Source organism: Trichosurus vulpecula, chromosome 6, assembly GCF_011100635.1.
Source record: "Trichosurus vulpecula isolate mTriVul1 chromosome 6, mTriVul1.pri, whole genome shotgun sequence".
NCBI classification, from domain to species: Eukaryota; Metazoa; Chordata; class Mammalia; order Diprotodontia; family Phalangeridae; genus Trichosurus; species Trichosurus vulpecula.
The window spans coordinates 240,103,338-240,175,426 of NC_050578.1; positions in this window are offsets into that span (position 1 = coordinate 240,103,338).

Consider the following 72,089-nt stretch of genomic DNA (forward strand, 5'->3'; position numbering starts at 1 on the left):
CCATAGTGGATAGAGCACCAGGCCTAGAGTCAGGAAAACCTGAGTTCAAACCTGACTTAGATCTAGCTGTGTGACCCTGGGCAAGTCACTTCACCCTGTTTGCCTCCATTTCCTCAACTGTAAAATAAGCTGGAGAAGAAATGGCAAACCACTCCAGTATCTTTGCCAAGAAAGCCCCAAACAGGGCAAGAAGGGGTCTGACAGGACTGAACAAAACAACAGGCCTATTGTTTTAATAAAGATATTTTAACTGGTGTTGTTTTGGGACTGTTAAGTAAAGGAACACTGCTGTCTCTTAAGTGAGTGTCATCTAAAGGTCCATGAAGAGGTACAAGATGAGTGTGGGCAGGCTGTGAGATGTTCTAGGTAACGTGGATGATAGCCATGAGCCCACGCTCAGATTTCCACATGCTCTGCTATGTTGAAAGACTGGCACCTTGGGATGGCGTGACAAGCCCTTATGGGTCCTTGTGACCAGGCTCTGTGTCAGAGAGGACTGGGAAGCAAGAGAGGGCACAAGTAAATCCCCATGGGGTCCAAAGGGCATGCTCAGTGCCATGGTGTTACATATGAATGAGGGAATAGGAAGGTGAATTGCAATAATGATGAAAGGCACCAAAGAAATGGTTTGGTCCAGTCAGGAGGCAACAGCAAGGCATAAGTGATGGTGACAGCCTGGCTGTGTTTCCAATGGCATTCTGGTGATATAAGAAAGAAGGGGAAGATCTCTAGTATACTGGGTAAACAACCTTGTGGCAAACCTAGAGGATGCTACGGACAAGAGCTACACAAGGTGGGCAGCCAAGTTTGCCCAGTGGTGGTCTATACCGATGGAGGGAACATCCATATTGATGAGATCCTGGACTACTGGAATATTAGATTAAAATATGTATTCACTGCTGTCTCAAGAGAGAACCATGGTATGTTGGTTTAAAGAATAGAATTGTATTATTGAATTTCAGAGTAAAATTCAAACTGTTAATGGGCCTCTCATAGCTCAAAGCTGACTAGAATTCAGTTCTCTCAAGGTAATAACAGTAGCTAATATTTATTTAGCTCTTTAAGATGTGAAAAGTGCTTTGGTCTGCACAACAGCCCTGTGAGATGGCTGTTATTACTATTTCCACTTTATAGATGAGGAAATCGAGACTGAAGGTAGTTAAGTCACTTGCCTAGGGGCACACAGCCAATAAATATCTGAGGCAGGATTCGAACTCAGATCTTACTGACTCCAAGTCTAGGAAGCTCTCTCAATGCCACTTAGCAGCCTCTAGCATATCAATAGTCTCTAGCTAATAGTACCTGGTGAGCTAGACCCCATTAAAAATGATGGGATTTTGAGAGAGACAGAGACACAGATAGACAGAGATGCAGAGAGAAGTACAGACAGAGAGGCAGAGAGATGAGAGAGAGACAGACAGAGGGGCTGAACTATTTAATGAGAATTATCAAGCACCATAATCCCCATCTTTTTCCCTCTTAATTCTGTCCAGGAAAGTGGCCCTCAACAAGTCATGCGTAGTGGTTTGAAGAGGCAGCTTTCAGTCATAAATAGGGTAGGACCCCCTTGATTCAAACTGCCTTGCCTTGCAGGGGCACAACTAGCAATCTGTGGATCTGGCAGGACTTGGAATTTAAGGGATATAAATTCTCCCTGAGCCTCAGAGAGGAACAGCAGGACCATCACATATCAGGGCATCACCCACACTCACAACCCAACCTAAGTGCCAGCCTTTCACCCTCCAGATTGAACCTGTTGCCAAGGCCTGTCAATTGTACCTTTGTGACATCTCTCATATATACCCCCTTGTCTCTTCTGACACCACCAGCACCATCGCCACCCTGGTGAAGGCTCCTATTACTTCCTGCCTGGATTATTGCAATAACCCATTAGCTAGTCTCTTTGGCTCAAGTCTCTCCCTATTCCAATTCATCCTCTAGTCAAATATCAAATTGATCTTCCTAAGACACAGATCTGAACATGTGTTCTCCAGTTCCCACTCAGTAAACTCCCATGCTTGCCCATCATCTCCAGGATCAAATGTGAAATCCTCTATTTGGCATTCAAACCCTTCATAACTTTCCCCCAACACACACACACACACACACACACACACACACACACACACACACACACACCCCTTTCTGGTCTTACACCTTATACTCCTCCATGTGCCCTGTGATCTAGTGGTACTGGCCTCTTTGCCATTCCTCTGAGAAGACCCTCCATCTCCCAACTCCAGGCATTTTCATTGGCTGCTCTTCATGACTGGAACACACTCCTTCCTCCTCCTGACTTCCTTCAAGTGCCAGCTAAATGCCTTTTTCTATAGGAAGCCTTTCCTGACCCCTCTTCATTCTACTGTCTTCTCTGTTGATTATCTCCAATTTATCCTACATAAATTTAATCAGGTTCTGTTCTGAATTACTATTTAAATATTTAATATTTTTCTTCCCAATGAGATGGATACTATTTTTTTAATAGGTAGGAATGATATCTTTATTTCTTTGGTGCCCCTACTAACTGTGAGACCTTGGGCAAAATGCTTAACCCATCTGAACCTTCAGCTTCTCTTTATGTGGAAAATGGAGAGGAGGGATGCCTTCCACCATTTTCATGTAGATACCTCTCAATCAGTCAATGGTACAGGTAGGACAATTTAGTGAATGCAGAAAAATAGAGAGAGAAAGTTGCTATTATCACATACCTGGCTTCGTTACCTGCGGGGATGCTCAGCTCACTGGCTGCAAAGAAGTTTGAGAAACTTTTTGCTTTAGCTCAGCCCTTTCTCTTCTCTTCCTTTCCCCACCCACCCTCTAGCTAGTCGATAAATTGATATTCCCCAAGCATGGGTCTGACCATATCACTGCCCTGCTCAAGCAGATTCAGAGGCTTCCTGATGCCTCTCAAGGTACAGTCTCCTTTGTTGGCCTTTGAAAACCTTTCACAATCTGGCTCCAGACTATCTCTCCCCTTTGTTCCCTCTCACCTCTTTTATACTCTGGCTGAACTGGCGTAATTGCTACTGCCCATTCAAGACATTCTGCCTCCTACATCCATCTCACTCCTTTGAGTGGCATGCTTTCCTTTTTTGGCTCTTGAAAGCCCAGGATCAGCTCAAGCACAGCCTCCTTCAAGAGCCATTTCCTGATTCTCCCAGGTGTTAGATCATGTGTTTATCTATGTGTCTGTGGTATCCAACCCCCATCCCACCTTAGATTCAAAGTAACTTGAGGGCAGGGATTGTCTAGATTTTGTGTTTAAATCCAGAGTACCTAGAACAGTGCTTGGCCATGTAAGAAGCCTCCATGACTGCTTGATGACTGGTCTGTTTGTGATTCTTGCCTAGCATTGAATCCCTGGGATCTTGCTGATAGAGTTGTGCAAATTACTTCATAGAAACAGCACATCGGACTTGGATGTGCTCTTAGAAGACACCTTGATCTGAACAGAAATTAGCTCTACAATATATTACACAAGGAATTTTGCGGATTTTGTTGATGTTTTCATCCTGGCATAGAGTCATGACTCCTGCCTCTGCTCTTTCCCTTGACTCTCCATCTGTTAAGCTGGTAATCGAACTGTGACTGCTCATGTGATCGGCATTCACCCTTGTTCTTCACAGTCTCACAGTATACTGCTAAGGATACTTCCATCCCCAAATCTGCTCATACCTTGACCTAGTCCTGACCCTGGTAGGAACAGTATTGGCTGCTTGGAAGATTTTCTGTCACCTCTATCCATCTGTGCTGTTCCATAATCCTCTTTTTTATTCTAAATTACTCTTTAATTTTTTTATATCACCTCCATTTTCCAATACATTCCTTCCCGTCCCCATCCTTTACCAATCGAAGCCATCCTTTGTAATAGAATAAAAACAAACAAGGTTGGCTTTATTTTTTTTAATAAAATCAATTCAGTGAAACTAACATCAACTGAGTCTGATAGGATGTGCAATCTTCTACATCTATAGTCTCCCTCCTTTATAACTAAGCGAGGAAAATACATTTTCTCATCTTTTTTGGGGGAGTTCAGATTTCGGATATTACAGTTACAAAGCTTTTAGTTCCTTTAAAAAACTTTTTTTTCTTTAAATTACGGTACTGTGTATATTGTTTTCATGGTTCTGATTACTTAACTCTGCATCAGTTCATAAGTGTTTTCATGCTTCTCCAGATATTTCACATTCATCATTTCTTAAGCCATAGTTATTATCCTGTTACAGTCATATACCATAATTATTTCCAAATCTTTGCTACCACAAAAAAAAACTGCTGCATGAATATTTTGGTATATGATCATCGGCTCTTCCTGTAACTGACCTTCTCGGGTTTGGCCCTGCCTCCAAATGTCAATCCTATCCTCCCCCAGTGGGAACAGGCCAGGGATCCTACTCTTTGTAATACCCACCACACAAAGTTTTTTTGAGGGAAGTACTTTGTAAACTGTTAAGTGGTCCAGACGTGGGAGCTCTTACAATGAGCTCCCATCCGCCTTCTTTCCCGTGGTGGTGTTGATCACATAATGGGTGCTCAATCATTACTTGTTGATTGAATGAATAGACCTAGAACAGAATGAAAAGGGAGTGTAAAATGGAAAACACATTCTGAAAATTACTTGGTTTCTCTATACCAGAACTCTTACAGATGTTTTATTTCTCTCTCAGGTTGCTAGTAACAACCTCTGTCCTGGCCAACTCCAGAGAAATAATAAATGTCTGCTAGCAAAAGGCTTACTGAGCCTGCTCCTTTTAAGCCAGGATCTAATTTTGCTTTTGCGCAATTGATTTCCTTTGAAAGTAAATTTCAAAATTTCCAGAAGAGGAAAAACCCTGCTGGGTGGGGGACCCAAGAAATCACCTACCATTTCTCATTTTTAATTTATGCAGCAAACAGTAATCCTTCAGTTGGCTGAGTTGCATCTCTTCTGTCTAATGATTGTAATTATCTCTAACTGGTTTTACATGGTCTAGTTAGGTAGCATGAGGGCAGTCAAAATCACCTTGGGGTGAATCATTAACCAGTTGGGGTCATGAGGGTGATCATGTCCATTTTGCAGAATGCTTTATGATAGCCAGCTTTCTGAGGAAAACTAGTTTGAATTTAATTAGAAATTCAGCTGAAAATGACAATTTGCGAGAAATGCTTTCCTGAATGGAAGCTCAAATATACCCTCTAGGCTTATGTAATTAATTAAATGAAAAGGTATCAATTAATTATTATTAAATATAATTAATAAATATGAATTAAATATAATTAATAAATAATATTATTAAATATACTTAATTAAGTAAAAGAAATTCTGGAATCCCAGTATCTTAAGATCATAGGACCATTGATTTGGAATTGGGGGAGATGTTAGAGATCATCAAATCCTACCTACTAATTTTACAGATGAAGAAACTGAGGCAAAGAAAAGTGAAGTGACTTGCCCAAGGTCACATAGCGAGTATAGAAAATAGTATTTGAACTCATATCCTCTGACTCAAGACCCAATACTTTTTCTCTTGGATCACTATTGGCATCTAGTCCAGGCTTCAGTTTATGAAGGAAGTGCTCTATGTGGATAGAATTCCAGGCCTTTAAATTTCCGAATTTCCTATGCTTGTATCTTTTACCAAGGCAGTGAAAAAAATTATGAGAGGTCAGAAAATCAGAGCATTTTAGAGCTGAAAGAGATTTTAGAGACCATCTAACTCAACCCCAACATGATGTAGGATTCCTCTCTTCAAAATGCCTCCCCCTGCCAGTTGTCATCTAGCCTCTGCTGGAGGTCTTTCAGTGATGAGGAACCTAAGTGTTACCTGAAGGGAGATGGGAATTTCAAGAGACGAAAGTGAGAATGAAGAGCGTCCCAGGCGTGGGGGACCAGCATGTTCAAAGGTACCAAGATGGCAGCTAGGTGGTTCCATAGCACACCGAGTGTGAAGCCCAAAGTCGGGAAGACCTGAGTTCAAATGCAACCTCAGAAACTTACTAGCTGTGTGACTCTGGGTAATTCATTTAACCTCAGTTTGACTCAGTTTCCTCTTCTGTGAAAGAAGGATAATAATAGCACCTACTTCTCCAGGATTGTTGTGAGGATGGAATGAGATGGATAACATTTGTACAGCTCTTAGCACATAGTAAGTGTGATATAAATGTTAGCTAACATTATTGTTGTTATAAACACCGAAGATGGAATATCCTGGATAAACGACTACATTTATTAAGCACTTACTGTGTGCAAAGCACTATGCCAAACTAGGAGATTAGAAATAGGAAAGATGGTTTCTGCTCTTGAAAAGATTACTTTCTAATGGGGCACAGTAGTTGTCTACAGAACAGAAGGAGTAAGGGAGAGAGTAGCTGGCTAGTGAGGGCAGCTAGATGGCTCAGTGGATAGAACATTAGGCCTGGAGTCAGAAAGAGCCGAGTTCAAAACTAGCCTCAGTTACTTACTAGCTGTGTGACCCTGGGCAAGTCACTTAACCCTATTTGCCTTAGTTTCCTCATCTGTAAAAACGAACTGCAGGTGGAAATGACAAACCTCTTCAGTAACTTTGCTAAGAAAATCCCAAATTGTGTCCAGAAGAGTCGGACACAACTGAAATGACTGAATACCAGCAAAAGCCACCTAATGAGTCTCATCTTAAGGCTGCAGGATTCTCCCGGAGGCTGAAAGCAAACAGATTTGTCTCTTTGCTGTGGCAGCTGAAATTGAGCAGGGTAGAATATTGAGAGGTCAGCTAGGAAATTGTGTGGGGAGTGGAGGGATTTGGCTTTACAATGTGGTGGCCAGCACTTACCTCTTTTTATACCTTCTAACCAAGAGGAAACCTTTAGGTTTTATTAATTTTCCTCCAGAGGGCAAAAAGACACCACTTTCCCCACTAATATTTACTGAACATGTGTGGTACTGTGGACTGATGATTACATTATGATGGAGGCAATGTGGGAAACCTGTAATAAGCTAATATTTCTGTAGATGAAAGGTTGGAAAAGCACATTAAATATATTATCTTATTTGATCTTCACAACAACCCCGTAAAGCAGGAGTTATTAATCCCATTTCGCAGATGAAGAAACTGAGGTTGAGTAGTTCAGAACTTAACTAAGAGCTAAGTAAAATCAAATAATTTGCTCAGGGTGTGCAGTAATAATGATGATAATAAGCCTTTATAGACTGCTTTAAGGTTTATAAATAAGTTTACATATATTATTTGATTCTCAAAAAATCTTGTAAAGTAGGTGCCATTTTTTTAATAGATGAAAAAACTAAGGCTAAGAGATTTGCCTAGGGTCACATGGTGAGTAAGTGTTGGATGTAGGATTTGAACTCAGGTTTCCCTTTCTCCAAGTCCGACATGTTAGCCATTGTAACATCTAACTTCTGATAGGAAGATTTGATGGAAACATGAGCAGGAAATGTTTTGAAGGCAGAAATGGATCCCCAAAGGCTTTTATTACCTTTGGTGAACATCCATCCATGTATGGTGCTGCTGAAACCCATCAGTATGTCAATCAACACATGTTTACAGGGTGCTGGCTCTTCACCCAACAGAGTGTGAAGAAGCATAGAGACTAGGACTATAAAGAAGACAAAGCTGCTACTCATAGGTGCTTATACTTATCAACACAGAATTTTAGAATTTAAAGGGGCCTCAGAAACAATTTGGATCAATGTAAGCTCCTTGATAATAGGGATTATTTCATTCTTATATTTTTGTTCCGCATTCATAACATACTTCCTGGCAAATAGCAGGTGATAATAAATGCTTATTGATTGTTTGATTAAGACCAGGAATGACCTTGATAATAACCCAATATAACCAGGTCTTTCAGCCTCTGATTGAAGATTTCCATTCAGGGATTGGTGGGTATGACACTAATGGTAAGAATTACTTCTATTTCTATTCTCTTCTTAAGTTTTCCTCTGAATCTTCATCATAGTGAAAAGATGAACCTGGGTTTTTAAAGGCTCTGCCAGCAATACACAAGTTCTAATAGGATCTATCCCTGATAGATAGATGTCACATTGGCTTGGCAAGGGACTGAATATCTATTTTCACAAACCAGCCTACCTCAGTTCTAAGAGGCTCACCAGCAAGACAATGGCCATTAGGGGACAGTTAATTTTTGGTCACAATATTTGTCTTCTCAGGTTTGGAAAGATCACAACTAGCATCAATAGACAGTGTACCTGTACTGCTGAAATCTCACCTCTTCAGAAGTGAAGGGATGGTATAGTATGATTTACAAAGCTGTATGTAGTAGAAGGTAAATAGATGTGTGTTGTCTCCCATTTACTAACTGAGTGGTCTCTAAAATGAAGGGGTTAACCTAGATTGCTGGCACATTTCCATCCTGAAATTCATGTTTCTATGATTTTAGAATCATCTTCTTGGATCCTTTAAGTAATCCTTTGAGGTCACTTGGTCGAGCATTACCATCTTCATTTTATAGATGAAAACATTTAGGGAGGTGACTTGTCCACACAATTTCAAGGTTGGAAGGGCTTTCAGTAACTAACTAGTCTAATTTATACCTGAAAAAAAGAGTCAGGGTCTTAAAAGTCAGGATTCTAAATACATACTTTTTTTTTCTTTCTGGGGTCTGGATATGTAGATTTGGGGACTATAGGAAGCTGAGTTGAATTCGTAGTAATGAAGGGAGTGGCAATAGGGAATGGATCTGTGATTTCATTGACATAGGGAACTTCTAAGTGAAGAAGTTACCTCTACCAATGCAGGTTGTCATCTTCTCTGCAATTTATAGCCAGTGCTAATTGACAAAAACAGCTGCCCTGTGTTACCAAAACCAGATTAAAATGTAATTGGGAAATACCTAACAAAATAAACAATAGATGTTAACATGTGGCTTTCTAAATAAATATGCAGCCTACAGAAATCTGTATGTATGGTTCATCTGCTGTTTCTATTTGAGTTTGATGTCACTGGCCTAGCCCACTGGGAAGTTCATGGCTACACCGCTCATATAGGTCTGACTCAGATCCTCAAGGCTCCAAAGCCAGCTCTCTTTCTACCTTCTCTTCCCACTAGCCTTTCATCATAACACCTAGGTTGGAATTTAATTTTCAGATTCTTCTCCTGCTATCAGATGGTTTTGTTTAGAATGCCATCACCCTGACTCAGCTGAAGGCTCCTTGATAATTTCATTCCTTGAGTTCATTTTTTATACTTCATTTATAACCACTTGAAAGAGAGGCTTCCTCTAGGCACTATCGAGTGAGCCCTTGCTGACAGATGCTACCCCACATTCTGGGTTGTGACTTCCCTGTCCAGTTTTAAAGCAGCTAGAGGAGAGAAGGCACCAGGAAATCTACCTTGGGCCACTCCTCTTTTCTTCCTCGTGTCTGAGTTGCAAATTTCCTAGATGGTTTATGGGAATGTCATGATACTAGCTTTAACTTTGGCAGTTTTAAAGCACGTCTGAATAGAAAATGACCTAAACATGGCAGACATGTGAGAGAGAGCAGACCACTAAACCACTTTAGCCTCCTCTTCCTCATGGAGTTAAGCATGGTCTCTTCTCCTCTAAGGAGAAATCCACATTCCTTTCTCCAAAAACATTATGAACAAAATAGCATAGCTCAAGAAATGAAGCATCAGTGATTTCATCCCCACACTAACACCACTGAGGCCAATCACAAACCATCAGGAAGCAAATAATAGAGAGCCACTGCAGGCTTGGATAGGTTAGGTACTCATGGTGACATAGCTGTTAAATGTTGGGGAAGGGGAAGATTTGAATTCAGGACTTCCTGATACCAAGTCCCCCAAATCTATACACTATTCAGTTCAACATGGAAAGGAATGCACATTGGACCTGGAGTGAGAGGACTACAGCTACCAGTTAACATGGTAGCTATTTTCAAGTGTTTGAAGGGGTGTTATGTTTAAGAGGAATTAAGAATGATTCAACTTGGTCCCAGAGAATAGAGCAGTGGGGAGAATTTGCAGTGGCTCTCATATAAGGCTTAAGCACAAGGAAACAGAAAAACAAAAAACCAAAACTTCCTATCAAGTAGAGCTATCCCAAAATGGAACGGGCAGCTTTGACTGGTGATGGGCTCCCCATTATTAGAGATCTTCCAGAGGATACTAGATGACCATAATGATGAGATGGAGGGGCCTAATTTTGAGGTATAGTTTAAATGACTTCTGAGGTCCTTTTCTAACTCTTACTTAATTCTAAGATTCTTGTTTGAACCCACCTTTTCATATGGGAGTTACAAAATTCCTGTATTCCTACTACAGCCTCTGTCTTCGAATCCTGCTTCTATTGTGGTCCTTCTCCATTGTGATATGGCCCTTCAGGCTGCAAAACAAACATATTCACTAAAACAACCTTAATAAAAACCTTTACCCGCCATGTTGACAAAGACATTGTATCCATTTGGGGCTTGGCAGACAATCATATGGATCCTCCAAACCATCTGTGTCAATACTAGGTACCTTTGTATGTTTGGTAACTGATTAACATTAGGAAACAGGATTATGGTAGACATGGTTATTAAGATGGGAACAGCTTTTCTGTGGGGACTCAGGAAGCTTGTGATGTTTATAGTAGGGAGTGAATTTTATTTAGATAGGAGCCTTAAAATTAAGCTATTCTTAGCCTATTTTTGAGAATAAGAATTACTTTACTCAACTAATTTTGCTTCTTTGTCTTTCTTTCTCTCGTTATCTTTTTTCCTTTCCTTCTTTTTTTATCTTACTCTTTGTCTCCTTCCTTCATCTTTCCTTTTCTTTTTCCACCTCCCTCCTTCCCTCCCTTCTTTCCTTCCTTCCTTCCTTCTTTCATTCATTCCCTCTCTCCCTCCTTCCCAGATCCAGAGCTGGGGTAGACCTTGGAAGTCGCCTAGGCCAACCCTTTCATTTTACTGTTGGGGAAACTGAAGCCCAGAGAAGCAAAGACTTACTTGCTAGGTCATTTGAGTAATAAGTGATAGAGCTGGGATCTCAATGTAAGTGAAATGATGCCAAGTTCAGGACTTTCCCCACTACATCTGTTTCCCAAACTCAGTATACCTATTATGTAAATTGCTGAGGTTACTCTGCATTGCTGGATACTTTCTATGCTGATGAAATCATGGCTTTGGTGAAAAACATTACATGTAATTGAGAAAAAATAAAATAAAATATTAAATTGAAAACAAAACAACAATTTTTTAGCTATTATTCCCCAAAATCTAAGAAGCAACTGCTATAGAGAGGAGTCTAGCCATCACCATCTATTGCCAACTATCATTCACAGGGCAAACAAGTCAGCTTTGATGAAGCAGAAGGGCACCCTGAGGTGAGGGAGAGATAGAAGACAGTATGCACCAAGCAAGCCAAACCACATCTAATGCCTTGTCCACCATCTTTCCTAGGACCTTGGTGGAAACAGCCCAGGACTTTGAACCCAAGAGCCTTGGGAGTGACAATGTTTCTATCCCACTGTCTTACAACCATCATCCTGGAAAACAAGCCCTGTAGAGATGTAGCCTGCGTGTGCTAGAGCCACATTTATTGAAGACCCAGAGAAGAAAGTCCTTGGCACTGTTACGTAGTTCAACACCAGAAACTGCTATGGTTTTATCAGTGGTAATGGCATTAAAGGAGATGCAAATGAGATCATATTAGATAACAGTTGTAAAGTGCTTAGCATAGTGTCTGGGGCATAGTAAGCACTACATAAATGTTAATTATTATTGTGGGGATGATGATGATGATGGTGATGATGATGACCGCGACAATGTATGATCGTCTGCTTGGCTGCTGCACCTTGAGGACAACGGGAGAGGGTTTGAAGAAGGCAATCAGGATGGTAGGGGAACTTGAAAGCACGTTGTGTGAAAATCCTTTTAAGGAACTAGGCACGTTGACATTTGAGAAGGTAAGACTCTAGGTGGGGAGGGAATGACTACTGTCTTCAAGTATTTGAAAGGCCGTCTTACAAAAAAAAAAAGGGTGAGGGGTAGACTTGTTTTTGCTTTTGTATTTGGCCCCATGGAGCAGAACAGAAGCAGAACCAGGAGAAATTGGTGCAAGTTAAATTTGATTGTCAGGGTTGACTTCTTAACCATTCAAGCTGTCCAAAGGTGTGACGAACTGCCTTGAGAATTGGTGAGTTTCTTGTCCTTGTGGATCTTCCAATAGAGGCTAGGTGACCACTTGTAAGGTACATTTGAGTGGGGACTCTTACTGTGTATGGGTTGGACTGGGGGGATCACTAAGGTCCCCTTCAACTCTCCTATTTTGTGATTCTTCAATTCTGATTAATTTCTCCCCATGTCTCCTAGTTATGCCTTCTTAGGACAAGCACAACAAATGTTGCCCCTCTATAATATACTGAAATACATTTGTCTTGGTTGATACGACTCTATACAAAATGACCACAGGTTTCTGTGCTTTTTTTTATTAACTTTAAAAATCACCTTCCTTGCTTTCACATATCTATTTTAATTCTCATCAGTGTACCTGCCTATAGAAGCTTCTTTACCACCTTTTAATGGGCTTCTTCTAATCTATCTACACTTAGAAACCAGATGACTAAGTGTCTTAGAATTATGTGGAAAATATGAGTCAATAAGCCCAGAGTAAAAGCCCAAGGTACTCTGACTAAAATGCATGAAGTTCAGCATAATTGGAGAGGACTATGACTATAAAACTTCCTTTCTGGCTAACAGCTGTGTTTCAGAATGGTAATATTGCCAGATAGGTAAGCTCTACATGCTACTTTTGGATCAGAAGTGCTATTACCTCATAAAAAGAAAATAAGATGGCTCTGGGACTCTTAGAGTTCCTTTCAACACAATTTAATTCCACAAGTATTTATTTGTTAAGTCCTGACTGTGTCAGGAACTCTGCTAGTTGATGGAGATACAAAAACAGAAATGAAACAAGACCAAGATCTGCTCTCAAGAAATATTCATTCTCACAGGGAGAAATAATTTCTCTGCTGGTCCATAAATAGAAAATAACTCTGGGGGGACAATTAGGAAAGGCCTCTTGTAAGTCATGGTTCCTGAGTTGAACCTTGAAGGGAATTAGGAATTCTAAGAAGTGGAGGTGAAGACAGAATTGATTCCAGGCAGCAGGAATAATCTTTGCAAAGGCACAGACGTAGATGACAATGGCAGGGTGTAAGGTGACAGGAGGAAAGGTAATGAGTAATCAGCCTTAAATGACTTAGGAATTTAAATGCATTCAAGGCCATATCTCAAGTGACTGATGGATTGATATAGACTCAAATATTCATGATGTATCAAATCACTCCTTTAAAAATATTGGTTGGGTAGGACAAGGGAATCTCTTAATTGATTTCCAGATTGGCATATGTGCAAATATTAGACAAATAGAGCCCACGCCTCCAAAAATAGAAGAGGTTGGGTGACAGTGAGGAGTGAAGAGTCTTGAGCTTCCCCTTGATCTCAAGGAAATATCTGCTTTCTGCCTGTTCCATACGGCTTTTCTGTCTTTCTTCTGCCTTTGTTCTCATTTGTGGCTTGGAGATTTCATACTAATTCTTGTCCACGATGGTGCAAGAAGTGAGGAATTACTGAGTCCTTATTCTAGATCCATCTCTATATTTGAACTTGTGAGGGAAATAAATAGGATCATGGTATCTGTCTTCTAGGAGATCTCAGTATACTTGGAAAGACAAAGCTAAGATGTGACTTTATTAAAAGAAATCATACACTCTCAATAGATGGAGGAAGGGAAGGAGGAGAGAGAATTTGGAATTGAAATTAAAATAAAATTGAATTAAAATATACATGTAAAATAAATCATAAATGATAGTGGCAAATTAGGCTTCATCATTAACTAGAAATCATAGGATCATAGATTTAAAGCTATAAAGGACCTCGGACATCATGTAGTCCAATAACTTCTTTTTAAAGGTGGGGAACTGATGCCCATAAATGTCAAGTGACTTGTCTTAGCTCATACAGGCAATAAACAGTGGAGATGAAATTTGAGCTTGTTTTCTATCTCCAAATTCACTGGTTTTTCTACTATACCATGCTATCTCTGAGATGGGGGGATGGGGTTGGCTTGCAGGTGGGGTTAAGGGGAATTGGAAAGGGTGGCGAAAGAGAGCTATTGTCAAGTATTTGAAGAGCTGTCATTTTAAGGAAGAATTAAACTGTTCTGTTTGGCCCCAGATGGCAGAACTAAAGAACAATGGATAGAATGGAAACAATGGAAAGAAAAAAAATGTGCAACTAGATGGCTCAATGGATAGAGTGCTAGGCACAGAGTCAGGAAGACCTGAGTTCAAATCCCACCTCAGACAATTACTAACTATGTCACCCTGGGCAAGTCACTTAACTCTGTTTGCCTCAGTTTCCTCATCTGCAAAATGATCTGGAGAAGGAAATGACAAACCACTCCAGTATCTTTGCCAAGAAAACCTCATGGACAGTATGGTCCATGAGGTCAGAAAGAGTCAGACATGACTGAACCACTGAATAATAAGAACAACCACAAAAACTTTCCTAAGAATTTGAGTTAACTAACAGTAGGATGGGTTGCTTTAGGAAGAGGTGTTTTCTCCCTTCACTGGAGGTTGTCAAGCAAAAGTTAGACCACCATTTATCAGGGAATAAGATTCTTCTGCAGGTATACACTGGGTTAGGTGGACACTGAAATCCTTTCTGATTGGGATATTCTTCGATTCAGTCAAGGAGAAGGAAGATCAAAAGAGACTCCTGGGTGATTTGGAATATGGCAGATGGGGAAGTTATCATGTGTCAGTATGGGAGAGAAGTAATATGGAATTAGAGTGAAGTTATATCATTAGGGATGATATAACCCCACCTGAGAGCCTGAATACGGTCTTTCATTCATTATCAGGCATATGCAGTTTAAAAATGGAAATTATCACTACTGTATTAGTTTGTGAGAAGCTCTCCTTTCTCTCCAGGTGAAGGCTTAAACAGGATACTGCCCCCCATCTTCCTTTGTTCTCCCAAACCAATAAGAATGAAGGTAGCCTCATCCACACATGTTTACCATATGCTCTCATTCTTAACCTGCAGGTGTGTTCTATCAAGGCATTAATACCCGGGAGCCATACATAAAGCTTCGCAGTCAGGCCAATTTTACAATATCCTTTTCTGCAGAGGAAGGTCTGTTTGTTTATTAGATCCAAACAAAAATTATCTTCAGTTTTGACATACACAGCATATGGAATCTCACCGCAACTGCTAACAAGACTCATCCCATCCAGCACTTCGAATATGGGGGATGGGTGAGGGGATCTGTGCTCCTTCAGTGGTGATAAAATGTGTCTCAAGCATGAGAAAGTCAAGTCATCTTGGCTACTGGAGCCAACATCCCATTGAGTAGAGACACACTAATAAGAATTTACAACATTCGTAGTGATGGGTAGTCACCAGATAGAATGTAAGCTCCCTAAAGGTAGGGACTATTTAATTAAGTCTTTTTCATTATAAACCCAGCACCTAGCACAATGCCTTGCTTAATAGATGCTTAGTGATTATGCACTTTTATTTGCACAGATCATCTCCCCCAAAGAGTGTAAGCTCCTTAAGGTGGGGGCTGTGTCATTTTCTATGTGTAAAGACTATGTCTTTGTATAAGGAGCACCCAGCACAGTGCCTGGTACATCATCGGTGTTCAATAAACACTTGTTGATTGATTAGTCGACAAGAATAAAGAGAAAATTTCTGAGGTGTTGAGGCAGGGGCTTTGAAAGTGTTATAGGTTTGAAAAAGGTTCCCTTGCCTCCACAGCAATCTCCAATCCCAACTTGCTTTGAGAACTCATTCCCAGGCAGCTAGTTATGAAACAGAACATTAACACCCTGGGCTGAGAAAATATTTATTACCTTGAGAAAGCTCTTTCTTGTAGAAATGATGGATAATCCAGACATAATTAGTGGTAATACATGACCTCTGTTCTCAAAGAACTCAGTTAATTCTCAAAATGTGTGCCAGTAATTTGTGGTATTCTCTGCCTGGCAGGCTTAAAAAAAGGGATCCTGGAGTTTTGTCCCTTGTGGTTAGGGGCTTATTTAAGAGAGGAAAAGCTTCGTGGGCATTGATCTCCAACCTCCAGGCTTGGCCTTTGGTGCCAAGGTGAAAACAAATGCCTTTGGTTTTTGTGATTGAATACAGGAAATGTGTTATGGAATTGATGGATTGGAGGAGTGATCGGCTACTCCCTGCCAAATCCAGGCCTTTAAGGGAGGGTTTTAAATGGGCACCCTTGAATGTTTCCTGGTTGTCATTGTCTAGCCCTCCGCTCTCCCCTTTACTCTCCCCCCTCCCCAGTTTCCAGATGGAGGAAAAAAAGGATCAGAGAGTAGAAGTGGCCTGCCCATGGTCACATAGCAAGTTCAGAGCAGAACCAAGTCTATATCACAGGGTTCCAAATTCCAGTCCTGTGTTCCTCTGCCAGCTTCATCCAGGACTTATTTATCTAAGCTTCTGCCTCTTATCCAGTATTCCATCTCCCACCTGGAGCTCTGGGCTCTGGATTGGTTAGACTTGTCCCTATTTAGCCTGATTTAGATCCACCATGCTACATGCTGCTCTCCGTTTTTTATGCCATGCATGTGCCCCTCCTACCCTCTCCTTTCTGCCTCTAGTTTTTGGAACATTGCTGCAAAGGGCATGTTAATTAATAACTATGGCTCCATACACCATGTCTGTGATTTTTCCCTCTCTCCTTCCCTCCCTCCCTCTCTGCCTTCCTTCCTTCTTTACTTCCTTCCTTCCTTCCTTCCTCCCTTCCTCCCTCCCTTCCTTCCTTCCTCCCTCCCTTCCTTCCTTCCTTCCTTCCTTCCTTCCTTCCTTCCTTCCTTCCTTCCTTCCTTCCTTCCTTCCTTCCCACATCATATCAAATTGAGACCCAAATCTGACATCTCCAGGATATGCTATATGAGTTCTCAAGTGGGCTATATCTTCAAGACTCCATGACACCAGCCCCTTGGGCAAGGTTTTCAGTAGCTCAGACTTGTATTGTGACCTTTCCCCTTTGAGTACCACCATGTTAGGAACTACACAGTTTACTAAGTGAATATTACATATTTCAGTAAAGACTGTGGAGCCAAATTAAGAATTAATTGACAATTTCACTGTTATAGCACTGTGAAGTAATGGAACACCTTTGTCACAGTAGCCCATTGATGTAGTTAGTAAGATATTATTATCCCCACTTTATGGATGCAGGTTTAGATAGATTTAATGACCTGCCTATGAGCTCTTGGCTTCATTTTCATGAAACACTATGTAGCTTCCTGAAGGAAAAATGAACTTCTAAGTCAATTTCTTGTCTTTATTCCATCACAATTTCCATTTTCTCTTCTCCTTCCACTGTTCTCAGGACTTTTGTTTCCCTCCTCTGTCTTTCCCCTAACTGTCTTTGCTTGGTAAGTTTCCTGGGCTTTGAAATCTATTTGCCTCCTCTCATTCCAAACAAAACCAAAGACAATCTCCCAAACATTACCAACAGAGCTGAAACTAGGAATTTTGGCACCTGGAGCAAATTTGGTTGGGCATGAGATAAGGGGAAAGTATCTTCACACTATGATAATGCATAAGGATAGTCTTCATAATATATTTTTTAATTTTTAAAAAAAATTTTTTTTATCTTCTTCCCTCTTCTTTCCTGTGGGGTAAGATTCCCAATTGGGTATGTATGGTATTCCCTCCTTAGGCCAAATCTGATGAGAGCAATGTTCACTCATTGCCCCCTCATCCGCCCTCTCCCCTCCTCCCACAGAACTGCTTCCTCTTGCCACCTTTATGGGAGATAATCCATCCCATTCTATCTCTCCTTATCTCCCTCTCTCAGTATGTTCCTCTCTCATCCCTTAATTTGATTTTATTTATTTTAGATATCTTCCCTTCATCTTCAACTCACCCTGTGTCTGCTCTCCCCCCCCTCTCTCTATATATATATACACACATAGATATATACATACATACACATTCACCCATATATATACATAAACATATATGTATGCATATTCCTTTCAGCTACCCCAATACTGAGGTCTCATGAATCATACACATCATCTTTCCATGTAGGAGTGTCAACAAAACAGTTCACCTTTAGTAAGTCCCTTGCAATTTCTTTTTCTTGTTCTTTTTCTTGATTACCTTTTCATGCTTCTCTTGATTCTTGTGTTTGAAAGTCAAATTTTCTATTCAATTCTGGTCTTTTCACTGAGAAAGCTTGAAAGTCCTCTATTTTATTGAAAATCCATATTTTGCCTTGGAGCATGATACTCAGTTTTGCTGGGTAGGTGATTCTAGGTTTTAATCCTAGCTCCATTGACCTCCGGAATATCGTATTCCAAGCCCTTCGATCTCTTAATGTAGAGGCTGCCAGATCTTGGGTTATTCTGATTGGGTTTCCACAATACTCAAATTGTTTCTTTCTGGCTGCTTGCAGTATTTTCTCCTTGATCTGGGAGCTCTGGAATTTGGCGACAATATTCCTGGGAGATTTCTTTTTGGGATCTACTTGAGGAGGCGATCGATGGATTCTTTCAATTTCTATTTTGCCCTGTGGCTCTAGAATATCAGGGCAGTTCTCCTTGATAATTTCTTGAAAGATGGTATCTAGGCTCTTTTTTTGATCATGGCTTTCAGGTAGTCCAATAATTTTTAAATTATCTCTCCTGGATCTATTTTCCAGGTCAGTGGTTTTTCCAATGAGACATTTCACATTATCTTCCATTTTTTCATTCCTTTGGTTCTGTTTTATAATATCTTGATTTCTCATAAAATCACTAGTTTCCACTTGCTCCAATCTAATTTTTAAAGTAGTATTTTCTTCAGTGGTCTTTTGGACCTCCTTTTCCATTTGGCTAATTCTGCCTTTCAAGGCATTCTTCTCCTCATTGGCTTTTTGGAGCCCTTTTGCCATTTGAGTTAGTCTGTTTTTTAAGGTGTTGTTTTCTTCAGTGTATTTTTCGGTATTTTTTTGGGTCTCCTTTAGCAAGTCATTGTCTTGTTTTTCATGGTTTTCTCGCATCCTTCTCATTTCTCTTCCCAATTTTTCCTCTACTTCTCTACCTTGCTTTTCCAAATCCTTTTTGAGCCCTTCCATGGCCTGGGACCAGTTCATGTTTTTTTTGGAGGCTGTTGGTGTAGGCTCTTGCACTTTATTGACTTCTTTAGGCTGTATGTTTTGATCTTTGTCAGCAAAGAAAGAATGCAAAGTCTGAGACTGAATCTGGGTGCGTTTTTACTGCCTGGCCATATTCTCAGCCAACTAACTTGACCTTTGAGTTTTTCAGCAGGGTATGACTGCTTGTAGACTAGAGAGTTCTATGTTCCACCTTTGGGGGGGAGGTGCCAGCTCTGCCACACCAGCACTGCTCCCTACCCAACCCCCAATCTGGACTGGACTTAGATCTTCAGCAGGCTGTGCACTCCTGCTCTGATCTGCCACTTAATTCCTCCCACCAGGTGGGCCTGGAGCCGGAAGTAACAACAGCTGTAGCTGCCCCACCTCCACTGCCCCCGGGGCTGGAAGCCGAACCTCGAACTCTTTCTACTCCCCCAGCTTTTCGCACTAACCTTCTCCGCAGTCTTTGGTGTTTGTGGGTTAAGGAGTCTGGTAACTGCCACAGCTCACTGATTCAGGGCGCTAGGGCCCCCTCCAACCGGCTTCTGGTCTGGATGGTCCACGCCGCCCACGCTGGACTCTGCTCCACTCCGTTCCTAGCTCCCAGCTCCAAGCTCCGTGTGGGATAGACCTCACCCAGAGACCATCCAGGCTGTCCTGGGCTGGAGCTCTGCTTCCCTCTGCTGTTTTGTGGGTTCTGCTGTTCTAGAATTGGTTCAGAGCCATTTTTAATAGGTTTTTGGAGGGACTCGGTAAGGAGCTCATACTAGTTCCTGCTTACCAGCCGCCATCTTGGCCTAGTCTTCATAATATTAATCTAATGATGGATTGTAAAGCTATCACTCAAGTTCAGAGAGATTTATCAGTAGGTTCATTAGATCATCTGAGATATCAAGTCCAACGTCCTTGTTTTTATAGATGAGAAAAATGAGATAAAATGTAAACCACTTAGCACCATGTTAGCACATACCAAGCATTATATACATATTAGTTGTTTATTATGATTGTTATTATTATAAAATGAGGTACAGGGGAGTTCTGTGGCTTTCCTGCTATCACATAGCTAATAAGCATTTGAGGCAGGATTCCAAACTAGTTCTTCCTGGCTCCAAGTTCAGAGTTGTCTCCTCCATATCACACTGAATTTTTTGTACACACTCATATTCAAAGACCATCTAGGAAAGTTTCACAATAAATAACCTTTTTTAATATCATGGTTGACAAACTGCTTTCAATATATCAGCTGACTTATGGAGAGGTTACTATCAGAATCAGAGGAGAGGCTAAGTACTCTCATCAAAGAGATCTTTTAAGTATGAAGTAAACATTCTTTCTCCCAAGTCTATCATCACTCCTCATATTCATTAATCTAGATGTAATCTGCTCCCATGTCCTAGAGTCTTAGAGATGAATGCAGCTTTAAGCATTTTGAAATAATAAGGCTGAAAAGGAAATATAGTGTTAGATCAAAGGAGTATCTGAGCAACTGGATACCCAAAGGAGAATTTGTCCATCATTTTTGGCCTCTGTGGATTTTCTGATGATTTGCACCAGAGATGCAGTAAAGAGGCACCAGTTGCATTCTATGCTTCATCATAATGAGCAATTTGTGCTCTTCACTTTTTTGTCAGGCCTATGTCAACTTCTATTTGTCTCCTGATGGTAGTGGGATGATAGTTCTCTTGTTTCAGACTTTTTACACACACTGTAAGAAATATCTATCTATCTGTATGATGTTTCTCATCATTTATGTTTTCATTCATCAAGCAAATGTTAATGGAGCATCTCCTGTCCTTAGGGTCCTGCTCCTACTTAGGTTTCAAGAGGGCATGTGACAGTCCTCCCCTCCCCCCGAATGACCAGAAGTTGAGGAGTCTGAGATAGGAACCTCACATGGACAGTAGGTTGGGGCTAGTGTTACTAATAGCGTCAGAGCCAAAGCTAGAACTAAGGAGTCCTGAGTGTAAGACCTTTCCAAACTGTAAGTCAATTCATGGGCCTCTAGGTGGCTCCATAGTGCATATAGAATAAGGAAGAATCATCTCCAAGAGTTCAAATCCAGCCTCAGACACTTGCTAGCCATGTGACCCTGGGCAACCCTCACTTAATCCTGATCGCCTCCGAAACAAAACAAAACTAAAACCAAAAAAAACAAACCAGCCTCTAGAGCCTTGAACTAAATTAATATTGGAATTTCAGGCATAGAGTCAGATCACAGAGTGTGAGGTTGAAACCTTTCCTTGGTTTCTCTCAAATTACAACCAGGAGATGATCTCTTCATTATGCCAGGAATATAACTACCTTTGTCATATGTCTTGGGGAAAATCACCTTCTTAACCTCTGGGATACAATAACCTAGGATACATTCCATCTCTTTTGAACTAGTGCACCTCAGGGAAATGAGCTAAGACTCAGGAGGATGGAATTCTCATCTAGAGCCTGCCACTGATTGACTTTCAGAGCCATTTCCCCCTTCTTCGTCTCAGTTTCCATTTGGATTAGATGGTTGCTAAGACCTCTTTTAGCTTGGACAGCCAGCTCTGACCTTCTAAAGTACCTTCCAGTTCTAACAATCTCTGTTCTGTGGTCTATGGTCCTGGCCACCTTGGGCATTCTGTGTTCAATGTTCTGAGGCCCTTTCTAGTTCTGGTAGAATGACCATTCCAGTTCTGGTACTCAGTTTTCTAAGGTCTCTTCCAGCTCCAATGTTTTCTATTCTAGATTTTACATTTTGCATCTCTCTAGTCACATGGCTGCCATCTTAGTTCATGCCCCCATCACCTCTTACCAGGAGTTTTCAATGGCATGCTAAGAGGTTTCCATGACTCAAGTATCTGTTTATTTCCATTTTCTGCACAACTGCTAAATTTTTAAAAATTTTAAAGCATAAATTTGATGATGATATTCCATTACTCAATAAATTCCAGTGGCTCCTTTTTGACTTAAGAATTAAAATAATAATAATAATAATAACAATAAAAGTTCTATGTTGATTTTTTAAAGCCCTTTTCAGCTTGGCCTCAACCTATTTTCCAGTCTCATTATATTCCTCCTCTCCTTAAACTCTACATACTAGAAAAAATGGCAATATATAAATATATATATGTATATGTATATATATATATACATATATATACATACAATATATACATATATACACACATATATATTTATATACACATATATGTATGTATGCACACACATTTATGTGTGTGTGTATATATGTATATATATGGCATGCCATCTCTTCTCCCTAGGCCTTGGCTCTAGCCACCCCCTGTCCTTAGAATGTACTTCCTCCTCCATCATAGAATTCTTATTTTCCTTTAAAATATAACTTGAACACTACCTTGATTTACCTGTCTTGCTAGTATCCTCCTTCCCAAACAACCTTGAATTTATTCTGTATATACTTAAGTATTTATGTACTAGCACATACTTGAGAAGAATAGTATTTTTGGTCTTTGGATTTGAATCCCCAGCAACTAGAACAGTGCCTAAAATGTAGTAACTACTTGATAAATGCATGTTGATTGATTGATAGATTCTCTGATTATTGGTATTGTTGCTTTGACATTTGACATGCTATATTGTAAGGCCTTTCTATATTTCATATTCTAATGTTCTTCTCAAATCTATGTTCCATGGCCTCAGGACTCTTCCAGGAACTGTGACTATAGGCTTATTCTCCTACCCTGGGATATTCCCTCTTCTTTTCTTCCTATTATGTTATTTCTTTTTAATTAAGTGGAATAGATTGTCCCAGAAGGCATTAGTTTCTCCCTCTCTGAAGATCTTTATGCAGAAGGCTAGGTCAGTTCCTAGAGGAAATGGTTGTCTGGTTCAGGTCAAATCCAGTCAACAAGCATTTCTTAAGTACCTGCTCTCTGCCAGGAACTGTGTTAAGTACTGGGGACACAAAGAAAGGGCAGAAAAAGTTAGTCTGAAGCCCCCTCCCATTCCTGATAATCTATGACTTTATAACAGTTTGCTGATATCTTTAAAAAGAGTTTTTAGTAGGAGAAACACCCTTTTTCATTTCCTTTCATGTAGACCCACTGACACTGGAAAATCAGTTACCAGTCCCAAACCTCCCCTCTGTAAGGAGGGCTCTTGCTAACCTCAGTTAAGAACTATTTCACTCTTGGGATGGACCAGCTATGGTTCCCCTCTCTTTACAGGTGCACGGTACCCTCTGGCTCCTCAATCCACTCCCACCTGTTTCTTTGATTAACAACTTGCGAACTTAAGTAAACAGAGGCATCAAATGGTTTCCTTTTGTTGAGAGCCTCTCCCAGTTGCTGACAATCACATCTGCTCCAGCTGGGAGAAAAAAAGCAGGTTTGCCTGAGACTGAGAACAAACAAATCAACTTACCCTTTAATTAAAAAAAAGGCTACTTGATGAGGTTGCCCATAGGCTCCAACCCAAGGGATGTGGAAGGCAGAAATGCAACTGAAATGTTGGACCTAGGGAATTTCCAGTCTATGGTAATGATAATGCTCACTCGATATTTCCTCAATATTTCAATTCCATCCTAAGTTCTCATTGAATGGGCCAATTTTGCTGTTGCCTATAGGTAACATGCCACTTCCTCCCTCCCTACCTTAGCAAAGGCTATCTCATGGGATCTTAGGTTTATAACTCGGGAGAGACATTAGAGGTCACTAAATCTAACCCTCTCAATTAGACATATTAGGAAACTGAGGCCTGGAGAAGTTTAGTGCCTTGGACAAAGGAGACAGACTTGGCATATGGTGAAAGGTGATGAATGTGAAGCCAGGCTGGGACAGAGAGTTCTAGAGCAGGGTGGGGAGAGTCAGTGGTTATGGTGAGTTCTGTGTTTTGACCTGAGAGCAGGAGTGAGTACAGAGGGAAAGGAGATTCTGGGAGGCTCTGCATTAGTGACTGCAGTCTCATGGGTTCTGCTCATCTTGGATCTCCAGCTCCATAATGGTCATTCTGCTGTGTGGGGGAGTATGTGTGTGGGTATTTGTCACCGTCAGGGTTTATGGTTTGGTTACTGGTACCTCCTACACAGTTTATGCCAGTGTAAAGCAAACAAGGATGAGAGGTGGAAGATCAAATTCTGCCTAATTCAACTTACCTGAATTAGGGCATAGTTGAGCATGCCTCCATTTCCTGGAGAAGAGAGCTAGAGGCTAGGTGGGTGTGTGGGCATTAAAACAATCTAGTGTTAGCCTGTAAGAAAAGTTTCATTTAAGAGCCTGGCAAGATGCCTGTTACATAAGGACCCATGAAGGTAAATCAACCAGAAGGTTGATTGCCAATTTCTTTTTTTGGGGGAAGGAGGAGAGCATCTCATCAAACCAATCTGTTTTTATTGCCATCATGATTATGAACAGCTAGGTGGCATGGTGGGTAGAGGGCTAGACTCAAAAATTGTAATCTTGCCTCTGACTGTTATTGGCTCTGTTCCTTTGGGCAAGTCACTCAACCTCTCTCAGCCTCAGTCTCCTCATTTATAAAAATGGGAATGATAATAATCTCTTTCTCACAAGGTTATTGTAAAGAGCCAATGGAATGATTTATTATATAAATGTTAGTTGTGATGATAATGTCTTGCACTGTGATTTGCTCGGCGTAGGGAGCTCTCGGAGAGGAAGATCACGGCATCTACTCTGCACCTTTTATCTTAAAGAGTTGACTGGGGCAAGGAGAAGTTACATGTCTTGTTAGTATATGTCATGGACAGAACTGGGACCCAGGTCTTCCTCACTTAGAGACCTGCCCTCTAGCCTGTGATTCTTCCTATGAATTCTTATTTCTATAGTTCCTTGAGACTTATAAAACCCTTCCTTCTTAACAACACCATGAGATAGTGTGTTATTATCCACACTTTACAGATGAAGAACCTGAAGGTAATAGAAGTCAAATCATATGGGGATGGTCAAATGATTAGGTTGCTCAGAGATGCAACTTAAAGCAAGGCCCTCCTCTAGTCAATCAAACCAAAATACATTTTGTCATTTTTTATTTTTTCCAGCAAATAATTTATTAAGCATTTACTGTGTACCAGGTATTGCACTAAGCCCTCTTTCCACTGGACCACACCAAAGGGCAACATAGTATGGAAAAGTCCAACTCTGTACTGGTGAAAAGGGTAACCACAGAGATGAAAATGCCAAAGTGGAATGGACAGCCAATGGTGATAGGGGATGGTTGTTCTCCAATTCAAATTGATGGTGTTTCCTGAGTGTCTGCTGTGTGCGTGGCATTGAACCCAGCATTGTGAGAACACAAAGATGAATAAGGCATGGTCTCCCTGCCAAATTGCTTGTAATCCAAGATAAGCAACCTGCAGCGAGGAACGGTCACTGTACTTTGGAAGACATAGCATATTGATGCATTTTCTGTATGTGGCTGGGACAGTTGAGCCCTGTCTCCATTTGGCTTCTGAATTGTAAACATCCATGCGGGAATTGATGAAAGCCCTTTTTATTCAAAGGAAAGAGCAGGGAGGAAATGCCGCATTAAATCTCTTTCTTTTCTCTGCTTGGTGGTCTTGGCCTAGTTAAAAAGGCAGGGAAAATCACACGCAAACTGTTTTTCCCTCCTGAATTTCCTTGTATTGCGCACTTAGTGACTTTTCATTGCTTCAGTTTAAGTTGATCCCATGAGACCATAGCCACTACAGACTTAGTGACATGGAGAGCTGAGGCAATTATTCATTAAAATTCAAGAAACCCCCTCCCCCTTCCCAGCCACAAACAACCAAAAAAAAACTCCAATTAATCTGCCATTTACCTTTTGAATGAAGCAACTAACAGCTCAAGCTTCTATCTCTATTTTACCCACATGGAAACAATCTAAATAGAGTGATGCCTTCATCTTAATAATGCTTTCTGATCGACTTAAGGAGAATTACCATATCTATGTACAATGCAAGCCTGGGAAGGGGAGCTGACATGTTGGACAATAGTCAGGATAAAAAAAAACAACTCAATAACTTAGAATCCTGCATCATATAGAATAGAAGGGGCAGGTAGGTGGCTCAGTGGATAGAACACTGGGCTTGGAATCAGGAAGACTCCTCTTCATGAGTTCAAATACAGCCTCAGGCACTTACTAACTATATAATCCTGGGCAAGTCACTTTGCCTTCTTGCCCCAGTTCCTCATCTGTAAAATGAGCTGGAGAAGGAAATGGCAAACCATTCCAATATCTTTGCAAAGAAAACCCCAAATAGGGTCATGAAAAGTCAGACACTACTGAAAAACAGCTGAATAACAGTATAGAATATTAAGATATTTAATAAATAGAAATGTTAAGTCTGACACCTGGGTTTAAAAACAATTTCACAGGTTCAAGATGAGAGAAGTATTGTTCTATAGCACTTTATCTGAAAAAATTCTAGATTTTGTTTTTGTGGATTGTAAGATCAACATGAACCAACATTACAATGTGGGTCTGGCAGCAAGGAGATGGACAATGTCTTAGAGTAGGGAACTGATAGCTCAAATCTACCCTACTCTGCTCAGAGGCTGCCTGAAACATTAGCTGAAATTCTGGGTACCACTTTTTTTTAGGGAGAACATTGATAAACTAGGGAATAGCCAGAAGAGAGTGTGTCCAAGATGGTGAAGGACCTTGACATCTTGCCATATTGGGACCAGTATAAGGAATTAGGAATATTTAGCTTAGAGGAGGGAAGAATTATGTGGGATCTGATTGCTTTTTTCAAGGGCTGTCCCAAAGAACAGGGATTTGATTGGGCTGCTTGGTCCCAGATGGCAAGACTAGGAGAAACAATTTCTCACTACAAACAGGAAAATGTAGGCTTCCTAACAGTTAAAAGTGTCCAAGAATGAAACAGGCTCCCTTGGAAGGTGGTATAGGTTTTCCCTCATTGGAGGCATCCAAGTGAGAATGACAGGACCATGTGATGGATATTTTGTATTCAGGGACAGGTGGTCTAGATGACTTCTGAGATCTTTTCCAACAGGAGTTTGTAGTTATACCTATATTCCAAAGCTGAGCTTTTTAAGGAATAGACTTTTTGGGATAGCTCTATTGAAAATATGGTCCAAATTTTTCTTATGTATTTGCTTTTAAGTTTTTACTCATCAATTGATCAAAGCCAAACAAATGAGCATTTATTACATGCCTCCTATGTGCCAGGCACTGTACTAAGTACTAGGAATATAAAGAAAAGCAACAGCAACAAGAACAATAAAACAACCAGTCCAGGTTCTCACATAAAATGCAAATAATTATATTAAATCCTTACTCTGAGTCAGGCACTGTGCTAAGCAGTGAGGCTACAAAGACCAGAGTAAAGTAGCCTTGGTCCTGAAGGATCTCATATTCAATCAGGGGAGACAGCAGGTAACTATATCAAAGCACACAGTCAGTCAACAAACATTTATTAAGCTTTAACCATGTGTCAGACACTGTGATGACAGTTAACATTCATATAGTTCTTTAAGGTTTGCAAAGAATTCTATGCATATTATCTCATTTGATCCTCACAGTAATCCTGGAAATCAGGTGCTATTATTATCCTCACTTTACAGATGTGGAAACTGAGGTAGACAGAGTTTGATGATTTGCCCAGGATCACACAGTTATTAAATGTCTGAGACCAGATTTGAACTCAGGTGTTCCTGATGCTGGGCCCGGGGCTCTAACCATTGTGCCTCCTAGTTACCCCCTTTCCATATCCAGTTGCTGGGGATACAAAGAGAGACAAAAACAGTAACCTGCCATCAAAGAGCTCATAGTCTGATGGGGGAGATAACATTCAAATAATGATATACATATGGGGCAGCTAAGTGGTGCCATAGTGCACAGAGCACTGGGCCTGGAGTCAGGAAGACTCATCTTCCTGAGTTCAAATCTAACCTCAGACATTGATCAGCTCTGTGACCCTGGGCAAGTAACTTAATCCCTGTTTGCCTCAGTTTCCTCATATGTAAATAAGCTAGAGAAGGAAATGACAAACTACTCCAGTATCTTTGCCCAGAAAATCCCAAAATTGGGTCACAAAGAGTCAGACATGACTGAAAAATGACTCAACAACAACAAAATATACATATATACAGGTATGCACAAAATGAAAGCAAGATAGATTAGGGAGGGAGTATACCAGCATTTGGGGGAATAAGGAAAAGTTTCATGTAGAAGGGGGATCTTGAGCTTCATTTTGAAGGAAACCAGAGATTCAAAAAGACAGAGGTGAATAGAGAGGGCATTCCCAGCAGGCGGACAGCCCAGTGCAAAGTTCCTGATTCCAGAGGTAGAGTGTGGTACCTGTGGAACAATGCCAACATTTACGGATCCATGAGTGAATGGAGGGGAATGATGCATAGACTGAAGTAGGAAGGTTTGTAAAGAGATTTGCAAACTAAGCAAAGTTTAGATTCGATTTTACAAGTCTTTGGGAACCACTGGAGTTTATTGAAAAGTCAGGTGGCATGATCACAACTGTGCTTTAGGAAAGCTGGATTGACAATTATGTGGAGAGGATGATTTGGAGACTGATTAGCAGGCTGCTGCCGAAGTTCAACTGAGAGGCGATGAAGGCCAGGAGAGGGGACCTAGGAGAGAGATATTGGAAAAAATAATATCAATAATTGTAGGCAACTGATTCTTGAATTTGTTTTTTTTCTCATAACTATTCTTCAATACATTCTAGAATTCATTGAAGGGATTTTTAGAAATAATCTCCATTCCATCTTCCCCCTTCCAGTTCATACCCTTTTCTCCTGAGCTCTTTGAGGGCAAAGATTGTTTTGTTTTCCCCTAGATATTAATGCATTCTCTAAGGTTACCATCCAACTTATTTAATGTTATCGTCTATGTACTTATGTATATACAAGTTGTATCCCCGTTAGAATATAAACTTCTTGAGGACAGGGACCTTTTTGATTTTGTCTTTGTATCTCCAGGGCTTAGCACAACACCTGGCATAAACTAAGTGCTTAAAAATGCTTTTTGATGGATTATTTTTGTCTCTTTATCCCCATGCCTAGGACACAGTAAGTACTTAATCAATCCTTGTTGAGTTGAATTATATCTATTCTGAATTTCTAGTTGTGAAGTTGGGGAAATTGACTTCTAATGAAGCAGGAAGAGGTTTTAATAATGAAGATTAATTATTTTTGAACACGATGCCTGGGATTTAAATAAATGTAAGAGAGAGTTGGATTTGGTAGAGAGCAAAAGTCATGGTCACAGTGAACGACATTTTGCTCCCATGTTATTGGACCCTTTGAATACTATGGAAGATGCCATCCAGTATCAGAGGCCAGAGCCCAGTCCCTTATATTCAAGATAGGTAGGAAGGTTGCTCAGAACACCAGCTTGACCAGAAGTTTCATTTCATGGAGGCATCAAGGAGACTCATTAATTCATTCTACTTCCCCAACCAGTGGTCAGTGTTTCTGCAAAATTAGAGAGACAGCAGAGTCAGGGTTAATATGGAATTTTACAAATGTGGACTTTAAAAGCAAAAGAGGTGGACTTGTGATTCTAAATTCAAAAGCAAAGAATTTTTTTTAAAATTAATGAGTATCCACTCTGTACAAATGACTTTCCTCCATTAGACTGTGAGCTTCTTGAGGGGCTTTTTGTATCCCCAAATCTTAGAATAGTAAGCACTTAATAAATATTTATTAACCAGCTGGTAAGTACTAAGCAGCCCCAAAGTCTTGTTCTTGGCTTCCCACAGATAATAGAAACAGAATGAAATCAGGCAGTCAGAAATCATTTATTAAGCTCCTACCATATGCTAAATACGGGAGATAAAAAAGAAAGGCAAAGGAGAATCCCTGATCTCAAGTAACTCCTAGTCTAAAGGACCAACCACAAGCTATGCTAAATCTGGAGGACATTTTTAGGATCATCTAACCCCCTCCCCATTTTTTTTTGTTACAGAGGATTAAATTGAGACTCAGACAGGTGAAAAGGATTGTCTTAAGTCATATGGCTAGTTAGTAAAATACCTGGACAAAAACCCGGGTGTCCTACCTCCTACATCAATTCCCTTCCCACTACTGGAGAAAGAAGAGGAAAAAAAATCTACTGGTAACTAGAAATAAATGCATTTTTAAGCAATTAGCAAACTGGGTTTGCTTTGACTCAAACATCCTCGATTAACTTGGCCCTTGAGGAAAAGAAAGGACATAGGGAAGCTCAGTTGACATGATATGTTTGAACTTAGGTCTAACATTTGAGAGTTTCATGAAATCATTCCTGAAAAAAATAATTCACTTGACTATCTATAGTGTCAAGGTGGTTTATAAATCAGTGATAAAGGTGATGGGGCTGTGGGAAAGGATGATGCATCTGCATGTTAGGGTTGTTTTGTAGAATTGATGGTCAATGCTCCAACGTTGGCATTCCATCAGCTGTTATTTGACAGTTTCAATAGGGGGAAATACACTATGTACCTTCTCTGTGAATCCAAAGATAATGGTGGGTGGAAAAGTGATATGAACATCTGTTATTCTAGCTAAGATGTGGATGATTGCGAGTATTGACGAGAAACCAAATGAAAGCTAAGACTGAATGAAGGCAAAATGTCAGGTTGAGACGATAACTTGAGACCTCAGTCCTGATAGGGATATATAGATGTCAGTCAATCGATCAACCTGAATGAGAGATTTAAGAAAGACTCAAATTGGTAGGCAATGAAATATGCCCAAAGGATGTCAGCTTCCTTACAGTGGCAAAGTGATATTTATTATTCAAAATCACTGGTGGCTAAGGGCTCCTGTTTAACACTAGCAGTGGCAGGTAGAGAATTATGGAGAGATTTTCCATTAATTTCCCCCTCTAGCCTTCCATACTGTTGGACTGCATTACATGAATGATGAGGTTGTGACTGATTGAACACAATGGGGTGTAAATGTGGGGCATAATGTGTTTCAGGCTCTTTCTACATTACTCTATTATCCACTGGTCATATATGCCAGAACAGAGAATGAATGCTTCAGCATTGTTTCTGCAGAATCTCAACTGTTTTCCTGCTTCCACAAAGCTGGGGACCTAGAATCCTGTACGTGGTCCATGGCCTGGGAAATATTCCCTCTTCTCCTCCAATCCGCTTCACTTTGTCAGTGTGGAATCATAGATTCATGTATGAAGAGCAGGAAAGGACTTAAGAGGTCTAGTCCAATCCCTTCATTTTATAAATCAGGAAAGGGAGTCCCAGAGAAGATGAATGACTTACCCAATAATGTCACATAGGTAGCAGGTGGTAGAGCCAATAATTGAAACTAGATCCTGCCTCTTCAGCTGGCCCATTATATTCCTTTGGAAGACTCTAAGGATTATTTCTCCTTATTTGGATGAGGATTGGCTCTCTGAAACTTTCACTTGTTGCTTATAGGTTATCTCTGACATCTCAGATCATGCCAGCTGCCACTTAGAGCCAATGTTGATGTCTCATTCTTGAGTGGCTGTGACATTGAACTCCGAGAAACTCTGTCAGTGGAACCCATTTTTCTAGCTTGTTGGGAAGACTTTGAAGCTAGGATAGTGATGACCTGTACATCTATTATTTAAAGGACCCACTGTGCTAATTTTCAAGAGGCTTACCCCCAGAAGGATAGACAAAAGGTGAGGGAGGTTCTTGCCCAGTGCAACTAATGAAGATCATCTACTAACCAATGAAAGGGTTGAACATTTTCTGTGGTTGGGGGACCAAGTCCCCACCCAGTGACATCATGGATTGTTGAATGTTAGAAGTTGAAGTAGAAGTAAAGAACACATTGGGAGGAGGGATGGTTGTTTTTGTTGAATTTTCCATTCTTTCCTGAACATCTGCTATATGCAAAGCAGTGTTGGGGAATTAAGGATGAGCCATTCAATTCAGTTCAACAAGCACTAATTAAGCATCTACTATGTGCTGGGGATTTGTACAAAAGCAAAAATAAAATGGTCCCTATATTCAAAAAGCAGACTTTTTAAAAAAAGCATTTATATAGCATCTACTATGCGCCAGGGACTATGCTAAGCACTTTACCAATATTATCTCATTTTATCCTCACAACAACCTGGGAGGGAGGTGCTATTATTATCTCCACTTGACAGATGAGGAAAGTGAGGCAGATAGAGGCTAAGTAACTTGGCCACAGTCACACAGCTAATATGTGAGTGTCTGGGATCATATTTGAACTCACACCACCTAGCTGCCTCTACTTGGAGGGAAATAACATGTCCATAGACAGATAAATATAAAATGTATACCAAATAATTGGGTTGGGAGGAGATTGGGGAAAAACCACTGGAGGAATCATCAAAGGTCTCTGAGCCTTAAAGGAAACTGATTTAAAAATTGGATAACATCATAGAGGGTGTGCAATCTTGTAAGGACTTCCTGGCTTGTGAGTCTTTGAGGCTGACCTAAATCCATAGCTATATCTATTCATGGATGTGTAATGATATCTTTTAATATATGGAATTATGTTTTATTGGAATCTTCTGAATAGATCCATGAAAAATTAGTTTTTCCTTAAAAGAAATGATGATTTCTTATTGCCATTGACTTGTCAAGCTTTTTTTGTTGGGGTGGGGTGGAGTTTGCGAGAGGTGTCCACTTCTTGGGCATTTTCCTTGCTGGATTTCAGATCCATCACTCTGAACACCACATCCCCCAAATATTCATCCTTTCTGCATGCTTCCTCAAGTGTTTCAGATCTTGGTCTTTTGAAGCCCATGTTCTAACAGCCACCTTCCCTGCTCATTTCCGGTTGTTGTACAGCTTGCAATAAATATGCCCCTCTCATTTCCTAGGCTCCCGGAAAAGCCTTGGTATTCTCATAACTTGCAGCCCCAGCTCCAATCCTGTCTCCTCATTGCCTTTGATGTAGTGAGTTCTGGCTGCTTGGTGTCGGCCTGCTTCATGTCTGCTGTCATGCTTTCCTAGCTGCATTCTATTCTCAACTGGATTTTTCCCCCTAGGGGAGCCATTATGTTTTGCTCAGGTTAAACACATCCTTCTGCAACTTTAGGGGCTTGGGTTTGAAGATATGGTGAAGAGTGCCTCCTGCCTGCTGGTGAACTCTTACTATTTCTTGGTCCCATCATGGTGGAGGGGTGGGTACACTGGGGGTCAGGGAGATAGTTATTTATTTTTTATTTTGTAGACCCTGTCTCCACCTGAGTCTTCTGTAAGATTTTAGCAGGAGAGCTTCTAAGTAGGTTCAGTTTGTCAGTCAACAAGACTTTACCAAGTGTTTAATAGATGGCAGGCTCTGTGCGAAGTTCTGGTCCAACAAAGAAAGGAAAGAGCAGGCCCTGTCTTTGTGTAGCTTATATTTAAATGGGGGACACAACATGAAAATAACCAGGTACATACAAGACATATACAGGGAAGATGGGTGGTGATGTGAAAAGGGAGGCCTTAGTGGTTGAGGGAACCTGAAAAGTTCTCTTGTAAAACGTGGGCTTTGAACTGAGACTTGAAGGAAGCCAGGGAAACCGAGAGGTGGAGGTGAGCCTGGTAGAGCCTTCTAGAAGTGGGGGATGGTCAGTACAAAAGCAGAATCACAGCAGATGGAGCATCATGTGTAGGGAATATGAAGGGAGTAAAGTATAAGGAGATGGGAGAAGTAAGAAGGGACCGAGTTAAGATCAACTTTAAATATCAAATAGAGAAGTTTATTGGATCCTGGGGGTAACAGAGAACCATTGGGGCAACTGTGTGTGTGTGTGCGTGTGTGTGTGTGTGTGTGTGTGTGTGTGTGTGTGTGTGTGTGTTAACATGGAGCCTTGAGGTAGGATGCCTAATTGGGAGTTTGCTGCAATAGTCCAGATGAGAAATGATGGTGGTGTTGGAATTGTTGTATGAAGGGAAGGGGATGCCCAGGGCAGCTGCTGTGAAGGTACACATTGGAGGAATATGATGGTAGTTGTATGAGTGAAGAGAAGGGGATGCCCAGGATAGACGCTGTGAAGGTACACATTGGATATGGGGAGGAAGGAGTGGGAGGGAGAGTGAAGAATTGAGGATATTCTCAGATTTAGTTTAACTATTTATTAAAAACTAGAATACCTGAATTGAGCTATGAGAGGCTGTATGTGTAACCCATATGGGTGTTTCATTTTATTAAGAATCTCTGCTACTTAATATATTTACAACCTTGGGTAAATCCCTTAGCAAGAAGACCAACAAAAAGCACTGGGACATGTAGCCTAAAACGGTGTCTGGCACACAGCCTTGTTGTCGGTTGCTTTTTCATTGTGTCTGACTCTTTGTCACCCCATTTGAGGTTTTCTTGGCAACTATACTGCATTGGTTCGTCACTTCCTTCTCCAGCTCATTTCAGGACACTGAGGTTAAGTGACTTGCCCAGGGTCACACTGCTACAAAATGTCTGAGGCCAGATTTGAACTCAAGAAGGTGGGTTTCTAACTCATCAGCATTCTATCCACTGTGCTACCTAGCTGCCCCTGGCACATAATGTTTAATAAAATGTATACATGGGTATGTTTGCATGCACTTAAAATGACAGTTTAGAGAAGGATGTGTGTAGAGTCAGGGGGATCTAGGTTTAAAAATTGCCTCTGATGCTTATTTGCTCTGTGACCCTGAGCTTAACTTCTAAGTGCCACAGGTGCCTAAGAATATATATTGCAGGAAAAATGGCTAATCTGTATTAGGGAGTTTTTTCATTGGGAGATAGATTCTTTCTCCAATAAAATCACAGGTTGGGCAATCAAACAAAATCCCCCCCACCAACAAATACAATAAATCTCTCTCCCTCCCTCTCCCATATCTCTCTCCCTCTCCCCCTCTATTTCTTTCTTTCTCCCTTTCTCCTTTCCTCCCCATGTCTCTCCCACCCTCCCTCTCTGTCTCTGTCTCTCTTTCTGTCTCTTTTTCTGTCTCTGCCTCTCCAGGATATCCTAAAAGCCTTAGTGCAGTTTTAAATGTTAATAGCTTTGGTGAAACTGTATATACGGGAGGAAGAGTATATGTGTGTGGATATTAACAACCCCCCATGTATATGATACATATTATATGATATATATATATATATGTATATATATATATATATATACATATAAACTCTCTATATGTTTATGTCCACACTTGCTATTCACATTTATCATTTATAATTTGTTAGCCTCCAGGCACATTTAAAAGGATCAAAGCACAGATGAAAAGCCTTCTCAGCTTCTCTAAGTGGTATTTGTCCAGGTCTACACGTTCAAAGCAATGTGGGAGATAGACACAATTACCCTTGCTAATGCTTGAATGGTCTGTGTAATTGGGACCCAGGAGTGCTGGCTGTGGAATGCTGTTTAATGCGATCTGCTTCCGCTCTGCTGTTGTCATTTGTTTGGAATATCTCACTGTATTGTAATTAACGATTTGCTTGCACCCTGAGGCTTTCTTATGAAATGGCACCGTTTTGCAAATTGAATAGCAAATAATTAGGTAGGTGATGTTGTTTATGAATAGGATACACACGGATACTTCTTTGTGTATTCAGTGTTCTGTGTTTAAACCACATGTTCTCAATTTATCAAGGTAGTTAAGGGGTTATCATTGTGGAAAGCTCTGTTTATTGTAGAAAAAATAAACATTAACTGGATATTTTCTGATCCTGACTGATAAAAGCATCAGGGAGGACTAATGAAATGAGAGCTGGTCCAGGAAACCAGGAGAACTGGGTTCAAATCTGCTGCAATGTTCTATTCAGGTAAACAAGCATTTTAAAAGCACCTACTATGTGTCAGGTACTGAGGATCCAAAGTCAGAAAACAAAACAAAACAAAGAATCTCTGCCTTCTACAAGCTTCTAGTTTATCAGTATATTCATTGTATCACATAAACTCCCAAACCTCACTTTCCTTAACTGTGAAATGGAAAGAATCAAGTAGGATAATAATGGATTGACTTAAAAATAACTTACATTTCCACTAATTCTTTAAAGTTTGCCAGCTGCTTGCTCCTCACAACAGCTGGATGTTAGAGATATTACATTTATTGCTGTTGTTGTAAGAATGAGGAAAGTGGGGCTCAATGGGGTAAAGTGACTTGCCCTAGGTGAGAGAGGAAAGGAGAGAGGGAAGAAGAAAAAAGAGAAAGGAAGGAAGGAAGATGGAAAGGAAGGAAGGAAGGAGAAAGAAAGGAAGGAAGAAAGAAAGAAAGAAAAGAAAGGAATAAAGAAAAAGAAAGGAAGAAAGAAGGAAAGAAAGAAGGAAAAAAGAAGGAAAGGAAGGAAGAAAGAATGAAAGGAAGGAAGAGAAAGGAAGGAAGAGAAAGGAAGAAGGAGAAAGAAAGAAAGGGGAAAATAAAGAAAAAGAAAGAAGGGAAGGAGGGAAAAGAAGGTAGGAAAGGAAGGCAAGAGAAAATGAGAAAGGAGAAAAAAGAAGGAAGGAAGAAAAAAGAATGGAAGGAACATTTATTAAGTATTTTCTATGTTTTAAGCACTGTGTTAGTTGCTAGAAATACAAATGAAAAAGAGGGAGCTGGCCCTTTACTCTTAAGGGCAAAGGGCAGGGGAAAGGTATATAGAGAGGACAGGGGTCAGGGAACACAGGGCATATGTGTATAGGGCAGGTGGCAAGATTCCTGGGACGGATAGTATATAGAACCTGGACTGAAGCTCCCTGGATAGTAAATTACATATATTTGCACTACCTCATCAATCAGGGTAGCTCAGTCCCTGGACAGAGTTCCAAAATGGAATGGATTAACTCCCCCAAGGAAGAGTGGGAAGGGGCCATAGTCTTTGCAGATTGGTTCCAGAGGAGATTCTTTTAAGGTCAGAGAAGGGCAGCAAGGTGAATGGCCAGTTGTCCAGGGTGGAAGAATGTCAACCTCAGAGACTTATTTTGTGACTGAGATCTCTTAATTTGAAGTCTAGTCCTCCTTCTCTTCAGAGAAATGTAGGATTATTATTATTATTATTATATAAAAAGAGAGTGTTTATGGGCAAATACTTAAAGGGATTAAGGCAAAGGGGAAGGAGAACAGTGAAGAGATTTATTCTTTTTTAAATTAGCCCCTTTTAACTCTAGGAATGTTGGGGTGGGCATACAGCTCTTTGGGGGAAAGAAGACTTAGAAGAGCAATTAGAAAACCCAGCTCCAAGGTCTCCTTATATCTCTTAGTAGTTCTTTGTCCTTGGGCAAATGCCCTTCCCCTGTGGACCTATGTTTCTGCATTCATAAAAGGATGAGATTGGACCTGATGTTCTCTTGGGTCTACTCCAGCTCTAAGTCTATGGCAGGCAAAATGATACAATGAAAAGAACTGATTCTGGAGTTAAAGATGATTAATACATGCTTTAAAAAGCATTTATGAAGTGCTTGCTGAATTCTGGGCAAAATGCTAAGTTCTGGGTAAACAATACCAGCTTTCAAGGACCTTAGATCCTAATGGAGGAAGATGACTCATGAGGGGGAATCAGAGGACCCACATTCAGATCCCACCTCTGACACCTCTTATGGGATTTTGACCAGTGGCATTTAATTTCTCAGGGTCTCAGTGTCTTTATCTGTAAAACAAGAAAGTTGGTCTCAGTGGGCTTGGAGGTCCCTTTTAGCTTTCAATCTACAATCCTGAAGATGAGAGGCAGTGTGGCACAACAGCATTAGTGCTAGATTTAAAGTCAGGAGCTCTGGATTCAAATCCCACCTCTGACATTGGCTAGCTGTGAGACCTTGGGCAAATCACTTAACTGCTTCAGTTTCCTTATCTTTAAAATGAAGGGCATGAAGCTAGAGAAATTCCCTAGTGCTACCTGAACCAGCTTAAAATGTAGTTGGGAAGTGCTTAATAAAGTAAATAAAAATACAGTAAAACATAGATAATGTTAATTTGTGGTTTTCTAAGTCAGTATGCTGGTTTGTAGGGATCTTTTTCTAACTGCCTTTGACATCACTGGCTTAGATGAACTGAGGTCCCTTAAAGATTTAAAGCTGTGATCCAAATACATAAGGGACTTTTGATTTCATCAGATTAGGGAACTCACTGTGCATAAGCTCTCTCCATTAATGCAGATTGCTTCCAGTCTCTACCTTAGTGGACACAATTCTAGGGAGCTGCCTGGTGGTGGGGAGGAGAGATTAGGGGTTTGCTCATGGCCATATGACTAGTATCAGGGGGAGAATTTGGATGCAGCTCTTTCTTTCTCTAAGCCCTGCACTCTATGCATTCTTCAAAGTGTCCTCTCCATAACCCAAAATGTAAACAAAATAAGCATTTTCTCCCTTCTGAAAAAATGAAGTCTTGACTTAATTAATAATAGTGTCATTGAGTACCTGTGTAGTAGGTGTTTATGTTTAGAAGATGGTCCACATTCTCTCTTCTCTCTCTTGTCCCCCAAGTAATGGATTCGATTGGAAGCCTCTCTGCAGGGGATAACTGCCTCTGCTCTCAGCCTGAGTGAGAAAGCACTTCTTGAGCCAAACACAAAGCCCGTTATAAATAGGCAGTAATGACGTTACTGAAGTTAAGGAGATTTCATTCCATTAAAAACTTCACTCAGAAATGTAGAGAAGTGCTTAATAATTAATGGATATGATTTACGTCCATTTGATACTGATGACACTTTTCCTATAAATATTACAGGAACATTTAAATTTTTATCTCCCGTAATTCTAATGAATGAATTTTCCTGACCCTTACTGAAAATTATACCTGTAAAGTCGGCAATTTACTGATGATTGCTGGGGCTATTAAAGAGGCTTGGGTTTCAAAACATTTTCATTTCATTCATGAGATTCCTGTAATGCTTTGGAAGCCAAAGTTTAAAGCTGCGTATGGTAGGGCTGATTTTGCACTAAATGGGATTAACCCATCCAAGCCCAAAGGAGACAGCTTAAGGATAGTACCCTAAGCCTATTAATACACATGAAAACTGTCATTCAGTACAAAAATTAGTCCAAGGGGAGAATCCAGATTTCAGTGGATTTTACCCTTGAAAAAGAAGAGGCTGCTTCAAGATGGTGGAATGATAGCTTCTTCCATATTTTTATGATCTGATCTTCCATCTTTGTGCTGAGAAAGCATCACCAGAGTAGGAGGGATACAGAATCCTGGGGCTCTAAATTGTGCTGTTTCCTCTCACTACGGAATCTTGGACAAACTGCCTCTTTTGGCCCTTGGTTTCATCAACTATTTAAGAGGAAATAGGGGATGGGTAAATGAGGGAAAGAGAGGATTATCTCAGTCCTCTTTATCTGATATCATTGCAAATGAAAATGAATAAGTGGGGGGGTGGAGCCAAGATGGTGGATGGAAAGCAGGGACTTGCTTAAGTTCTCCCCCAAATCCCTCCAAACACCTGTAAAAATGGCTCTGAACAAATTCTAGTGCTGGGGAATGCACGAAACAGCAGGGGAAAGCAGGTATCCAGCCCAGGAGAGCCTGGATGGTCACCGGGAAGGGTCTATCTCATGGTGCTAGGAGCAGAGCCCAGCCCAGTGTGGGCCACACGAGGGCAGACCAGACCAGGAGTCAGCCCAGAGAAGGCCTTAGGGCCATGAATCATTGAGCTATGGCAGTTACCAGACTTCTCAACCCACAAATGCCAAAGACCATGGAGCAGGTTAGTGGGTAAACTGCTAGATTGGGTTAGAGAGAGGTCTGGCCATCAGCCCTGGAGGTGGGGGAGATGGTGCAGTGGTAGAGTGCCAGCGTCAGCTGCTTCTGGAGTCCCTGGCTTACATGGTGGGAGGACCCAAGCAGCAGACCAGAGAGGGAGTACAGGGCTTGCTTTGCCCTGCTTGGATCTGGGTTGCAATCCTGATTGGTGGTTCTTGGGGGAGGAGTAGTGCTGCTATGGCAGAGCTTGCTGTGACAGTGGAGTAGAATAGCTCTGAAAAAAGCAGCACAGCCCCTAAAGATTGGCGCAAAGAACTCTCTACTCTACAAGCAGTGATACCCTGATGAAAAGCTCAAAGGTCAAGTAGTTGGCTAGGAACATGGCCAGGCAGTGAAAAAAGATGCAGACTCAGACTCAGACTCTTGAATCTTTTTTTGGTGACAAAGAAGATCAAAACCTACAGCCAGAAGAACTGAACAAAGTCAAAGAGCCTATATCAAAAGTCTCCAAGAAAAATATGAATTTGTCTCAGGCCATAGAAGAGCTCAAAAAGGATTTGGAAAAGCAAGTAAAAGAAGTAGAGGAAAAATTGGGAACAGAAATGAGAGAGATGCAGGAAAACCATGAAAAACAAGTCAATGACTTGTTAAAGGAGACCCAAAAAATACTGAAGAAAATTACACCTTAAAGATAGACTTAAATGGCAAAAGAGCTCCAAAAAGCAGCAAATGAGGAGAAGAATGCCTTGAAAGGCCGAATTACCCAAATGGAAAAGGAGGTCCAAAAGACCACTGAAGAAAATACTACCTTAAAAATTAGATTGGAGCAAATGGAAGCTAATGACTTTATGAGAAATCAAGATATTATAAAACAGAACCAAATGAATAAAAAAATGGAAGACACTGTGAAATATCTCATTGGAAAAACCACTGAACATGAAGAATAGATCCAGGAGAGAAAATTTAAAAATTATTGGACTACCTGAAAGCCATGATCAAAAAAGAGCCTAGACATCATCTTTCAAGAATTATCAAGGAAAACTGTCCTGATATTCTAGAGCCAGAGGGTAAAATAGAAATTGAAAGAATCCACTGATCACCTCTTGAAAAAGATCCCAAAAAGAAAACTCCTAGAAATATTGTCACCAAATTCCAGAGTTCTCAGGTCAAGGAGAAAATACCGCAAGCATCCAGAAAGAAACAATTTGAATACTGTGGAAACACAATCAGGATAGTACAAGATCTAGCAGCTTCCACATTAAGGGATCAAAGGGCTTGGAATATGATATTCCAGAGGTCAATGCAGCTAGGATTAAAACCAGGAATCACCTACCCAGCAAAACTGAGTATAATGCTCCAAGGAAAAATATGGATTTTCAATAAAATAGAGGACTTCCAAGCTTTCTCAGTGAAAAGACCAGAGCTGAATTGAAAATTTGACTTTCAAGCACAAAAATCAAGAGAAACATGAAAAGGTAAACAAGAAAGAGAAATCATAAGGGACTTACTAAAGTTGAACTGTTTCATTTACATTCCTACATGGAAAGATGATGTGCGTAATTCATGAGACCTTTATCAGTATTAGGGTAGTTGAAAGGAATATATATATATATGTATATATATATATATATACATATATATATGTATATATATATATATATATATATATATAGAGAGAGAGAGAGAGAGAGAGAGAAAGAGAGAGAGAGAGAGAGAGAGAGAGAGAGCGACAGAGGGCACAGGGTGAGTTGAATATGAAGGGATGATATCTAGAGAGGAAAATATTGAGATAGGGAGAAAGGGAGAGATAGAAAAAAAGCAGTCTGTAGGAAGGGAAGAGGGGGCAGGTGAAAGGGAATGAGTGAATCTCGCTCTCATTGGATTTGATCCGAGGTGGGAATAACATACACACTCAATTGGGTATCTTACCCCACAGAAAAGTAGGGGGAAGGGGTTAAAAAAGGGAGATGATAGAAGGGAGGGCAGATAGGAGGAGGAGGTAATCAAAGCAAACACTTTTGAAAAAGGACAGGGTCAAGGGAGAAAATTGAATAAAGTGGGACAGGATAGGATAGAAGGAAATATAGTTAGTGTTTCATGACATGACCATTGTGGAAGTGTTTTACATAATGATACATGTATGGCCTATGTTGAATTTTTTGCCTTCTTAGGGAGGGTGGGTGGGAAGGGAAGAGGGAAGAGAACTTGGAACCCAAAGTCTTAAAATCAGATGCTCAAAAGAAAAAAAGTTGTTTTTGCATGCAACTGAGGAATAAGACGAATAGGGAAGGGGACATAGAAATCGATCCTGCCCTTCAAGAAAGTAAGGGGAAAGGGGATGTGGGGGAGTGGGGTGACAGAAGGTGGCGCTGACTGGGGAATGGGGCAATCAGAATATATGCCATCTTGGAGTGGGGGGGAGGGTAGAAATGGGGAGAAAATTTGTAACTCAAAATTTTGTGGAAATCAATGTTGAAAATGAAAATATGAATAAATAAATAAATAAAAACTTCAGAAACAAATGTAAAAAGAAGAAAATGAATGAGTGAATAAAAAAGATTTTCTTAATTGATTACTCTAGGGCTATGTTCTGTGCTATGTAATAGAGTTTACAAATGTGAAAGTAAAGACTAGCCTTGTCCTGAAAGAGCTTATATTCTTGTTCAGTCATTTTCATTCATGCTTGACTCTTTGTGACCCCATTTGGGGTTTTCTTGGAAAAAACTTGCACACAATACATACAGAAGAACGGCAATCAGGGTAGGGCACTTTGGTCTGGAAAATTGTGGGCAAGGCGAGTGGAATCATACTAGGGAAAGACTGCTGTACCTTATTCAGGAACAATGATAAATTTCCTTTGATCATGGGTTCCTGGTTCTAGAACTGGGGTAAGGAGAGGACTGGAAAAAGTAAAGATATAGTGGCTAGGCAGTTATGGAAGAGATGGCCAGAGACTAGGGAATGAAGTGAGCATGGAAAAAGATCTGGTGAGGCAGTCAGCAATCAGGACAGTGGGCAACCCAAGTTGGAAGTGCCTGTGGGCTGTCAATGTGATTGCTATGGTTTAACACTTTGAAAAATCTGTTATTTCCACCACTGCTAATCACAATCCCTTTTGCCTTTTCATTCTGTTAAGAGTTTGTTCACATTTTCCAACAAATCATCTGTAGCACAGGCCATCCCGTACCCAGGTTCTAAGGAGATGTCAAATAAATGTCTAAACAATCACAAGGGGTATATATGTATGTGTATGTATTTTCAGGGGTGAGGAACCTGTGGCCTTGAGGTCATGTGTGGCCTTCTAGGTCCTTGGGTGTGGTCTTTTGACTGAGTCCAAGTTTTACAGAACAATTTTTTATTAAGGAGATTCATTCTGTAAAGTTTGATTTCAGTCAAAGGGCCACAGTTGGGGACCTAGAGGACCACATGTGGCCTTGAGGCCATAAGTTACCCACCCTGGTATATACGTATATGTATACATGCACATATATTGTATGTATATGTAGACATACATACATATGAATTATGGCAAATATTTACACATACACATGTCCAGTTGTTTTTCAGTTTTGGCCAACCCTTCATGATCTTCTTTGCGGTTTTCTTGGCAAAGATACCGGATTGGTTTACTGTTTCTTTTTCCAGCTCATTTTATAGATGAGGAAACTGAGGCAAACAAAGTGAAGTGATTTGCCCAGGGTCACACTGAGAGTAAGTGTCTGATATTAGATTTAAACTCAAGTATTCCTCACTGTAGGCCAGGTGGTCTATCTACTACCCCCCTAGTTGCCACATATATACATATTTACATGTTTATGTATGCATTGTCTCTTCTGATAGAGTGTAGGCTTGTTAAGGGCAGGGTTGGTTTCATTTGTGTCTTTGTATCCTCAGTGCCTGGCACCAAGGAGGTAATTACTAAATGCTTGTTTATTAATGAGAAACTGATTGAAAGTCAGATAGTGCTTTATTTATAGAGCATTGCCAGGAAATGATTGATTTCATACAATTTAACTTTCTGGATAACTGGTATTTAGACTAACAATAAGCACTGACATTTATCTACTTCCCTACTCACGTTATCCTATTTGATCACCACACTAATAATGTGAGGTAGGTACTCCAGTTGGTACAGATGAAGAAATCTCCCTAGACCAATGAACAAGTTTCTATGTAAGTGACTATACTATACTAATGAGTCATAGTCACCATCATCATCATCATCATCATCATCACCATCATCATTGTAACTAGCAAAGGCATGGGCATTGGATTACCAGGGTGTGTCTATGAGAGAGTTAGAAGACCAGTTTGGTGCTCCATGAAATGCAGGAAGGAGGAAATCTGGGGTGAGACCAAGAGAGATAAGACAGGAGAAGGAACGTTGAATTTGGGTAAGGGAAATAGTATGAAACAATGTTGGAAGGGCTTCAATTTCCAGGTTGAATCATTTGTATTTTACTTTATGGGTTACAGAAGGCCAAAGGAAGGCTCTTGAGCAGGGAGAGGACCCAGATTAAACATCTGTTTTAGGAATATTAAGTTGAAAGTTGGGTGGATGGTAGATTGGTAAAGGGGCATGATCAATAAACATTAACTGATCACTAGACATTTAGGAAGCACCTACTATGTGACAAGTACTGTGCTAAGCACAGTGACTGAGAGACTATTGAAATAGTGCCTGTGAGAGGTGATAGAGACTGAATTAGGGCATTGGCAGAGTGAATAGAGAGGTGATAGATTCACCATATGTTGTAAGGGCAGAATTAACAAGACTTAGAAACTAATTGGATATGGAGTAGGCAGAGAGAAGAGAAGAGGATGTCACCATGACTGGGAACCTGGATGTCCAAAACAGTGGTTATGCATCAACAGTAACATGGAAACTTTCATGAGCTTTGACGTAGATTTTTTTGGAGGGGGAGGTGAGGGGTAGAGCTCATGACTTATGACTTGATCGTGTTATGGTTGAGATGTTGATGGGATATCCAGGTAGAAATGTCCTGCAAGTTATTGGCAATGTGGGATTGTAATTGATATCAATGTATCAGTGTCAGGTTGTCTACACACACAGACATACACACACACACACACACACACACACTCTCAAGTTTTCCTCCTCCTGCTTTGGACTCAAAATGCCACGGAATTCAGCATCATATATCATACAATATGGCTGAGTCCTCTGAGGGAATGCCTTAACAATTTCTTGAGACAGATAATTCCTCAGAATTGTTTACTGTCATCTAGGGTAACCCACAAGTCTCTTTAAATGAATGCTTCAGCTGGATGATACAGATGGCATCTTAATTCTGTGCCCTGTGTTCTTTAGAAATCACAACATTCTCAATTCCTTTTGTCAAATTTAGGGATCTGAAAGCTGTTGCTTGAGAAACTGTTCTGATCTGAGACGGCACTCACAGGAAGTTGGGGATAAAGGTTGAGATGAGTCATTATGTAGTCTGAATTGGCTTAGCACAGTTCCTGGCACATAGTAGGTCCTTAATAAATAAATGCTTGTTGACTTATCTTCAGAGACCAATTCTGATCTGTAAGAGGTCCCTTAGTGACATTAAGATTCCCTTGGAATAGATATACCTGCCAGACTGACAGCTCTGCTCCTAGCCAGGCCTTGTAAGCCATGGCTGAAGAGGCAACAGCTCAAGCAGAAAAGACTTAACATCTAAGCCATCAGCCCACCAAGTGAAAAGTCTAACCTGGCAACTCCCTCTTCAGGGAATGAAGCCCCCACTCCCTCAAAAACCATGGTGACCTCAAGAACCAGAATAGAAAGTTCTCCCCACCAAAGTCCTTGGCACTATCAAATCACTATCAACATCAGAAATGAATGTGTTTTTTTTTTTGCGGGGGGGGGGTTTGGGGTGGGGTGAAGCAATCGAGTTAAGTGACTGGCCCAGGGTCACATAGCTAGTAAGTGTCAAGTATCTGAGGTTGGATTTGAACTCAGATCCTCCTGACTTCAGGGCTGGTGCTCTATCCACCGCGCTACCTAAGTTCCCCCAGAATGTGATTTTTTATCAATGGAAATGACATTAAACAATATGAAAAATCACCAACTTTTGCTTCTGTACACTAAAGGCTATTGGGCCTGTCCATCTGACTTATAGTCAGAATTTCTATACATGTTGCTTCTATAAAGTTCTAGATTACTCCAGACCAGAATAAACTATCCTGAGAAGATATCTGTCACAGGAATTGATGGGGAATATGCCAGGGTACCCAGGGCACTTTAAGAAAGTAGAGACAATCTTTTTTTTTTTCTATTTGCATCTCCAGCACTTAGCCCAATGATCTGGAGAGAGTAAATATTTAACAGATTGCCTGTTCATTCATTCACTTCTTCCATCTATTTATTTATTCATTCACTCCATTCATTCATTCATTCATCCATTCATTCATTGACTCCATCCATCTATCCATTCATTCATTTACTCCATTCATTCATTGACTTCATCCATCCATCCATCCATCCATTCACTCCATTCATTATTCACTCCATCCATGCATCCATCCATCCATCCATTCACTCCATTCATTTATTTATCCAGATAAAATGTGGAGATTTTGAAATCTTAAAACTGTCTTAAATAGCATCTTGATATAGTGGAAAGAGTACTGCCTCTTCAGTCAAAGTACTTTGGTTAAAATCCCACCTCTGGAACTCACTTTCTGTATAATCTTGGGTAAGGCATTTAACTTGGGTTCTTACAGGATGAACTAGATGGCCTCTGAGAACCCTTTTAGCTTTATAATCTGATCATTTCCAATGGCCATAGGTAAGGTGGCCCTACTGGGCACTGAATGGGCTTTCAGAGTTGCTTCTCAATGCAGAGTCTATAGGGTCTTCCCTTTTACCTTGGTCATTTCTAGCCTGCCAACACTTCCCAGGTGCATGTTAAGTCTTCTTTGCTCTTTCAATGAAAGGCTACCCTGCAAAAGGAGCTGAGGAATCCTAGCCTCATTTGAAGCTTCCCCATTGTTGGGCTGGCTCCTTCCTCTGCCCATATATGCCTGTTTTAATTTTGTAATTGCCACTCCTTGCACTGCTTCCCCTCCCTTTAGCTCCTTCCTTCCCACTTTCCCAAATATATGTGCAGGACCCAGGGTGTCATCCTGATAGAATCGCTTATGTTTACCACCTCCACCTGCTTCCAAGGTCAAATCAGTAAGCTTTGCAAAAAAAATGGTGTTAATTGGCTCATGGTGCCCTTTTCTAACTTCCTTTCAAATGCTGCGGTATGTCACCACTCACATTGTCAACTAGACCTCTTAAACGTAAATTCTTCCAGGTTAAATATTGATGTCTTTTCTGAATAACCTTTTACTTTAGCCTTTCCATTTTAAAAACAGTTCCTTGTCATGAATCTCATATTTATGTATAATTAGGAATATATGGACAATTGTTGATATAGTATTTTAAGATGTGCCAGGGAATGAATTTACATTCATTATTTTATTTGAGCCTCACAGCAACCCACTGAGATAGGTAACATAGGTATTATTATTCTCACTTTATGGAAGAAGAAACCAAAGGTCAGAGAAGCTACTTTCATATTTCATATAAATAAGAGTTAGGATTGGAATCAAGAACTTAGGCTCACAGGATCATAACTATAGAGCTGGAAGGGACCCTAGAGGTTACCTAACCCAAACTTCTCATTTTACAGATGAAGAAACTAAGGCTGTCAGGTTAAGTCATGTACACATGATTACTCATGCTAGCAAAGAGAGAAGCTAGGATTAGAACCCCAGTCTTGGGATGAAAGATAATGACTAGAGCCAGAGGGGACCTCAGAGATCAAAATTTTACTGATGAGAAAACTGAGGTACATGTAGTTTAAATGACTTGTTCAAGATCACAGCTATAATAAGTGACTACAAGTGGAACATTCTTTCCAAGCCCAGTGCTCTAACCACAACTCCATGTTGCCTCTCTGACAGGAAGAGAAAAGTTGTTTTGTAAGCAAGGACACTGTGCAAGTCTTGTGAGAAAATCCAACTGTAATAAGCTAGAGGATTCAATATTCATATATATGCATATAGATTTTTCATTAAAGAGCTAAAAACAAAAAGTGGTCATGGGATTAGAATTAAGTGTGCCAGAGAAGATCGGGTTCACCTTTTGTAGCGTTCAGGGCAATCAACAGTGGAACAATCTATTTGAAAATTGATATGTTGGAGAAAAATCTATATGATGGCCTCAGAATGCTTTGTAAGTGAGGCTATAAGTGGTTACACTAATATGGTCTGATGCACTCTCTAATCAAACACATTACCACATTATTCTCCATAGTGTAGAAAGTTAGAGAGTCTCCTAGCATGTAAGTGGTTTTTAAAAACACAGATTAAGTCCCTGTCTTGGTTTCATTTCATCATCTCCCATCATTCTAGGATGGTGTGTTAGCCCTCATTGGGAGGCCTGGTTGTGTTGTAAGTAAGTGATACGCTGTCAAGTCAGAGATAGTACATCTGCTGTAACAAAGTCTGCACCTTGTTATCTTTGATGCTTAATCAGAAATCCTGCTGGTTTTATCTTTGCAAGGAGGGGGCTTGTCTAGGTAGGGAGAGAAGTGGCCATAATGGTAGGGAGGATACATGCTTTGTTGGATAACAAATGAAAATACTTTCTGCTGAAAGCTCAAATGATTTGGTGAAGCCGACTTGAGAGCATTTCCAACATATATCAAATACTGATTTATGGCTGAAACTTTATACCTACTTTTATTATACATTAATTGAGACCAGTATCATGTGAAGAGTCCTTAGTGAAACTTGAAACCACTTGAAACTTTAAAGGTAAACCTTACTTATCTGGTTTCAGCTTTAGTTTCAACCTGGAGACTCAGACAATAGCTGGAGAATGCCTGTTTGAACCCTGTTTCAATTTGTTGAGTCCTCCTGGACTGAGCCTAGGGGAATATTTGTGATCTTCCATAATTCTGACTTGAATCTAAGTGATGAGTTGGAAGAGTCATAAATAACTTGAATGATATGTAGTAAGGACCAATGCTCAGATAAAAATGAAGAATGAGTGGTTATACAGGAATATGGCAGAAATAAATATGGAGGCCCTAGATTAGGAGTTAATTGTCAGCCAGTGTTGTAGTTCAATTGTTTAAAAAGTGGACAAGATATAATATTTTTAAGTTAGCAAAAGGACCAGAATGGATAAGTCATGCACCAGTTCACAGTCTTCATTGGTCACAATCTGTCCAATCTAAGATAGGCCTTTACAGTTAATGAAATAAAACAAATATGAAGGATATCCCAAGTAGACCATTTAAAAAATTAAAAGACAAATAAACAAAAACAAAATAAGACCAGAGGACACACAACAGCCTTTGAATATGAAAGTTAAAGGAAATAGACATTTCTGGAGAAAAGCTTGGCCAAGACGCAACTGATGCTTTATAAGTAATACTCATATTCCCCTCCTCTTCCCCTTCACTTTGATTAGAGTAAAATGAGGAGAAGCAATGTAAGTTTGATTTAAGATAAAACATCATAATAATTGGAGTTATTTGAATGGAGAATAGGCTGCTTCAATCAAAAATACAGAGTTCTAAACATTGCCTAGCTTAACAAGCATTGCCCATATTTCTGAAGTTCAGTTAATGTTCACCTTAGAAGCTTGGGTTCTACACCTTTCATGTTGGTCGCAAAGATCTTCACATGCAGAGTTCATCAGGAAGCTGTATTTTATTCAGCATAAATTAAAGGGAAGATTTTATTAATTTTCTGCTAAGCTGAATAGTGGTAGACCCCTCTTAAATGAGATCCATGACTGCTCTTGAGTTTAGCCTAATCATCTACACAGAAAAAATGGATTCAACAAAATAAGTACATGAAGAGTGCCCACTGTTCAAACTATGATCTGCAGTTGGGTAGGATAGAACTGGTCTGAGACATGTATGCCTATACCTATTCCTATACCAGTTCCTATGCCTCTGCTTATACATACATACCTATACTTTCACCTATACCAACATCTACACCAAAATCACCCTCTTGGGCAGACCTTGTTAGTGGGCATTGAACTAGTCACAGAATTGAGCATGGGAAAGAGAGTTGTGCTGCCTTTGGGTAATTGCTCAATGTTTTGCATGTTCACAAGCTTCCTGAAACAAAGATCCATTCTTTTAAATAATATTCTGCTGATGTATCGTTATGGAAATATGGAATTCTGTAACATGGAATATTCTGGAATATATTATTATGGAATGCTGCAGTTTCCAAAATATTTAAAGTTGAGGGTTACCAAAAGGCAATAAAAATATTCGGAGTGGGTATGTATCATGTAATCAACTGAGAATTATATATATATATATGAAGTAGCATACATTATTTCATCAGAAAAATAAATGTAAGACTGGAAAAGGTTAAATGATAAGAGTGAAGGAGAGTCAAAGGACAGCTAGCTCTACTGGCAGCAACACACTATCAACAAATTTATAGGAAGGCCTCTAGGTAGGTGTGTTAGATAGATTTCTATGGAGGATTTGTGGGAAATTATGAACAATTGCTCCCTAGCTACCTACCGGATTTGTCTTCTTTTAGGTCAAGTCTTCCGGTATGATATGATTCCATATGTATACATATTTACATGTAATATTTATCCAGTATTTCAAGGTTTATAAAACACTCAACCTATGTGATCTCGTTTGATCCTTACAACCTTCTGGACACAGGTGCTATCAATACCTCCCTTTTACAGATGAAGAAAACTGGGGCTGAGGAAATCTAAGTGATTTAAGTCTTAGTGGTAGTGAGCATCGGGGTGGGTTTTGACTCCAGCTATTCAGGGCTCCAAATCCAGGGCTCTATTCAGTTCACCATGTTTTCTCTAGCTAATGGTATAGCTGGCAGATCTCCCTATGGGCACCCCCATTGATTCAGCATGTTTTGAGGAAATACAATTCAACTGAATCTAATCCAATTAAGAAAAAGGCACTGGACTGAGTGATGAGGATACAAACACAAAACAAAACAAAAACCAGTTCCTGCCGTCAATGAGCTTACATTCCACTGGGTGAAAGGAACAACGCATAAACATATAAATGTATACATGATCATTTGAGGAGGAGGGAGTGAGCTCTGACAATTAGGGGGTCATAAAATGCATCTTATAGGTGGTGACACATAGGCTCAGCCTTCATATCCATTAACTGAAATGCCAGTTAAGAGATGTGGGCTAATTGTTTCAACTTATCCCCCTTCAGCTCCATTCATCCCAATCTGGTTGCTACTTGGGGAAAACAACGCAGGCTCTGCCGCACTGTTAAAGTTACATGCTGTCAAACATCTATAGCATCCATAAAGGTCGGGAGTGGGAAATGTTAAACCGACATTTCTTTCTGATGATTGCGTAGGTGCTTTTATTGGGAGAGAATGTCAGGTAAATAGAGCGAAAGGTTAAAAAGAGAGCTATTATTTCAATAGATTGCACAGGGTCAATATCTTGGTAAATCTTAATAGACTCATGCTATGTTCTGACATGAATGGAGTTAAGCTGCCAGAAGAAAGAGACACAGGACTTAGGATAAGGGGAGATCTTGCCTCGGCATCTCTCCTCTCATCTCCGACAGCCCCTTAGTCAGATGGTTTGACTATTGCTGGAGTGGAGGGAAATTACCATGGCCAATCTTCACACTCTCTTAGCTTTATCGGTGACTGGCAGAGCCTAAGAGGAGGCAGCCTCGAGTCTAGATTTCTTTATCTGAAGGGAGCAGCAGGTTTGGATTGCTGCTGTAAGAGATTGTCGTCTGTTGTAATCCATAAGAAGGTTGAAGAGTACCTAGCTGTGCTCACAATAGACTATAATAGAGGGCTGACTTCGGATCTTGCCTTGTAAGGTTGGATGCGTTTGAAATAGCTGCTTAAATAAGCTTAGAACATTAGACAGGTTGGGGAGGGGGAAGTGAGAGGCAAGCAATTTCACATACTTAACTTTCTAGGCCAGAGGTGAAGCATTTTAAATCAGGCTAATGATCGCTTTATAATCAGAAGCAAAATGACACCCGGTCAGTAAGAGGATTTAGCAAGGCTCTTGTAGCCTGAGCAAAAATAGCTTGCTGGGTTCTTTTTGGAGAGAATTGGTCCTGGGATCAGAATCCTCTGACTTCCTGTATAACTTTGTGACCCTGGGTAAGTCACTTCATTTCTCTGAACCTCAGTTTTCTCATTTATAAAATGAGAGTGTATACTAGTACCCAACTCATAGGATTGCTTCGAGTTTTGAATGAGATAATATATGTGTAATAGGTGACTGGATAATGGGAGTTCAGTCCTCAGAGTTTGCAAAGGGAGCTCTGCCTGATACCAAGCAATGGGAGAGGTACAATATATAATTGAGAAAATATAATTGAGAAACTGAGGCAGGCAGAGGTTAAGTGACTTGCCCACGATCATGCAGCTAGTAAGTGTTTGAGGCTTCATTTGAATTCAGGTCTTCCTGACTCCAGGCTTACTGTTCTATTTACTGCACTAACTACCTGTCCTTTTTTTATGATGGAAGGAAGAGTCCCAGAAGTTTAGAATTGGAAGGAACTCCAGATCTGGTCCCACCTGTACCTGAACAGGAATCCTGCCTATGATGCCTCTAACAAATGGTGATTGGGCATTGATTTTATTTTTTTAAATTTGCATTGTTGCCTTTTATTTTGTAGATATGTTCCCAATATAACCCCCACCCATTAGTCATATGCTTTATGCAAAGAAAAAAAAGAAAGACCAATATCACCTGATGATGCACTTGCATCTGACAGTATAAACAGAGGGTGAGACTTGGCGAGGAGGAGAAAGCACAGTCCAGGCATGGCAAATGGCTTCGTCCAAGTGCATGAAGGCAGCACATGAAATGTCATTCCCCCACCCCCCCGGAAAAGCTTTTAGTTCTGTTGGCTGCAACATAAAGTTCCTGAAGGAGACAATGTGTAATATGGTTGGAAAGGCAGACTGGAGCCAGGTTGTGAAGAGCTTAGAATGTCAGGCTATAAACTTTGTATTTGAACCTTTCTGACTTTTCCAGTTTCTTACATGTTACTCTCATCCACTCACTCTGTGGTCCAGTGACACAGTCTCTTTGCTATTTTTCCAACAAGACATTCCATCTCTGGACTCTGTCCGTTTTCACTGGCTATGTCCCATGCCTGAATTCCCTCCTCACCGCCACCTTCTGGCTTCCTTCAGGTTGGACTAAAATCACATGTTCTGCAAGAAGCTTTGCACAATCCCACTTAAAACCAGTGCCTTGCTTCTGAGATTATCTCCAGTTTATCCCGTATATATGTTATATGTACATAGTTGTTTTGTGTTGTCTCCCCCACTAGATTGTGAACTTCTGGAGGACGGGGATTGTTTTTTTTCTTTTTATCTTTCTTTGTATCCCTAGGGTTGGCACTGTGCCTCCAATCTAGCAGGTACTCAATGAATGCTCGAAGACTTGGTTATTTCTCTGTGGCCTTCTCACCCTAGAATATGACTCTGGAATGCCAGCCCCTTCTCCTATTCATGAATTCCTTCTAGTGCCTTCACTTTGGTACCGGCCAATCTTCATTACTTTCTTGGCTGTGACTGGATTTCTTCTGAATCTGAACTTCAACTTTACTCCCTGCTCCTGGCTATTTTCATTTTCCCTTTGCCCCCCTCCACAATTCAGCTTTATAGTTCCCTTTTGTATGTTGTTTTCTCTTATTAGAATGTAAGCTTCTGTCAGGGCAAGGGAGTATCTTTCTTTTTCTCATATTCATATTCCCCAGCACTTAGCTGGTACTTAACCAAGAGCTTAATAAATGTTTGTGGCCTTTTCCATATAACATTGTGCACCTATAGCCTTCTTTCCTCTCCTTCACAGAGAGGAGAAAAAGATTTCATCATCTGTTTCCTGGGACCAATATTAATAATTTCATTTCATCTGTGTCCAAGTGCCTTTTTGTATTGTTTTCATTTACATTATTGTAGTTTCTATAGTTTTTTCCTGGTTCTGGTTTCTTCGCTCTGCATCACTTCATACACGTGTTTCCCAGTTTCATTACCTCCTGTTGCATACATCTATCACAATTTGTCCAGTTATTCCCTAGGTTATGGGCACCTATTTAATTTTCAGTTTTTTGCTAACACAAAGAGTGTTGCTAGGAATATAGCTTAATATGTCCCTCCCCGCCTCCCCCAAACAGTTGCTTATTGAGCCCTGGCTAAAAGAGCTTCTATGGAGAGGACTCTACTCCAGCCAGAGGCAGCTTAGTCCAATCTTAGGCAGCTCTAATTGTTAGAAAGAATAACAGTCAGGTTGATCGATAGCAAGCCTTCATACCCTGAGAGACAAAGGATCAGAAGTTGGAATGCTCACTATTTTGAGAAGTGAAGAATAGAAATGTAATACCACAGACATGAAGAATGCCTTGCTGAAATGTCATGATAGTTGGAAAGACAAGCAGAAATTCAGGATGTCCTACCATTGTGCTTGGGATATTTATATAGGCACACTCAAATTGGCTCTGAGAGTCCATTGTTAAATTTTCAGTGGGAGCATTTATATCTCAGAAATCAGCAAATACTGTAAGTCAGGGCTTGATTTATTATTGTATTGATATTCTAGATTTGATGAGGTTATTGGGAAATGTTAATAATGCAGATCAAAATGAAAAATGTGTTGTATATACATTTATTTTTGAGATCTGGTTGTTAAATACTTAGCAATCTGCTTACTATGCTAGATTTAGAGAACACAGAACTCACTTTAAATCTTGACTCTGATATTTTCTATATGACCCTGGGAAATTCGTTTAACCTGTGCATTTCAGGAAATTCTTTAGGACTTGTTTCTAAGTTGTAGGTAAGTTGTAATTGTGTTTTTAGAGGGAGCTCCTATACCAGAAACTTCCTACATTAATGAACTTACAGACCCTTCATCTAGTTAAGTCTTACATGTATACAAGTAAGGGTTACATAGACTTAATCAATAAATCACCTTTACCCCAATTAACCCCACAAAAGATGTCCTATACTTTGATGCCTTTGTCAAGTGAGAAAATCTCTTTGATTGATTTGCAGTCAGTCAATGAAGATGTGGGCTATTTTTCTTTGCATCCTCCACACCTAACACAGGGCCTGGCACATAGTAATAAATGTTCTGCCCGGCTTGTAATCAATGTCTGTTGAATTGAAAGATTGCATTAAATTGGTGAAAGCAAGAGAAGAAAGCAAATTTCCACATTAGGCACTAGGAAGAAGACCATGGATGTGTTGCCTTTGGAAGTTTTGAAGTTTCTTTCTCTGGGGATGGAAACAAAGATGTTATATAAAGGATAATACTCACAAACCAACCACTCAACCACAACAGGACAAAAAGGATAAAAGGAGAGGAATGTGGGCTGGAAAAGAGGACTTTCTTTTAGAAGACCAGTTCTCTGAGTCTACAGTATGCCTCAGAAGGGTGATGTGTACTTAGTAAATTTGAACAGAGGAAACAGGGAAGGCCACACTCCATAAAGGTAGCATGCTACAAATCATTTTAAAAAAACTGGCTGAACATGAAGTTGGAACAGCTGTTTGTTAGTTTAGCTGAAATTCTTTCATCCACCCATCCATTGTTCTCTTTAAACAACAGACTTGATGTGAGTTTTACTCACCCTAATGAAAAGGGTAGAGTTTCTCCCCCTATAAATTGTTTTCAAAAGCCTTGATGATTCATAAGATTTGCACAAATACATTTAGAACTGGAAAAAAATTTAAAAAAGAGATGTGTAAGGCATTTGGAGTACAGTCTGCCCCTGGCATTATATAAAGGGAGAGTGTGTGTGCTAAAAATAATTTTTTGTATGCATTTACGACATTTACCCTCCTCATTACGAGCCTCCCCCGACCACCCTTAAAAAAGACCTGGAAAAGGAACTGTTTATGGGGTGGGTGGGAGTGCCAGCCTGCCTGGAGGTAGGGGGATGTAAGACATGACCTTTCAAAGTTACTTTCAGTCCCATGGTTCCATGGGTTTATCTAAACACTGTTTATGAAGGCGTATAAAATATGGATGAATGTTCAAGTTCTGAAAGCAGATGAGACCCACCAACTCGCATCTTGTTGCAGAAGAGAAAATTGAATTGCTACCTCCATCTCCTGCCTTTCTCATTTATTTCATTCAGGGATGCGGGGGATGGAATGAGCATCAATTCACAGATGAAATTCAGCTTGTAAAATAAAAAGCTGGTGGCCTCATCTCTTTCCCCTGCAGAAATTTACATTTTTCTTTCAAGTTATCTGGCCAGGTTGATGTTCCACTGGGGAAGAGAATTCCAAACTTCTTTTCTTCAGGCAATTTCTTCTCAGTAGAACTTTTGAATGGAGAGACTCAAAGGTTACCCTGCATTCAACACCTACACTTATCCCCGCAGCCTTTTCAAGGAATCCCAACTGTTTTGCCTCTCTTCTGCAAAAAGTCTATCCACAAACCCAGCCCATACCTCCTATGTACACAGTTAGTTCTGAATCAATTCAATACAGTTCTACAAACATTCATTGAATGCCGTGAACTCCTTGAAAGCAGGAATTTCCCCCCTCCTTTTTCTGTACCCTCAACACTTAGCAAAATTCCAGGCACATAGTAGGTGTTTAGTAAATGTTCGTTGACTGATTGTCCACCCAAAGATTTGTCCGGCCCTGGAAGAGATCTGAAATGTTAGATAAGACCTACACTTCTCCTTATCAATTACTTAATAGGAATGTATTAAACTACTACTCTGTGTTGTGCAAAGGAGATATAGCACAAGTACATCTCACAAAAGTGACATGGCTCATGTCCTCAATGAGCTTATATTCTACTGCGGAAACACCAGGTATATAAATGCAAATGACAAAGTTTCACGAAGTAATTTCAAGAAGGAAAGGGAACTAAAAACCAGGAGAATCAGCTAACACTTCCTGGAGGAGGAAGCATCTCTTCTTTACTTTGAAGAATGTTAGGGATTCTTGAATCAGAGGTGAGCAAGTATTTTTCAGGTCCCTGCAAAGACATTTGGATCATATTCAAGGAACAAACAGCAAGTAAATTGGACCAGAATAGAGAATGCCACATGGAATTAGCCTAGAAAGGCAAGTGGGAATCTTGTGATACAGCATATGAAATGCTCTGCTGAGGATTTTCTTTGGCCAAAGCGGGGCATTAAAGACATTTGAGTGGAGGAGAAATGTGGTCAGGTCAATGTTTTAGGATGTTTTATATATCAGTGGAGTAGCTATGTGGAGAGCAGTTTGGGTGAAGAGGTTTAATCAAAATGATGATTGTAGGGAACCATACGTTTCTAAGCCTTCTCAGCCAAGGGAAAAGACAAAGTTTATTAGGAATTCACCATAGTGGGTTGTCTTAAGAAATCCCACCCTTTGTGACACCTGTTTTCACAAGCCGGCCAGATTCAACCTACTGAGCTCGATTGAATCTGAGCACCTTCATGGAGGCAAGATGGAGATTATATATACAAAGATTGTAGGAGGGATTGAGGGTGGTCTGGGGTGACTAGAGGAAGGCTTTAGGGATAGTCTTGAGGAAGAGTCTAAGGAGGACAAGATGAGGTCAGACTCCAGGAACCAGGAGAATAGGATTAAGGGTGAGAAGTAGCTGAAAGCATGGATATTGATAGTATCAAGGGTGGGAAGTAGCTGGACAATAAAGAGCAAGGCTTGGTAGAGATTTGGGCCTAACGATAATGTAAGGCTTAGGGCCTTAGGGGAAGGCCAGATCTAGTTGGAAGATTCAAGGAGAGTTCAAGGGGGCTCCCAGAGACTGTATCCCAGATTTAAGGGGGTTCCCAGGGACTGTGCCCTCATCATGGGGAAGGGAAGAGAATATGTCCTTGAGACATGAAAGAAACTAGAGAAGCCAGGAGGCAGGGAGGAGGAGGGAGAACATTCCAGGCTTGAGGGATAGCCAGTGAAAAGACAAGGAGTTGGAAGATGGAGTGTCTTATTCCAGGAACAACAAGGAGGCCAGTGTCACTGGATCATGAAATGTGTGTGTGAACAGGTGCATGCCTGTGTGCATGTGTGGGCGATAGAGAGCCACTGGAGTTTATAGAATTGGTGCTGACATGGCTAAATCTGTGCTTTAATAAGATCACTTGGACAGCTGAGTGGTTGATAGACTGGAGTGGGAAGAAATGAGAGAAAGGGAGGGAGGGAGGGAGGGAGAGAGAGAGAGAGAGAGCAGCCAGCTGGCTATTGCAATAATCCATGTGTGACGTGGTGAGGGCCTATACTAGGATAGTGGCAGCATTAGAGGAAAGAAGAGGGTACATATTAGAGATGTTCCAAAGGTTGAATCAACAAAATTAGGCAACAGATGGGATATGAGGAGGGAGAAAGAGTGAGGATTCAAGAATGACATGTTGTCAGCTTGGGCAACTGGGAGGGTTGTGATTGCCCTCAATGATAATGGGGAAATTTGGAAGAGGGAAGGGAATGGGCTTGGGATAATGAATTCAATTTTGGACATGTTGAATTTAATATATCTATGGGACGTCTAGTTCAAAATGTCCAATAGGCGACTAGAGATACGAGATTGGAGGTCCAACTGGAAGTCAGGGCTGGATGAATAGAACTGAAAATAATTTGCATTGAGATGGCAGTTGAATCCATGGGAGTTGATGAGATCACTAAATATAGAGTATAAAGGGAGGTCCAGTACAGAGTTTTGGGGGATTCTTATGGATAAAGATCCAACAAAGGAGACTGCGAAGGAGTGGCAGACAGAGAGAAGAAGGAAAGAGCAATGTCACAGAAACCTGGAGAAAAGGGTGATTGACAGTGTCAAAGGCTACAGAGAGGTCAAGAAAGATGAAAATTGAAAAAAAAAAGCCATTAGATTTGGCAAAAGAAAAATCATAATGACCAATTTGGGTCCTGAAGGAGGGGTAAAGAAATTCCTCCTTCTTTTCAGTAGAGGGAGAAATGTTACATATACTGTCAGGCCAGGTTACCATGAATAAACATAGGATCCAATTTTGCTGAACTATTTTTTCTTTTTAGAAAGGAGGACTCATTTGGTGGGTGAGGATTATATCTAGAAATGACTAGAATGTAAAAAAAATGTCAACAAAGTTTGTTTTTAGAAAAGTAAAACGATAAGAAAATATCTGCAGTGTACATAGTTCTCATATCCCCTCATTGTAAAAAAAAAAAATTCTTCACGGCCATATAGGATGGCTTCTTTCGGCTTATCACCCTTTTGTTGCCTCATATCTCTGCTTCTTCAGTGTGAGTATCCAGGAAAATGTATTCAGGTTGTATTCTCTCATTTAAAGTGTTCTTTCCACTAGACCCAAACCGAAGGACCAAAGGCCCAGTTCTTTCTTGGAAATTGCCCTCACTGTTGGAAGCTGTCTTGAATCCTATGTACTCTGGTTGCATTTATACTCACAGTTTATTTTTGAATTTATTAGCATCAAAACATCATATGTTTTGGAAGACTTCCCTGAAGAAGGAATAGGAATTTCGTGCTTCCCCAACCTGCCACCCATTTTAGTAACTGTAAAGGCTTTACATGCCTGAAATAGCCCGGCTGTTGTATTCCAGAAATGATGGTTAGTGTTATACTTAGTATTGACACTTAACTGGAGAGAAAATCTGCTTTTGAGCTGAGTTTATTCTGTGCCACATGCTCAGGACTAGTGTAAGAAAAGAATAAAATCCCTCAAGTGGAACTCTAATTTCCTACTTTTTACCCCAAATGATGTGGACCGCATGGTTGTTTGTGTTTTTTTTTTAGTTGCTGTTCTTTGTTTGTGAGTGAGTGAGCTGTTCAGTTGAACAACAAATATTGGGTGGGTGGACACATTGACTGGTTGCCAAAACTGCATAGGCTTTTTATAAAGAGGAAATGTATAAGGTGTAAAGTTAATTAAGGAAGTCCTTGGTATCAAAAATGAGGAATCCGTGATCACATGGAAACATGTCAAAATAATAAGCAAGATGGGAGAAGGAAAGGCTCCAAGGTCATCAGTTTGGGTCTTCTCTTTAATGATGAAGATCATAATCTATCCATGGCTGCCCAGTTGGCTCATTTCCTCCCATAAACTTACTCAAAATGCAGGAGGTCTTCCTTGCTTTCTTCTAAGATCTTGAATAAAACAGTGTAATATTCAACCTGCCCAACATATACCAAAATATTTATAGCACTTCTTATCAGGGTCACAAAAGATTCAATAGAAAGTAGGCATCCGTTTACTGGGAAATGATTGGATGCACTGTGGTACATGGTTGTAATGGGTTATTATTGTGAAATAAGAAAGGACATATATGATGAATTCAGAGAAATATGGGAAGCCTGGCGTGAAGTGATTCTGAATGAGCAGAGCCAGGAGAACAATACACACAGTGATCAGAGTAACGTAAATGTTCGTTGTTCACTTGTTTCTATTATGTCCAACTTTCCATAATTTCATTTGGGGTTTTCTTGGCAAAGATGTGAGAGTAGTTTGCTGTGTCCTTTTTCAGATCATTTTACAGATGAGGAAACTGAGACAAACAGGGTTAAGTGACTACCTAGAGTTACTTAGCTAGTAAGTGACTGAAGCCAGATTTGAACTCAGGTCTTCCTGACTCCAGGCCCAGAACTCTATCCACTGTGTCACCTAGCTGCCCACTGTACCACCTAACTATCTGACATAAATGAGGAGAACACTAAAAGTAGCCAGACTCGATTAAATGTAATTACCAGTATGGATCTTGGACAAAAGATAATGAAAATATGCATACCACTATACTCTCAGCAGAGAGCTGGGGGACTATGGAGGCAGAATTTTGTATGTATTGTCAGAAGCAATCACAGTATTTGCTGTCTTTGCTTAATTGGTGTACTTCGTTTCAAGGGGGGTAGTTTTAATAAGAAGGTAGAGGTGGGACTTTGGTAGCTCCCAAATGACTCTAGTGACAACCCCCCCCACCCCGTGCCATCTCCCCACATTAGCATATATGTTTTTTGAGGTCATGGACTAGTCCATTGTTGTCTTTGCATCATGGCTCCTAGCAAGTATTTAATAAATGTTTGTTGTTTGATCAGTAAAACTTACTTAAAGAACAAAAAATGGCTGAAGTGAGAGGACACCCTGAAGAACATATAAAGTGAAGCAAAATTTAAAATGAAATATAAAAGAGGGTGCTTTTTAGGAACATTTTAGGAATTTTGAAATTGATTAGTCAGCTTAAATGTATGAATGAAAAAGCATTTATTAAGTGCTTACCATAGGCTAAGTACTTTGCTTTGCACTCAGGATACAAATCCTAAATTATAGAAATATAAGCCTTCAAGGAATAGCTTACATTCTAACAGGGGAGGCCACATCCACAGGAGAGTGGTGGTCAAAAATGCTGTGATGATTTTCTTTCAGAAACGACAAATGGAAAGTGGGAGATCTGTGTTCAAGTCTAACCTCTGACAAATACTGGCTGAATCATCCATATTAAGTCATTCAAGCTCTCAGTGACCCTGGAAATTCTGTAAGATTATAAATTTGACTGGGTTGTTGATATGCGTCAATGGAGGTAGTTTTCATGCCTGATAATTACCTATGTCCTGAAATCATAGGTCCGGATGAGCAAAAGAAAACCAAACAAAATAAAATATTGCATTAACGGCCATTTCTGTTATCTCATTCCAAGCTTACAATCTACTAAATCTCTCTTTTTTCCTTTTTTTGTATTTATAGTTCCTCTACACCTATATTCACATGGGTCTGTGCACTAGTGGGCATTCTCTCCAAAGATGCAGATTACAAATCAATCATTCTTGCCTATCCTGTGGGTGTGCTTAGGTCTGTCTCTTTATGTGGATTTCTAGGATTCTACTTCCATGTCTTGATACCACTCTGTGTGGACTCTCTATCCAACTGAAAATATCATGAATTCTCATGGGATTAGATAGTTTTAATGCTGGAAGAGATCTTAGAGTTGTCTCAATTCAATTCAATTGAAAACATTTTTTAAATGCCTACTATGTGTCAGACACTGTGTTGAGTGCTGGATGAGAAACTGGGGTCCAGAGAGATTTAAAAAACTCATCCAAGGTCACAGTGGTAATTTGTAATAAAGCCAATATCTAACCCCTTTATTTCCTTTGTTTTTCCCTGTCTTTGCTTTCTGTCCTTTTGTAGAAATGCATACTTCTTACCCAGCTGTTGGCGAGGTGTATTAGCATTCCTTATGGGAAGTCTCTCCTGGTTGTAGCATACTGATGGCAATACTTCCTGTCCTACTTTTGGTTTGGAGGCAAGATTAATTTATATGCTGATTAATTTGGGGGAGGGCAGTCATCTTATGCCTCTCCCTTTGCCATAGATCTCATTTGTTTTTAATCAATTTTCTTTAACCTTTACCCACTGAAGTAGAAGGCACCTGCATATATTATTTATTTGCTTCACACTCTCATTCATAAGACCAACAGCTCATGGAGAGCATGTCACAGTCTCGTTTGAATCTGAAACATAGGTTTCTTCACAGAGATACCACTAGAAATACCAGTATCTTCTTGCCTCCTGTCCGGTTCAATCCAATCTGGTACAACATAACACAACAAAAGGCCACATACATCTATTAAGTGCCTACCATTTGCAAGGCACTGTGCTAGGCATTGAACACAAAGTCCCTGCCTTCAGATAACTTACACTCTATTGAGGTGATACAACATATAAATAGAAAATATAGACATGCCAATTAGAGTAAAAAGAGGTCACTAACAAACTGGTGGTTGGGAGGAGGGTGGATCAGCATAGGTTTCTCACTACAATATAGAGACCAGTTGTATATTTAATATAACCAATGCATACATATTTGTTTCATCTTTTTGAAGTATTATTTTCCCTTGGGACTCAAGGGTGATGATAATGATGATTAATTTTTTTTTTCATTTAACAATAATATGGTCTCTTTCACTCCTAACCCACTTTCCTTTTGGGAAAACAAAAAGAAAAGATAATCCTTGTAACAAATATATAGAGGTTCTGAACCCTCCAACACCGGAAATTCTTTACAATAGGAAATAAGTTGATGAGATGGGAATGCAGAACCTGAGTGCACGAATGGGGGTGCCTAGTATTCGTCATTCCTTCTTTTGTCCTTGGGAGAGAGTTCCTGTCAGCCTTTACATTCAACTTCTACCTCTTTGCCCTCGAAATTAAGACTTTCCAGGAATGCCATTTAGTTAAGTAGCCATGGGAAAGTTGTTGCAGTCTACGCTGGAAGTTGTATTGGACCTGCTGGGATTGATTGGACTGGGAGCCAGGGCAGCCACCAAGTGGCAAGGAAGACAGCATCTGAAAACCTCATTGGCTAGTGAGAAGGTCACAGGAGAGATCTAACCTCCTGGCTCTCCAACAAGCATCTCCTTACCCCCTCCCGTTGTTCCAGACTGTACACTGACACTAATCTTTCTTACCTTTCTATAACATGTGGGTATAGGAAGATCTGAACTATGTATGACAAAGCACCATGGAGGTGGGCTTCATCTATTCCTTTTCTTCTTTATTTTATGTTATATAAATTTCATGGCCATAAAAAGTCACTTCTCTGATGCAATGGAACCCAAGGCCATTGCTTTGACTTATTACATTTTTGAAGGGTCTCTGGCCAAAGATTTCTTTATGCTGCCAAAAAGTGGTATTATATAGAGCATGCACAGATATTACCTTCTTGATTCCAGTACCATGTGGGAGCTTTGGGGGTCTGTTTCTTGTCATACATGATTTAGGGTTCACATTCTGAAATAATGAAGAGTCTGTTGATTGACTGCTAAGTTGGTGAGGCTGATGGCTCACCTAGGTTACTCTTAGGCCTCAACTATGGCCTCTCCTAATTTTTGACTAGAAGAGTCATGCTACCTCACTGTATTTGTGTATTTTAACCCAAAGAGGCCTAGGATTCCTTATCCCACTTCCTACCCGCCCTGGCAAGCTCAGTCCCTACAGGATAACTGATTAACAACTCCCTCATAAGATTCTAATGATAATGTCTCAGGGGTAGTGGCATTCCAATACTTCAATCACACTCCCATTCTGGTGTGTTCCCGTCATATTAATCACCAATTACCATTAGGATCTCCCATCTGTCACTGATTGGCCTAGTGATTGGTGTTCAAATGTCATTTAGCCGATTACGTCAATTATATTTTTACAAAGGGCTATTTACCGAAAAGATACAGCAAAAAGGAAAGCACAAAAACATTCTCTATCAAATGCAGGGCACGGTGTCCCTTCGGCACCTTAGCGCCTAAGGAGAATGGTTACTACAAAGGATTGATTCTCCAAAATTAACTTCTAAAAGTGACACAGGTGTTGGGTAGAGTCACTCCTTTTCTTGTAAGACACAGATTCTCAGCATCAAGCCAATATTATCCAAGGTCAAACAGATTGCTTCTCAGGGAGTTTTGGGGTATACCAAGTTTGGCTGCCAGCAAACTAGTTTTTGGACTTCTGGCTAGTGGCACTTCTGACCTTTCATATGTTACACGATCTGTTCCATCTTTAATTCCCCGTTACCTAAGAGCTGTAATGTTCATAGCCACATCTTGGCTGAGGTAGGAAAGATAAGATACTGGCCATAATACTCTTTCCCCAGACAAAACAATCTTTGCTTCTATCACCACCAGAAAAGAGAACAATTTATCTGGTTAATGCCTTTTTATGCAAATTCATTTCTGGCTCAATAGCCAACCAAAAGGCCTCCCCTTCACCACACTATTGGCAGAAGAATACCTTCTCATGCTCTTGCGGAAGGAAGCCAGTCCCCTCTGTTCCATGCCATCATGAGCTTTCAAAAGCAGGCTTACCATATGTACACATCCACAGGACTGGACCCTCTTTGGCCAGATCTCCATTGGGTACTATATAAGTGTTAGGTATTTATTGCAGTAATTTATTAAGTAATTTGAAATATTGTAAACATATTGCAATATTTATTGAGTAATTTAAAAAGGTTGAGGAAGAAGGATGGAACTGGAAGGAATGATCTTCCTTCCTTTGACTTTGAATATTTTACTCATTTCCTTTTACACTTTTCCCCAAAGTCTCGGGAGAACTGAACTCTCAGCAAGCTTAGTAACTGACGTTCAGACAAATTGGGAAGTCCTGCCAGTTTAGAGGGTTTAGGGGATTGTACAATGGGGATTATAGATAGATGTTGAGTTGTTTATCACTTTTTTCCATTGAAACCTGAGAGGTTTTTACTAACACTCTGAATGGCCTTTCTTTGATTAATTGAGATTAATTGTCTATCACCATAACCCTTTGCTTTTCGGTTTAGTTTCTGAGCCCCCACACCTTGCAGTATTCCTTGTATAGCTCTTTCTGGGATAGGAATTAATTAAAGCCTTGTACACAGTTTCTCATTTCTACGAAGGGGCCGAGAAAGAAGTTTGCTCTAGTGTTTTAACTTCTACTCAAAGGTAATCAAATTTTATAAATTCTCTTCAAAGGCTGGGACTGTACATCTCAATTCTTTGTAACTCTTTCAGCACTGGATACACAGTTCTGGACACTTAGCACTCTGATGAACAGCATTGGCAGGTGGGGATCCTCCAAGTCCAGGAAGAAGTCAGAGACAAAAGTCTGCTGAGAATCATGCATCCATAGTTCAGGAACCATATAGAGAGCAGCAACATTGAAGCAAGGGTTTTGGAAAAGGAAAGGTCAGTATCAGTGGATTAGTACTTTTTCCTCTCTCTGACCCTGTGTACATTTGGATGCTTCATCTATCATGTGGGTCTGCCACGCTTTCCTTCTGCCAATAATTCAACAAATTCAGCTAATATGAATTAAACATCTTCTATATGCCAGACACTGTATTAGATGGGTGCTAGGTAGCACAAAGATTAAAAATGACTCTGTCCCTTCCATCAAGGAGATTCCAGAGTCTAGCCCTCTGCACAGAGCAAATCATACATATGGTGGGAAGATTGCTTGATTTACTATTAGAGGGCATTGTTTGGATCTGGCTCCATAATTTACAGCATGTAGGATCTCAGTTTTCTCATCAATCATACAAGGATATTGGGGGACACAAATTTTAAGATCCATTCCAGCTCTAAGTCTTATCAATAAATGGCGCTAGGAGTCAGGCACTCATTCAACCACAGGAAACAACCCTAAGCAACAGAGGCTCTTTAGCAACTTTGTATGTATTTTACATGAGTTTATATCTTACGTATTGTTTCTCCTCAGTAGCACAAAACATCCTTGAGAGCAGAGATGGTTTTAGTCTTTGTATTTTGCATTTTAGCCTTTGTATTTTGCATTTTGTCTTCATTTTGGTCTTTGCATCACTGGTCCCAAGTACAGCACCCAGAGCATAACAGGAGCTTAATAAGTGCTTGTGAAATGAATGAATGAATGAATGAATGAATCTAGCCAAAATCTTGGGATCTTTGTGTGGATCCTGGTGAAAAAAAATGTATAGAAGGAAATAGTATCAGCATTTGTGGCATAAGCCATGCCATTTTCTTCTTCTAAAAATGAGGGTACCTCACTTATTCATGTATCTCTATAATTATTTTAAACGTATAAAATGAAATACACAGGATTGCAAAGGGAAACAGTTCCAATGAAATACTGCTATCTGTCTCTCTATCCAACCATCCATCCATTGATCCATCCGACCATCCATTTATCTATCCATCCATCTATCTATCTATCCATTATCCATCCATCTACCTATCTACCTACCTACCTACCTACCTATCTATCTATCTATCCTTTAAGTTCAAGGACCCCAGATTAAGAACCCCCTCTGTAGGTGAGCCTCCTAAAAATAGAAGGTGAGTTCTTAATGGTTTGGGTTCAGAGCTGCTCTCCAAAATGGAATGCACCATCCTCTCCCTAGACGTTAGGTGGCTGTGACTCAATCTAGTCCTGGAATAGTTTCAAGATGGATATGACGCTCTTTCCTCCAGTTGAGGAAAAGTAAAAAGTGGAGGTGGAATATAAGCCATGAGGAAGGCTCAAAAATTTGGCTTGGAATGTGGTCTCCAGACTCTGGAGGTCTTTCTCTCTCTGATTCAAGTCTGTTCTGCTTGAAATGTTGATTGAATCAGTGTGGGAGAGTCAAGGGTGTGTTTGGAGGATTGGGCGAGTTTTCATCCTCTAGAAGGGCAGGCAGCTCTTTAAACCCCAAATACCATAAAGAGAAAACAGCAGAAAGACAGATGTCCCTACTTTGCTTTCTCTTTGCTCCTGTGACTATATCCTATAAATGGCAGTAGTCCATTTTATTTTTAAAAAAATCAGAAGAAAGTATGTGAGTATTGGGTAGCTAGGTGGCACAGTGGATAGAGTACCAGAATTAGAGTCAGGAAAAGTATTCTTTTTGAGTTCAAATATGGCCTCAGACACTTACTAGCTATGTGACTCTGGGCAAGTCATTGAACTCTGTTTACCTCAGTTTCCTCATGTGTAAAATGAGCGGGAGAAGGAAATGGCAAGCCACTCCATTATCTTTGTCAAGGAAACCCCAAACAGGGTCAAAAAGAGTTGGCCACACCTGAAAAATGACACAACAACAACAACAAAGCCTCAGCATAATTTGGTGATAAGAATCTCAGCTCTGAAGCTAGAGGTCCTCCGTTCAAATCCCCCTTCTGATATTTCCTCCTGGTGGATAATGTCACCAAATTTATGTTGGCCTCAGTTTCCTCACCTGTAAATGAAAAATCTAAACTAGATAGCCTGTAACTGTGGTTCCTTCCAGTTCTAGATCTACAGTCCTTTTGGACTCATATCCTATGATTCTAATCACTTAGTTTAATCCCTTCATTTTACTCACAAGAAAAACGAGGCCCAGAGAACTTGAGTAATTCCAGCTTTCCGAGATGATAAATAGCAGATCTGATATTAACAGATTCATAGAATTTGAGAGTTGGAAGGGATACTACCAGCCACCTAATCCAACCCATACATGCAAGGAATAATTCCCACTATAACACATGTGCCAAGTGATCATTCAGCTTCTGTTTGAAGACTTCCAAGGAGGTGGATCACACAGCCTTTCAAAGCAGCCCATTCTATAGTTGGACAGTTCTAATATTTAGGAAATCTTATCCTTAAACTAAATTAAAATTTTGAACCCATGTCTTCTGAATAGAAAACCATTGTTTCTTATACTGTACCACAGCTGCCTCCATCTGGAGGCATTTGAAATCTCAGTTTTAAATTTTAAATGTTCTTGAGCATTTGGAAGTTTGGGTTCTTCCCATTTCTATGACAAATTATTCACAAGCACGAGTATATTTTTGCATAACTTTCTGTCTCTTGTCACCAAAAAGTCTCAGCTGGGTTTGACTTTATGAATATTACTAATGGGAGTGACATAAGCTCAGAGTATGAATATTCTTTTTTAGGCCCCAGGAGAATAGTTGGTATCAGGTTGACCTTCCTGTGAAAGGCTCGTGGATGACATCACTGCATTCCATAAATGGGGATGTCACTTCATGAGCTCTTTTCTCAATGCCAAGAAATTAACTCAAAATATTTTTCTTCAGATAAGTGAACATGCTTGTCATGGCATACTTATGCCTGTTAAGTCTTTCTATGAAATATCTCACGGAGGAATATGTAAATATTTTGACTGCTCATGCCGTTCATTGCAGCCTTCCTGGGATGACACATGGTTCTCCCTGCACGAAGCGGGCAGCAGGGGGATGGCAAAGTCTTGTTAAAGCTTGAACATTTTTAGTCAATGGAGCCACACACAAGGGAATTTTTTTAAAAAGGAGAAAAAAATCCCCACCATAGATTTATGTAAATGCCAGAGCAGATGAATATATGCCTCCCTTGAATGGGTGCCCTTGGAGTGCTGAACTCTGAGTTCACAGTACATCTTGTTTCTATACCTTCTTTTTCTGACAGCAGAAAAATAAAGCAAGGCTTGAAAGAGGAGCCCTTTGCCAAATATACTTTAGCAGAGACCTCGCAAAAGCAGATAGTTCTTTAAGGAATCCCTCCCTCTATGTTACACTGTTGACCTTAGTTTCTCCAATAGCCAACACATTTGTGATCTCATCTGTGTGGATGTCCCTTCCAGAGGATGCAGATGAAAACCCATCCACAGCAGCTCATTCTTATCCCTATCAACAACAGTCAAGAATGAGGTTTGTTAAGTGCCTGCAATGAATGTATCAAGAACTATGCTAGGCAGCTGGTGATGTGAGACCGAAGCTTAGGGGGAGACTCTGGGACTAAAAACAAAGCTAGCACTTTATACCAGGCACTGTGCGAGGTGGTTTACAATTATTATCACCTTGGATCCTCACATCAACCCTGTCAGGTAGGTGCTATAAATTATCCCCACTACAGATGAGGAAACTGAGTCAAACAAAGGTCTTGCCCAGGATCACATAGCTAATAAATGTGTAAGGCTGGATTTGGACTCAGGTCTTTCTGACATCAGGCCTAGTGCTCTGTCCACTGTGTCACCTAACTGCCCCATATAAAGATTTGTGAGTCATCTGCTTATATATGACAGAAACTGGTGAAAAGAGAGAGGAGAGAGAGAGAGAGAGAGAGAGAGAGAGAGAGAGAGAGAGAGAGAGAGAGAGAGAAGAAAAAAGAGAAGAGAGAGGAGTAAGCATCTATAGCAAGAGAGGGCCCAGCACAAAACCTTGGGGAGCACCCACGGCTAGTGGATGTGGTGTGAAGGATACAAAGGAGTTAGAAAATGATCAGTCAGACAAATAGGTGAACTAGGAGGGAGGAGTATTATTAAAAACCCAGAGAGAAGGGATCCAGGAGGCAGGGATAGTCAATAATGTAAAATGCAACAGATAAGTCAACAAGGATTCAGACAAAGAAAAAGCTATCAGATTTGGTAATTAAGAGATCACTGGTAACTTTGGAGAAAGGAGTGATTTCACTGAGTGATGAGATAAAAAACTGCATTACAAGGGCTAAGGAGTGAGTGAAAGGACAGGAGCAAAGTGTAGACAACTTTTTAAAAAATAATATGGGTTAAAAAAGATAGGTTAGATGGAATGACAGCCTGAGGGGAGTGTAGCATCTGGTGAAGTGTTTTTATAATTATTTTTTAAAGCTTAAGGAGAGACGTGGATGTGTTTGAAGGCAGAATGGAAGGAACTATCACATCATATAACATCGTATCACATCATATCACATATCATACCATTCCATGTCATATATCATATCAGTCATTAAATATATAGTGATATCAACATATTAATATATTAAGTTTATTATAAATCAACATGTCAATTATATTTTATATCCTACCATTATATTTATAATGAATCATAATGCAGTATATCAAATCACATCATTATATTATATAAATTTATTATGTATGACATTATATAATACAACATATGATATAATAAACATAATTCAATGAAATGTAATCAACATACATGATATTATAAAATATCAATCTAGAACCAATATATTATAGAATCTCTGAATTGGAAGGGTCCTCAAGTGGCAGCTGAATCCAACTCATACCTGAAAAAGAATTTCCAACAATTCGTAGAAAATATTTGCTGACTTCAAGCCAAAATATTCCTTTTTCCATCTTGTCGACATTGCTTCTAAATATGTGTTAAAGCTGTCCAAAGGGCAATGGCCTGTCAAGGACAGAGTGGGCTCCCTTCAAGGGATTGACAGTCTTCAAACACGGGCTGGTTGGATGCTTCTTGGCTTTATTGTAAAGGGGACTTTGTTCCAGATATAAAGTGAATTCAGTGGCTATTGAGGTCCCTTCCAATTCTGAAATCCTGTCATATCTTGGGTCCAAATTGATAGTTTTCTTATAAATAAGAGCTCAAAAGAACGTTAGTGGTTATCTAGTCCTAGATTCATAGACTGACAATTGAAGTGGACCCCAAGGGTTACCTCGTCCTACCACCTCATTTTATAGAATAGGAAACTGGAGCCATAGAGTTTAAGTGATTTGTCTAAGTCACTTAAATACTGAATATTAAGTGCCAGATCCTGCACTTGAACCCAGGCCCTCTAATTCCAAAATCTATTGCTTTTTTCCCCGTTGTCCTGTAATCTACCCTATCATTTTATAAGTGAGGAGTCTGAGGCCCCAGAGGAGAAAAGGGTTTTTTCCTTTCCTACGGGAAAATTAAGATATTCTTCAAGGCACCAATACTTCTTCTATTTCAATGGCTTTTGATTTCTAACAACCTTATCTAGATCATCATTGTCACTGTATGCTAGACAGCGTTCATTTGTTTTTACGTTTAAAAACAATTAAAAAAATAAACCAGATCTGTGATTTCATTTGGATAAGAAATTCCTGGGAAGGAAACTGTCCTTACCAATGAAGATCACCAACTGCTCTGTAACTTAAAGTGTTTGCTCTGCCACTGAGAGGGTTAAGTGACATGTTCTGTAGATGTCCAGAAGTCCCATTGAACTGAACTCTTTCTGACTCAGAAGGTAGCACTGCAGACACTAGGGGAAGCTCGATGGTGCAGTGGATAGTTTGGGCTTGGAATCAGGAAGACCTGAGTTCAAATGCAGCATGTGACACCTACTAGCTATGTGACCTTGGACCAGTCACTTAACCTCTGTTTGCCTCAGTTTCCTCATCTGTGAAATGGGGATAATAATAATACCCAGGGTTGCTGCGAGGTTCAAATGACTTCATAATTATAAAGTGCTTAGCACAGTCTGACATGTAATGAGTATTATATTTATTATTATTATTACTACCACCATCCTCCTCCTCCTCCTCCTCCTCATCATCATCATCATCATAATCATGCCCAGCTATTCTCTGGGTATTCTTATTTCTCCTTAAAGAATGAACTTCAATCGCAATGAGCTACATGTTCTGGGACAAAAAAATCTGCTGTTCATCATGGCAGCCTACTGAAAAAAAATACCATTTAGTGAACCAAATGTGGAACAAATAAGGAAAGAGTGCTAGATTAATATTTAAAAGTCCTGGGCTCAAACCCTAGCTGTGCTTCTTACTGCCTATACGAGCTTGGGTCTTAATTTTCCCAAATTGAACATAGTTTCCTTAACTGTAAAAGGAGTAGGAAGGTAGGGTCTAGATGACCATGCTTGAAAACCCTCTACCTCCAAATATAAAATGTACTGTACTATTGTAGAGAGATGACTTGTTCTTGATTATTTTGGCTTTCTAAGCCAGCAAGAGTTCCTTTTGCTTATTCTACAAAAGAGTCCCCACTGGACTAATTGATGCCTTCACACCCTTGCTCGAACGTCAAACAGTGGGTTTATATTGAATAGGGGTGTCTCATGCTTCAGAATGAGACATCAACAGAATTATATTCCTTTTCTGAAATTAGTACATCCTGTCCATATCTTCAGTGTTCTTGAGATGCACAGATCAAACCAATTGACATGATTACATCAAGCTGGAGTACTTGAGAAGTACATAAACAGCACACTGGTGCATTCCCTCCGAGTGGGGATTGTGTTACTCAA